A 72,089-nucleotide genomic window follows, 5' to 3' on the forward strand; every position below is an offset into this window, starting at 1 on the left:
CTACAGGCTGGGCAGAGAAGAGATTCAGAGCAGCCCTGCAGAAAAGGACTTGGGGGTGTTGGTTGACGAAAAGCTTAACATGAGCCGGCAGTGTGCACTTGCAGCCCAGAAAGCCAACCGTATCCTGGGCTGCATCAAAAGAAGCGTGACCAGCAGGTCGAAGGAGGTGATCCTGCCCCTCTACTCTGCTCTTGTGAGACCCCACTTGGAGTACTGCGTACAGTTCTGGTGTCCTCAACATAAAAAGGACATGGAGCTGTTGGAGCGAGTCCAGAGGAGGACCACGAGGATGATAAGAGGGCTGGAGCACTTCCCGTATGAAGACAGGCTGAGGAAGTTGGGGCTGTTCAGCCTGGAGAAGAGAAGGCTGCGTGGTGACCTCATAGCAGCCTTCCAGTATCTGAAGGGGGTCTATAAGGATGCTGGGGAGGGACTCTTCCTTAGGGACTGTAGTGGTAGGACAAGGGGTAATGGGTTCAAACTTAAACAGAGGAAGTTTAGATTAGATATAAGGAAGAAGTTCTTTACAGTGAGGGTGGTGAAGCACTGGAATGGGTTGCCCAGGGAGGTTGTGGATGCTTCATCCCTGGCAGTGTTCAAGGCCAGGTTGGACAGAGCCTTGAGCCACATGGTTTAGGGCAAGGTGTCCCTGCCCATGGCAGGGGGGTTGGAACTAGATGATCTTAAGGTCCTTTCCAACCCTTACAATTCTATGATTCTATGAATTTGTCTTTCTAGTTGCATAAGGTGGAACTCTCCTTCCCCAGCTGCAGAAATTAGGATTCACTGATAAGTCTATGACAAGACATTAAACCTTTCAAATCCAAAATGTTAAAATTATCCTTTTATAGGCATATGAGACTTCACCTTATCTCTTCATGGTCAAAGTGTGCATTGCAACTGAACATTGTAAGTCACATAAAGAGCTATTTTAGGGCATTATTTTCCTTCTCATGAATGGCAAGAGCGTCACTTGCTAGCAGGAGTCTACAGCATATGCATGTTCACATGAACATGAGAACTTTGAAAAGTAATATAGAAAAAAAATCCTAATTTGAGTGAAAACTCTTCAGATTCATTCCTGTCATCCTGCAGATAATAAACAAGCCTCGTCATACATCATGTTTTGCAAAGAACATGATGTGGTTCCTAGAATCCACCTACATATAAGATGAATAAATAAATAAATAAACAAACACAACTTCCTCCCTCCCACCATCCCAAGGAGGATGACACATAAAAAAGAGATAACCTTGAATTTCCTGTGGAGATCTGCTTATTTGTATAAATCAAGTGGAGAAAAGATAAATTTCTGTGCTCCTGCTCTCATGTTTTCTAACTCCTGAGCAAGGGACAATTCTACAGCCAGAATTTCTGTCTGTTTACACCCACCCTGTGATAGCTTTAGAGCCCAGACAGATGTCAGTGTGCCTGCTGTAACAACCAAACTGAAGTTTAACCAAACTAAACAAATACACACGTGACCAGGCAGGATTACGGGAGGACTCATCAGCACGTGCCACTGGCTCACATGAGCTGGCCTAATGTTGTGCTTCAGACTCATTTCAGACTCCTACGTCCAGTTCCTGCCATCCGTTTCAATTCTATGCTTAGTTTGGAAATCAGAGGCACTTTCCCTTGTAGCCAAATTTGTTTCAAGGAGGAAAGTGTCAAGGCAAAAACAAACTCAAACATCCTAAACCGTTATCTTCAGGATTATCCAATTAATATTAAAATAATAAAAAAATAAATAAAATCATGAGCTATTTTGGTTCAAGAAGATCATTAATAATCTTTGAATTCTCTTGTTGTCTTGTGGGTTGAGACCCACAACCAGATTTCAGCCTCTTTTCAGTCACTTTCCCATATGAAAACAGATGTAATATAGCACAATGCTGTCCAAAAAGGAGTAAGCTGGGAGCAAAAGGTACAGAGTATCTCCCAGGAGTTACTGCAGCTGAATTTGAGAATTCAGTTTTTACAAACACCAACATATCCTTGCACCTTTTTACTCTCCAGTTCCTAAAGCATCTCCAAATAAATTTCATCCATAGGCTTCACTGATCTCTCTCCTCTTTATTTGCCTTCAGATTGTATTACAATTTTCGTATATATTGATGCTGGGTTTCATACCAAGCAAACGGTTTTAAGAACCTCAAACTTTGAAATGCAGGATATGCAGAGCATAAAAATCGGTGCCCCCTTCTAAAGATTAGTAATGCTAATCACAACATGATAGTTTCCAAAAATATCATAAAGTCAACTTGGCACAGAAAACTGGAGTTATTGTTATGAATCCAAACCTCACCAAATCAACCCATGAGAGCAATTTCACATTTGAACTAAGTCCACTGAGTACTCTGCCTCTCCCAACATCCAGCAACAGAAGTATGAGTTCAAGCAAAATGGCACCACAGTGATAATTTCTCAGGACATTACCGCAGCTTCCAAACTTTTGTACTTACAGGCCGCCCTGAATCAGAGTTTGGGTATTCAATCTACTTGCATTAAATTACCAAAGGTTTTCTTAAGACCTTTTGACTCAGCTGTGACTTACTTTGCTTCCATCCACCACCAAGTTGTTTTCCTATTGCTACTACAGAAGACAGAGGGCAAAGCTGGATTTCCATGGCCCCACCCACACTGAGCAGAAAAAAAACCAGCATGGGGAAGCACAGTGAAGACACAGCCAACCTGCATGGATGTGAATCAAACCAACATAGCTATATTGGATACCCTGTTTCATGTTCTTTGAACTTTTAAAACTTACTTTGGCATCTTGCTGCTTCACTTTCATGTGGGTGAAAAGCCTGGCAAGAGAAGAGAGAGACAACGACTCTCATTTTGCTGTGAGACTTGGTTGGGTTTTGTGGTTCCAAGTGAAACCTGAACAAAAGGAAAAGAGCCCCAGATCTTGCACTTCAGACATCACTGCTAACTTTTATCCTAACCAGTCTCAAAATAAGACTATTTAGACCTGGTAGAAGAGGATGAGAACTCCGCTTCCGTCTGTGCTTGGAAGAGTTGGGGTGGACAAAGGGAGCAATACCCACTCCCACAGTTCTGACCCTGGACCCCTGTGTTGCCACAAACTGCTGTTGTCACCTTATTTAATATCATTGCAGTTCAGATGAGCACATGTTGGTAAACAGAGCTGCAATGGAAGGGCAGCATCCTGTTTACATTTCACTGCAGGATGATTCATTTACAGTTCTTCAGCAGGGCAGAAGCTGTAATCATGCAAAAGGTCAGCAGTTTCTGCTAGAGCTTTTGCATTTAGTCAGATAGTGTTTAGGTTAAAAAAAATCCAGTGTTGATATAATCCTGCTGAACATCTTCATCTTTCCTGGAAATCAAGAGTTTGACGTAAATGGAACTTCTTTAATTTAAGGTATGGAAAACATTCCCCATGTTTCAAAAGAAAGTTGATTGACTTTGAGTACAACAAATGTAATCTGTCTGGCAAACTGTACCTTCTGGTGGACACTGGCAATATGCCATCTCCCACAGATCCCCAAACCAGCACTGCCAGACTTGCAAGGTGAAGGAAGAAGAAATCACCCTAAGCATTAATGGCCTCTGTTCAATGAGGCTGGGGAAACTCTGACATTGTTTGGATAAATAATTACAGATGAACAAATAATCTAAAGCACTTACGCTTCTATTATACAGCAGATGGCCTGCAGGATCAGCCATTTAACTTCAGCACTAACATATCGAACACAGCATCCAGCACAGTAGAAGTTCATCAGTTTCTGATGAGCTACAACTTCTTCATGCTTAGCATTTGCCTGAAATCTCGTCTTCCAGCCAATCACTGAGCTTTACCTTTTGCATGTATTTTGTACAGTTTCTCACGGTGTGGCTTCACTGTGAAGGTGAAACTACACGTGCAGGCAGTCCCTGAAGGAACACACTTTATGAAATCTGTGCACAAGCCCCCATATAAGCTACTGATTTAGAAGTTGACACCAACTCTTAAATACAGCAAACCCTCCCAAGGTGTATCCTCTTCAAACACTAAACTTAGCTCACCTCTACCAGAATACACACAAGTAACAACCTTTCCCAGCTGCTGGAAGAGTCTGACCTTACAGTGTGACATGATTTATATTACAATCAAATAAACATGGCCTCTGAGAAGGTTAGAGCTACTTATTACTTTCCAAATACTCCCTCACATACACACTTACAAGCCAAAGATGTCCTTAAATCAGTAACTACTTCAAGAAGCCCTCGAGGAACTAGGATGTAATTATTACAGCACCAGCTCCTGATTAAGGACTTGTTTGAAAAAGGGCTCATTAATTTGCATGCACATCTGATTGAATGTGATGGAAGCGAGCCGGCAGAGAGTTATGCAGGGCACTGGTTCCCCTACACAGTGCTCAGAGCACCAAATACATGTCTATCAGAAGAATTGCCGCCTTTTTGTTTTCTATCTCTTCTATACCTTAACTCCTAAAACCTCAAATCTCTCCTTTTCTTGCTACCCTAATCAGTACCAACAGTTCTGTGCAAGTCTATCCAGTCTGATCTGTTTCCACAGGGTGCATAACATGGGGCAGGGAGACCAGCATGGCTGGGGAAATAACTCTCTGCCTGCGTTCCACTCTGTTCCACTGCTATATAAAATAGAGCCATCTTCTAACAAGATGAAAAGTAACACTGTACAATGGCTAACATAATATTAAAGACTGCTAAGAAAAATGTAAAAATAGCTCAATTTTAGAAGTTATAAGCTTATTTTAATAAGCAGAAAGATTTAATCATGATTTTACCTGCACTGTGAAAAGGGAGGTTCACAAGCTTTTTAAGCCAGGGGTATGCAACTGAATTATGACAGGACAGTTGGCCAGAGTTATGTTGGAAACCATAAGGAAGCTAGCTAAAACTGTCGCACTACTTAAGCAAGACAAAGGCCAATGGAACAGGAACAACAGGAGTAATTAATACACAGGAGCACCCAAGCCCGTTTACCTGGAAATGTTCCCCAGCATCAGCTAATAGTACCACAAACCCACAGCATGGATGGAGCCCCACCTGCGGAGAGTGCCAGCAGAAAAGTCTCTGTCTCTAGTTCCATTACCGACTCCAGTGCATGCATGTGCAATCACTTTGTCTTCAGTTTCCCATGCCTGCATATAGCTGGTAGGAAGTACCTACAACCTCACTTTGAAGATGATAAAGCTGACTCCGTTTTGATGGAGCATTCTGTGAAAAATGGGGAGAAGTCATGCAGGGATGTCAGGAAGTATCATTTTCTTCCTGCCATGGCTCAGCAGAAATGCAGAGCTAACATGTTTGTCCTCCCAGCTACTTTTGTACTTCTTCCATTTGTGTAATACTCCGTATTTTAGGTCAGACACTGGTGCCGCTTTCAAGCGAGTGGAACATCTTGTGCACAAAATCCTTCATGTTCTTAATTCTAGGGAGTCAAGTCCTGAATAAATGGTTGCAAGCTGTCTGGGGCCAATAGCTCTCCCCACTTTGAAGAGTGTTTGACATTACCAGATCTTCAGGCACTACCACCAACACACAAGCTTTTCACTTGCTGCTGGTTCCAACCATTTATAAGTTTTTTCTCAAACTCCAATAGGTTTTCGTTTTGCTTTCCTAAATATCTACTGGCTTGTTTGTCTCGGCAAAAACAGTCCTGCATTCACAGTTAAATTTTCAAGAGCCTGAAGGAAACCCAAGAAACATCCACCTTTTTCTCCATAATCTCAAACTGATCACACTGGCAGCTGGTACCACTCTTCTTGGTTACACATACCATAGGTTAAGCAGTTCTTTCCAAGGACCATTTCTCTCTCTCTCTCCCTCCCTGAGGATTCATTCTTGCACTCTCAACAACTGAGTACAATCTGATATCTAGACCTTGGAGAGCAATTTCATCTGCAAAAGGACCACCTCTGAGGTGGATAAATACCAGTAATTCAGTTATTCAGTTATTTTAAAGCTTTTCCCAAAAAACTTGCACAAAGAAAAGCCTGTTCCTCATCTTCCTATCCATTTTGCTTCCAGTTTGCTTCCCTTGCTTTGTTCTGTGTGTTTTTATGCTGGTGATAAACACAGGGGACTGACAGCAGTGAATGCAGGCACTTCTCTGCTGTCAGTAGTTATTTAGCACCTAGCAAGCACAAAAGGCTCATCAGGATTGGCCATGTTCATACAACCCAGAATTAGGGACAAACGCTTTTCCAGCACCGCTGCAGTTTTGTCAGAGTAGCAGCCAGAACCAGCATCTCGCACTGTCCATGGTGGCTTGTTGAGGACTGTAGAGCCAGAATACAATAAGAGATTTGAAAACTCATACAATGCAAATCAGCATACTTGGATGAACACTGCCAGCTGGTGTTAGGTCCAAGAAAATCTTGACTTTCTATATAAACATGGTTTTAGAAAGTGCCCAGAAAGAATTGAAATATTTTCTTGAGGAGCAGAAAAGAAAAATAGTCTAATCAAGCTGCATGGCTGCAAATCAAACATCATTCCAGTGCGCAGGAGTTTTTCAGTTTATGTAACCTGCCTAGAGACATCCAGAAAGAAAAGTAAAAATTGTTGAAATCAATATGGACGTGAAAATCCTCAAAATCAGTAAGACATGAAGTGAGTCACTTTCATTACTCAATAAACACGGAAGAAAACACAGTTTCAACACCTGCAGGTAATGAGTTCCAGCAATACAGTTTAAAAAAAATTATTTTGCCCTTACCCTTTTATTTTATTGATGTGATCAGCAGTGACACAAAGAGTTTAATAAATAAAGTCAACACAAAGCTAAATATTACAAAGTGTATTTGCAGTGCATTTGGAAAAGATCTGATAGAAAAAACGCAAGAGCTGCTGATTGCTGCTTTTGTTTCCCAAATGTAAACCCATGCACGTTGTAAGGTCTATAAAAACCAACAAACAAACATGATGAGTTCATTGAACCAAGTGTTTGCTTTAACCCCAGAATATATTAATCTGTATGTACAAACACTGTGTGAGAAAAGATCTCTGTTTCTCAATTACACACTGTGGTTTTTAGGCATACAGCAAATAACCTTTGGAAAGACTGCCTCCAACTTTCCTGCAAAGTAAGCCAGTTTAGTGCTCAAGCATGAGCAGAAATCACATACTTCAGGGGGGGGGAAAAAAAAAAAAAACCACAATAACTTTCTTGAGAAGTCCTGAAAAGTGGAACCTTTGTCCTGCACTCGGGGAGCGGCACTGACCTCAGAAGTGATGCCCAGTGACAGCCTTATGCTCTGCAGTGCTCCTCGGACTTGGGCAGAGCATGGCAGAGGGACAGACCAGCTCCTTGGTTTGCACAGGAACACTTGCCATGTTCAGAAGTTACCACGGGGTTTAGTACATCCTAAAAATCATATTGTCCATCACAGAGAAGATGTTTTTAGGAAGATCTGTAGATATTACACTGGCATAGATGCCATCTGCAGGTTATTAGATAGGCAGCACAGGAAGGAGACACCACCATTACTCCTAATCACTCTTTCAGATCCTCACTCAGACTCACTCAGTCCATACCTACCCTACTTGAAAATAACCTGGAGCACTCAAGCCTCAGCAAAGAGTTCAGATTCTGCTTCACCAAGGCAGGGTTTTAATGAGTAACAAACACAGACACTAACTTGTTATGACTCTTGGGAGGTAGCCCCAGCCTGGAGGGAGGACCAGGGCATATTCTGCTTACACAGGGCAGCACATGCTGCAGTCAGGTGCTCCTCTGAACTTCCTCATATATCTTCAAACCAGGCACCTTCAGCAAAAGTTGCATTTCTGGTCACTGCAGCAACCTATGTGCCACTGCATACCTGTGCCTTAGCGCCTGCAACAGCAGTTTTAAACTTCTGAGCAGCGTCTGCTTTAACAGGGAAGGCAGAAACAATGGAACATCCCACAGAAAACGACATGGTTTAAAAAGAAACTGAGGACTGAAACAGGATCTTTTCTTGGAGTCCTCACAGAGCTTAAGAATTATATGTATATGCATATACATGGGCTTTAAAAAATTTTTTATGGGGTAAGAATAAAAAATCAGCAAACCCACAATGTATACTTTTTGTTCTTTAATAGGTTTCCATCTCCAGCAGAAAGATACAGAAGATGCAACAAGAAAAAAACCTCAAGTCTTCAGCTGATGAAAAGTACGTTTCCTACTTAGAATTCTCATCTCCAAAACGTACTGCATCCTACATCACATCATACAGTGACAAGAGATGGTTGCTCAGTTCTCCTATATTTACCTTGCTCTATTGTTCAGTTTCTCTAGAAAAGAAAGAGTAGTGAGTACACACAGTGTCTTCACTCAAACACCTACTGCCCTGGCAGCCTGATCCCTCACATATTGGTCTGATTTACATATTCTGCTTTTACCTGTAGAGCAAGATAGGGTACAAAATGTTCTTACCTAGAAAAAGAATGATTTGGGCCTGTCTTATAGGCAATGAAAATAATCTCATAGGACTGGAGCTCTTAGACTTTCTTCTGCTGCACAGCTCTAATTTGAGCACTGCCGCACGGCGGTGCTACCGCTTGCAGCAGCACGATGCACCATGCAAGTCCCAACTTGCGCAGCATTGCTGCAATCATCAGTGCATGAAAGATGGTGTAATCAGGAGAAATCCTTAGATTTGAAACACTGCATGATAGTCCTGCCAAGCAAAGGGAGAACGGAAATGCCCAAGCTCTTCTTACAAGGCAAAAAAGCAATTGAAGAAGTGGTAAAAGTTGAGGGCAGAGAGCTTCTTTTAAGTGGCTTTTTGTAGGTATGGATTTGAGGTTTCTATCTGTGGGTTGGGGCTGGTTTTTGGGGGGGGGGGGCAGGCATTGTTTTGATTTAGTTTTTATAAAAGGAGTGAAAAAACAGGCCCTGATTCAAATGGTGAACAAAGTGCAAAAGGTTTGCATGAGCGGTATAGCAAAAATTCTTGAGTATCACCTTAACTCAAGTTGAGGCATAGGTAGATGGTGGAATAATTCCTCCACTACAGAAGCAGCAAGGATTTATTTCTCCTCTCTTGGATGGACATATCCTGCTGTTTTCCAATGAGCTGGAGACAGCAGCAGGCAACTTTATTTTACTTGGACCACTCCCAGGATAAAAGCCAGCTTCTCTTTCAGTGGTAGACTCTATGAATCCCCAAAGTCTTACTTTAAAAGACCTTTGTACTGTGTAAGTGCACATGTGGCCTTTGATTTTTATTTATAAAAATACTTCAGCAGCTTTCTAGACCCACACATCTCTGTTCTGCACAACAGGATGTGCCCACATCTGCAAATATGTGACCAAGGAGCTAGAGGGCATTTAGCCCAGTATGCAAGCGCCTGCAGCATCTCTTACCCAATTAGTGTGACAAGAAACTAGTGAGAAGTGTTGTTTTCCTCCCAGAGCAAAAGAGGCAGAGTATCATCTCACATCCCAGAGACAGGCTGGCAGGTTAATACATCTCATTCCCTTAGGTCTGCACAATTAAAACAAAATTGGCTTAAATTAAAAGTCTAAAACCCAGTTGTGAAGTCTTATTTTCAGCCATAGTGAGTATCTGTTAATCCCACTAGTGAGCAGGAAGGGGGTTCCTCTCCCTCTCTGAAAAAATGAGGCAATTGCATGTCAAAATAAAGGTGCTTCCTGCTAGCTACCAAGATTTGAAGATTTTGACCAAAAACCACAAAAACTTGTTAAAAGTGCTCGTGGCTCATTTCCAGCAAGCACATATATCCACATCAGAACTGCAGTGCAGGAGAGAGATAAGATCTTCTTACAAAAATCCAGTGGAAAATAAAACTCTGAGTTGCAAGTTGCAGACTGTATAAAGCCTTCTCATTCCAACTCTGGGAAGCACTCATAAATGAGAGCACATCTCAGCTATATCTTTTCCGTCCTCTAGTGTCAGCTTTTGTGATGAACAAAATCACAATAAGCCTTTTTCTGTTGTCTGTTTTAATTGGTTTTGGTTTAAAACAAAGAAATACTTGTCCTATTGTGGCCTCTGACAAGAGGCCAATTTTTGACTGAAAAACATCAGCCTTCCCCAAATCCAACTGCAAAGTTTCAGACAGCGTCACTGGAGCACATCAACGCAACCAGCAATCTTCAAACGGGAAATTTCCTTCAGGGATAAATCACAGCAGAACAGAGAACACAACTGATTTTGCTCCCAGCTTTTCTTTAAGAAAACAGTCTTGAATGCACAGAGTTTGTGTAGCTAAAGATATAACGGAACCATGTTTCCCCTCTTGGTTTACAATATACCTATACATGCAGGCTGTTCTGCTTAAAAACATCTGTAGCCAAACTCCAACCTACAACAGGCAGTTATTTCAGTAGTTTCACATAAATTATACCAAAGTAGAGCAAGTCTATGAACAGTACAGTTACCTCTGCATTTAGGGGCTGGTAAAGTATCCAAAAACCCTAAAACACTTAATTCCACTAGTTCAGAAAAACAAAACCAGATTAAGTAGCAACAGTTGCACAAAATCTGCGAGTAGAGCTGGAGCAGAGACCAGAGCCAGCCGTGGATCTCCAGCACCCTCTTGTGGTTCCTGGGGCCAACAGGCACGACCGCAGCTAGAAACCACCCAGTTAATCAGTCTATTAAGGGCATTGATAGCTGCAGTTAGTAGACACCCGGATGCGAGCTAACGGGATGCCAGTGCCCTCAGGAGCACTACCGTGAACAATATAGGACATCCTATTGTTTTGAAAATTTCAGGAAGTTTTGGCTGTTGCAGTATTGTTCCCACGAGTCTCAGCATCCATTAGTTGTGTTACTGTACTTGCTAGAAATCACAGAGCCAGGGCCAAAATCTTAGTGTGCTGGACAACATACAGACACTGTGGAAAATGGCTTTCAAGAGACTGGTGGGGAACAGGGACAACTCATATACAGTATGGTCCAACTCATATACAGTATGGTCCAGAGCAGCCTGAGTTGTCAAGGTTCCTCATTTTGCTTTATTTCACTTCATGGGTTGTGGACATCTCTCAGACACCATCTAGGAAAAGACATTTCACTGGCTTCCAAAGACAGCATGGAAGAAAGCGTAAGGATGCCCTTTTCAAACCTAACCGCATGGATGACACAATGCAGCATCACTGGCCAAGGGCAGATGCCATCCTTTTGAAACCAAGTGAAAAGTGACCCATTTAGTGGGAATGCCTACACTAATGAGAGCTAAAAAGCATGTTTAATGTAATCAGGAGCAGGAGATACATGTAAGGAGCCAGAGAGGATCAAAGATGGGAGAACAACCCGTGCAGCATCACCCTGCGGCAGGTGGGGCAACATGATACTGAGGCCAGAGATGACAGTGCGGACTTGAGAGCTGGACAGATGAGAAGAGCCCCAGTGAAGAATCTTGAGGTACAGAGGCAGAGTAGGTTATACATACTCTGTATGTATAACAGAGTACTTAGAGATGTTATACAGTGAAGTTTTGCAACAGCCAGAGGTGGATATGACAATCCACAGATTGTCAAAGATGGAGAGATACACAAGATAACAAATTAATAATTAGGAATGGAAGTGAAGAATGGAATGGTCAGAAGATACTATTTAAAAGTAAGAAAATAGAAAACAAGTCATTGATTGGGAAGTTTGTTCTCTTGGCTAAGCCATACTGCTTCTGCACCATGTGGAGCCGTTCACTTTTCTTCCTGTCACACTGGTATTTTAGGTCACTGGTGTCAATAGCACTGAGGTCTGGGCCACACGACATTGAGCAACTTCTTCCTCTTGGGGATGATATTTCAAAAACAATCATTGGCAGCTTATCTCTGTTCTGTCTGGCTACACCAGGGTCTTTTCTCTCTGGAGTCACTAGAGCTCAGGCCCACCAGGTAGGTAACAAGCAGCTCCTGCTCCACAGCTGCAGCACTGCTAAAGCCCCTGTATTCAGCAGAGCCAAGCTGCCCATCTTTCACTGTACTAGGATGTTTCTGCTGAACAGCTCTTCCCCCACCCAGCCCCACAAGCCATGCCCCTGTGTAGTCCTCTTCACCCTTTGCTCTTATTATTTCTTTACAAATCATTTTCCACTCTTTATTCGAGCAGTTTCCGCTCCAGCCTTATCTCTCCACCCTTGCTCCTTGAAGCTCACTCTAGCTGTAATTGCTGCCTGGCAAAAACACAAAGGTGAGGCCATCTGCCGTTCAGATGGCTTAATAGCATCCAGGCAAAAAAAAAAAAAGAAACTGAAGAAAATTGCAGATTTAACCTACGCTGTATCTGTCAGTTTTGATCAATGCATGGGTTAAGCCAGGTTGCACATACTTCTTTTGATTTCATTTCAGTCGAGTACCAGCCTCACCTCCTTGGAGAGCTCTGTCCTTTCCCCATTCCTGCCCTACTCGAGTAGTGATGCACTCTCCATGTAAGCGCAATTCTACACTCCATGTTACTTCGAGGATACCCTCATCCTTACCCACACGATTGTGCCTGCTCCTAAGAACCCCCCTGAGATTTTACAGAAGCTCCACTTTTTTCCTAATCCCTTCTTCAATCTTAATTTTCCCATTCATACAATAGAAAACTATTCCAACATCAGGATCCCCTTTGTTAAGCAGCAAAAGGAAGGTATTTAAAGAAAATCAAGGTCAAGCACTTGCAAGGTGAGAAATACAGAACCTGACTGAAGGCCAGAAAACACAAGACTGTGCAACCTGCCAGCCCTTGCAGGCATGCATTACTTGTTAGCTTTTAATTGCATAAGAACACACCATTCACCTGGCAGGACACCTGCCTTACTCAGTATTTTGGTTTTACCTAATTTTGTTTTTACCTACTTCACACATCATCCACATGCACATTCTGTGCACAAAATAAAGAACTCCTCCCCTCCTCATAAGCATGCCTCTGGTACTTTCACGCTAAGTCCTTCACTAACATTAACTTACCTTCGTATCCTTGTGGTTAGCCCACAGTATGGTCCATTTTCTCCAAATAAATTGCCAAGATTAAGATAACATTTTTTAGAAATATCCACTAAAATCAACATCTTGCTAGCTTATTGTTAAACCTGGCACATCCTGACAAGCTTTATGTTCTCTCAACACAAAGCAAAAAAATGTAAAAAATTGAGACAAGAAATAACAGAACCACATCAAACCTCTACACAAAACATCTAGAATTTTTACTTATTTACAATCCAACTGCATAATTTGAGGTCATAGAATGATAGAATCAGAAAATGTTTTAGGTTGGAAGGAACCTTAAAGCTCATCCAGTTCCAACCCCCTGCCATGGGCAGGGACACCTTCCGCTAGAGCAGGTTGCTCCAAGCCCCGTCCAACCTGGCCTTGAACACTGCCAGGGATGGGGCAGCCACAGCTTCTCTGGGCACCCTGTGCCAGCGCCTCACCACCCTCACAGCGAAGAACTTCTTCCTAATACCTAATCTAAATCTACTCTTCGTCAGCTTAAAGCCATTTCCCTTTTTCGTATCATTACATGCCCCTCTAAAAACTCCCTCTCCAGATTTTTTGTAGGTCCCTTTAGGTACTGGAAGCTGCCCTAAGGTCTCCCCAGAGCCTTCTCCAAGCTGAACAAGCCCAGCTCTCTCAGCCTGTCTCCATAGGACAGGTGCTCCAGCCTCTCTTTTTTGTGGCCTCCCCTGGATTCGCATAAGCAGGTTCATACCCTTCTTATGTTGGGGACCCCAGAGCTGAACAGAGAGTGGAGTAAAAGGGGAGAATTACCTCCCTCGACCTGCTGGTCACGCTGCTTTTGATGTAGCCAAGGACACAGTTGGTTTCTGGGCTGCAAGCGCACGCTGCCAGCTCATGTTGAGCTTCTCATCAACCCACATGCTGAGCCCTTCTCCTCAAGGCTGCTCTCCATCCAGTCTCTGCCCAGCCTGTATTTGTGCTTGGGATTGCCCTGACTCAGGTGTAGGACCTTGCACTTGGCTTGGTTGAACTTCATGGGGTTGGCATTGGCCACCTCTCAAGCATGTCAAGGTCCCTCTAGATGGCATCCCTTACCTCCAGCGTACCAACCGCACCACACAACTCGGTGTCATCGGCAAACTTGCTGAGGGCGCACTCATCAATCTTCACTCGGACATTTGAGCCATTGACCACAACTCTTGGAGTCACCTACTACTATCATCCATACTTTTTCGTAGTTTCACTGTTGCTGTGGTGCAGGCTTCGCTGCCATACTTACCTCTAGTGTATCTCCTGCTGTGGTGTGTCTTTCATCATTCAGCACTCACAAACTATCTCCAGCAGACATTCTTTAACATCCAAAGCTTACTAGAATCTAGTAAGGGAACGGGCCAGCTTAGTTCACCAACCTCTTAAGCCTTTAAGGTAGACTTCTTTGCTAGTGTTCAACCTGCTCAAGCAGAAAAACAATAAAGGATATATCCTGGGCATGGATTACATACAATAGAAGAGAAAGGCCCATCAACAACTAAAATTGTCCTGGCTTATGAACAAAGTCAAAGATGAAAAAAGTTGCACTGTTACATACTACAGAATCAGATTTCCTTCTGCTTTACATCCTCAACCACTGAACAAAAGGGAGGGGGAAAGCACAAAAGAATGCTTTCATTTTACAGAAGCAAAATATGAGAACTAAACTTCATTTCCAGTGACATTTCCCAGGAAAACAAAAGTGAAAAACAGAGTTCTTCGATGAGTGACTAAAAGATGTGTTTCTTAAGGTGGCAAAAAAGAGGACCAACACGCTACTTACTTTGCCGTAAATAAATATAATGTAAAGCAACCCAGTTTCTCACTGGAAACATCAAAGCTTCCTTACTTCCAGACTGCAGTGGAGGGCAAGAAGTAACAGAGCAGGCATACAACCATTTAAGACCGGGGCAATGCAGAGTTCTGGAACGTCTGGCCCCTACGAACCACTCTGTAGGACTACAACTGAATCCATGATCAGTAAGTTAAGTTCTACACAACACCAAATCAAGTATCAGAATCATGAATCAAACCTGTCAGATTTCAGAAACAAAAATATGGTGTAGTAGGACTATAGAGTATTTATGTCGTGTGTACAGAGCCAGGACGGACAACACAGCAGACACAAGAAATGCTGCACACTTATAGAAAAGAAGTTACAAAGGCCATAAAGGTGTTTCACTCTACAAAGCAAAACCACTGCTCAATTGCTGTTACCTCCTTTGCTCACAGCTCATTGTAACCACTGCTTCCGTAACCAGTTTCAGGGTATAAAGTAGTGAAACAGGTATACCACATACAACTATTTTTTCTACTTTCTCTTAAGAGAATTTTCTCAATTACAACCCCTAAGTTACCTGAGTTTATACACTTATTGTAACACAATTCTTCTATGATTATACTATTTTCCCAAACGGTTATAGAGGTGACACTTGTTACTAAACCTGACAAAGAGGGGGAAAAGTCTACATCTCACTTTGAGAAATACCAAGTCAAAAAAGTTTTCACTTAGTAATAAAAATGGCAATTCACATACCACTAAGTAATTCGGACAGGCAAAAGATCCTGTTGATGGGATGTGAACAGACCACAGCAACGTGTCAATGTTAAAAAAATAAACAAGCAAATAAAAAATGCAGGAGAGGGGAAGAAAAAAGCACACAGGTAGGAAAGACTTCATTACCGATATAGCAGCATTCTCCTTAAAAAAAAAGAAACATTTTTATCCTCTTATTTAGACAACAAAATGGTGATTTCAATACATTTTGCCACAATTACCTATATCTACATTTGCATGCTTGTTGCAAGACAAAAACTGACCTCTTGAATAGAAATCTCTATTTAAACTAATAATTTACAAAAGAAGCATACCACCTTTGGCCAAAAATTGATAGATACCACCTTGTAAAAATGTCTTTTCCTAAAAAAGTTAAACATGGACAAAACCTCAGCTTTATAAATATTTTGGATTTAGAGTTTTACTTATTATAAGAAATACTACAATTCAAAAATATCTTGAAGGGGGAATGTCTATATGTATGTATTAGTTGTAAGTATGCAATATCACCATGAGCAGTTGTTCTTACGAATCAATGCAACATAGTTTGTACAAAACTGTGGAAAATATTTAAAGAACTAAAATGAACCAAATAAACCTATAAATAATACAATATTGTTTTTTAAATGTGTGATCACAAATAAGCAAAAGAGGTGCTTATTGCATAGACATACTTCTGCTGCTATAAAAGTAAGATCTGGAGAGGAAAATATTTTTACCTCATTCTGAAATGCAGTCAGTGCTGCCAGAGTACATTTAACACAAACGCAAACAAAACTTACCAGATTTAAAAACAATACCCTTGTTGCTATGCACTGAGACAATACTCTGTAAATCAGTTTATTTTCCATGTAGTGGACAAATCCAGCCAGTGCAATTATTTTCCTGTATGTGAATAGTAAAATCAAAAGGTTTATTTTCCCATTAAGAAATGTGTTCGGCGTGAGAATACTGGGTCTTACAATGTCCCCATAAAGCTTTACATTTAAGGGTTTGTTCTAGAAACTTGGAATGCAACACAGGGTTTTGCCATTAATAACTACTACACTACAACTGGTTAAAGAGCAGTTACGGGTGGAAGAGTGGGTGGAAGAAGAACAGTACAACAGCTCAACTAAGTAAAAGAGATTTAGTGCACTTTGCTCATTTTTAGCCAACACGCTACATTGTCTTTTTGCGTACAAAGTGGATGCAAGGATTTCCACTGTAACAAAGAAATGACTTGGCAAGCAGAATGTTGTGTCAAGCTGCCCTTTTTTTTCTTATAGACTTGGAAAATTAAAACAGAAGCTTTGCAAGACATTACACAATTCTTCAGTTTTATTATTAAACATGAAAGTCTGCTTTGTTACATTGTCACACTGCTAGTCAGAAATGCTTCAGTGACGAAGAAGGCCAATGCTGGGTCAATCCAAGCCCTCGTTCTACAACATTTGTTTACAAAGAAGTTATAGTAATGTTCAACACTCCCAACCCAACATTTCTTGCTTTCTTCAGAGAAAAGTTACATCAGTTTTTTTCTACTGGGTATATTACTATATAAATTAGAAAATCTTTTTGGACAACATATCCCCAAATCATCATGAGATCAAAACAGGCTTCTACAGGTGTTACAAAGGTCTTCACACATCATCATCATCTGATGTATCGCTGCTGCTCGTCTCGGAATCCTCATTCTCCAGAGCAGGTTTGAAAGTGCTGATTTTCCAGGGGCTAAATTTAAAATTGCAGATGAGGCCGTTTTTCAAAATGCCATTTTTCCGAAGACCATTTCTTTGTAACTGAAATGAGAAAATGAGATGTATATAGAGAAATAAAAAGTAAACACAACAACCTGTTGCATTTCGACATTCCAAATGCTCTAATTAATATGTCTGTGGCTAGACTTAAAGAAGCATCAGCTATTCAGATTTAATATCCCGTAAGGTTCCCCATTCCAGCTCCTCCTCACTTACCCATTCAGGTATATACAACATTTGTAACCGAAAAAAAAATAAAAGAAAATAAAAATCAAGTCTAGAGTGCCTTTTCAGACTTTGCTACTAGAGAATTAAATGTCTGTTAATTTCCAGAGACAACTCAGATTTGGAGAAGCAAGGAAATGACATACACGAAAAATGACATAAAAGAAAATTCCCCTTCCTCAGGCTAAGCTGAGGAGCTAGAAAGCCTGTGCTATTCTAGTACAGCAATGCTGAAACTACTCAGAAGCAATGCTCCTTTACCCTTCCCCTGATACTTTGAGAATAGGCCTTACCAACAATAAGCACTGCTCCCCTATCTTTTTAAAGCAATTATTCTTCCAAAAGTGCAATACTGAGATCGTCAGGACAGTGAGAAGAGCATGCAGCAAGCTCACTGCCCTGGACTTCAAGAGAGCAGACTTCGGCCTCTTCAGGAACCTGCTTAGTAAGGTTCCATGGGATACAGTCCTAGAGGGCAGCGGGGCCCAACACTGCAGGTTGATATTCAAGGATCATCTGCTACAGGCTCAGGAGTGTTGCGTCCTTACTAAGACCTGATGAAATCCATCTGTGGGTCCTGAAGGAGCTGGCGAATGAAGTTGCTAAGCCACTGTGCAGCACATTTGAAAAATCATGGCAGTCAGGCGAAGTTCCTGATGACTGGAAAAAGAGAAATATAACCCCCATTTTCAAGAAGGGGAAGGCAGAAGACCCGGGGACCTACAGACCAGTCAGCCTCACCTCTGTGCCTGGCAAAATCTTGGAGCAGATTCTCCTGGAAAACATGCTAAGGCACATGAGAAACAACAAGGTGGTTGGTGACAGCCAACATGACTTCACTAAGAGCAAGTCCTGCCTCACCAATTTGGTGGCCTTCTATGATGGAGCCACAGAACTGATACACAGCGGCAGAGCAGATGACGTCATCTACCTGGACTTGTGCAAAGCGTTCGACACTGTCCCGCGTGACATCCTTGTCTCTAGATTGGAGAAACATCAATTTGATGGATGGACCACTCAGTGGATAAAGAACTGGCTGAATGGCCGCACGCAAAGAGTTGTGGTCAACAGCTCAATGTCCAGTTGGAAAACAGTAATGAGTGGTGTCCCTCAGGGTTCGGTGTCGGGACCTGTGTTGTTCAACATCTTTGTTGGCGACATGGACAGTGGGACTGATGCACCCTCAGCAAGTTTGCTAATGACACCAAGCTGTGTGGTTTGGTTGATAGGCTGGAGAGAAGGGATGCCATCCAGAGAGACCTGAACACAATTGTGAAGCAGGCCGATGCCAACCTTATGAAGTTTAACCAAGCCAAGTGCAAGGTCCTACACCTGGGTCAGGACAATCTCAGGCACTGCTACAGGTTGGGCAGAGAAGGGATTCAGAGCAGCCCTGCAGAGAAGGACTTGGGGGTGTTGGTTGATGAGAAGCTTAACATGAGCCGGCTTCAGTGTGCGCTCACAGCCCAGAAACCAACCGTATCCTGGGCTGCATCAAAAGAAGCGTGACCAGCAGCTCAAAGGAGGTGATCCTGCCCCTCTACTCTGCTCTCGTGAGACCTCACTTGGAGTATTGTGTACAGTTCTGGTGTCCTCAACATAAGAAGGACATGGAGCTGTCGGAGCGAGTCCAGAGGAGGGCCATGAGGATGATCAGGGGGCTGGAGCATCTCCCGTATGAAGACAGGCTGAGAAAGTTGGGGCTGTTCAGCCTGGAGAAGAGAAGCTGCATGGAGACCTCATAGCAGCCTTCCAGTATCTGAAGGGGGCCTACAAGGATGCTGGGGAGGGACTCTTCATTAGGAACTGTAGTGGCAGGACAAGGGGTAATGGCTTCAAACTTAAACAGGGGAAGCTCAGGTTAGATATAAGGAAGAAGTTCTTTACAGTGAGGGTGGTGAGGCACTGGAACGGGTTGCCCAATGAAGCTGTGAATGCTCCATCCCTGGCAGTGTTCAAGGCCAGGCTGGACAGAGCCTTGGGTGACATCGCTTAGTGCGAGGTGTCCCTGCCCATGGCAAGGGGGTTGGAACTAGATGATCTTAAGGTCCTTTCCAACCCGAATGACTCTATGATTCTATGATTCTAAATGATAGTGAAACAGCAACATCCCTAACAATCAAAATTACTGCAGATCCTCCTCAAAGACAGGCATTTAGGGTAGCCAATTACAAGTTTATATGGGAATATTAGTGTTACCTGTTCACTAATGACACGGAACTCCCTCATCTCATCCTCTGTTAGTGGAGCATATGTTTCATCATTTTCACTGTCTTCCTGCCAGCCCATCTCCTTTAATAACCTTTAAATTAAAAAGGACAAGATTAAGGAACTTGCTACACACATTTCAAGCTGTGCCTACGTATTTGTGTGAAGATCTCTAACAAATGGATTAATCAGTCCACAACCTTTTTCGAACAAACTCTTACTTAAAGATAGGTTAAAAAGCTTACAAAAGATAATAAATAAATAAGTAAAGCACAGAAGTTGAGAATTCTCAGGTCTTTCACAGATCACCCTGTTTTACCACTACATGTGGTAAAACCTGTACCTTCATTTTGAGACAGACATCTTTGTCAGGTGGAAAATTAAGAATGCACTTTCATTGCACAACTGCTCTGGTGGAGCATGAGGCTACATGATACTTAGTTACCAGCTGTGTTTAAGCCATGACAGGATGAAAAGAAAAAAGAGACAGATTCCTCTCATGACTAAGTTTGAGATATCCAAAGACGCAATAATCAACATGGTTTAGCGAGTGCCCGAAGTGGGACAGCAGTATCTGAGCAGGAAGAGAGTGGTTTTACATATGAAGCCGCTCCACTGTAAAAACAGGCGTTATCTGAGAATGAAGACACCGTGATATTTAACAACCAAGATAGTAAGTTCTCTTGCTGCAAAGTTTGTGCAAAAAAGATCAGCATGTTCTTCAGGCAAACCATGCACCTTTGACCTTATATGACGAGGGAAATTAAAGCTATTTCATAGAAAATAAAGATGTTTCATAGTAAAAATCTGGAATTGTAGAAGGGGAAAACGGAAAAAAGCATTACTCTGTTTAACAAAAAGGAAAAAAAAAAGGTACAGAAAGGAAATTACATCCTCTGTAGTATTTGGGCCAAATCGGACAATGTGACAGCCAGGAACAACTAAATCCTCAGGAAGCAGCAGAAATAAAATGCAAGTCATCCAAAACTCTCTTTCAAGAGAATGAGTGCATTTGTATAGACATACAGAAAAAGAATCACAATGCCAAATGCAGTTCAATGACAGTTATATTTTTGGCAATAGCAATTTGAGTTAGAAAGTTTTACTGAAGCAAGGTAAAACGTTAAAAATATTCTGTACAATAAAGTGAACAGCCACAGAGCTCCTGTTAATGTAAACTAAATTTAAGGCAATGACTAATTAACATTTAAGCAACACTGTCTAAAGTTAGCAGGGCCACTGTCCCTATAAACCAACACAAGACTTCTAGAATGGTTAAAAGGGTGATCTACATGAAAAAAATTAAACTTCAGATTAGCAAACTTGACACCAACAGGACGGCTGCATTTTGGAAACTTCCCCAGCACAACGGAAGCCCAAGATATCTTTTATACAAGATATGCCAATACTGTTATCAGGTATGCACAAGTATCCTTGTTGAGTTAAGCTGGGCACTTCAAGTCAAATTTACTACAAAAAGGCTTACCACATAACAACGGCCTACATGTATGCAGAAGTCATAGCCAAAGGGCTGGGACACTAATGGAGACACAGCCTTTCTGGGATACCACAAAAGACAGACACATGCACGGAAAACCTACGAAGGCCATTCAAATCATCTGAATTGAAAAATGAGGGCTAGACTGGATTCCTACCTTCTAGTAAAAAAGTCAGCATCAGCAGCCTCTAGTGGTCAAAGATTTCTGTTTCCACAGCCAGTGGTGGAAAATGGGAACAGAGCAAGGTACATTCATTTTTTATCCTCACAAGGGATAAGAGGTCATCAAAATTTCCTGTGCAGATACTACAAATATGAAAGTTCTCTAATCCAATTTATACCTATAATCTACCACTATAAACAAACAAAATCACTGCAATTCTGTAGTTGCCAGAAACAGTAAGAATCTGACAGAGCTCATGACAAGAGTATCTCCAGACTGAGTTGTGATTTCCAAGCAGCTCATCTCTACCAGTTGCTACTGCAGTTACTTTTCTGAGACACTAAAAATATTTCAATCCATTTTTGAAGTTACTTTCTCCCTTTCCAGTATATTTTCTTGTGATACTGCTGACAATGTCAACTCGTCAGATACAGAAGTAATGAACAAGAAGGAAAAACTCACTTAAGTTGCATAAGACTGCATAAGATGCAGCCATTGAAAGATTATTAATACAAATAGCAGTTACATGCACTATTCCTCATAGATATACAGACCAAAATCAGAGGGATGAAGTCACTGTGCAGTTTGTTTTATTTCTTTATAAGGAAATACATCGAATTTTTAGTAAAGCAAGTTTAAATCAGCACTCAAGTCTAGTGGAAATGAAGTATATTTCACATTACATTAGTACATGTCTTAAAGATAAACTTTGGCACTACTCATTAAACATTTTATGTGTTCTCGGTTTTCAGATTCTGACTTCTTAACTAGTAAGAATTTATGACATGCTTACTTGCCATGAAGGAACACTCTATATTACATAAAGTACATACCTATGCTCTCCATATTATATAAAGTACATACCTATGCTCTGCCTCAAGTGAGCTTGAAAGAACATTTGCCTGAGGGAAAGCTGAAGATTCAATGATTTGTTGAGATGTAACTGAAGCATTGCCATTCTCCTGTGGAATTTCATTTTCAAAGTTTTGGTTTACATCTCTCTCATGAGGAGGACTGCTGCGGTTATGCAAGTTAAAGGACTCATCATTCTGTCAAAAAATAATTATATGTTACAAAGTTTTAAAGAAAATTCTATTCACAAGTAAACATCTGCAAGTGCTGCAATTCAGTGATTCCATTTAAGTTCAGTTTAAATGGAGACATTCTATACTACTTCTGTGGTAATTCTGTTCATACTCTAGAGTTTGCAATACCTGAATACTACATAAATCTTAAGTTATGCCACTGAAAAAGTAATGTGGAAAGCAACTCCCATGCTCTGCCTCAAAATTTTTTCCATGAAGTTTCAAATATATCTTAAAATTCAAACTTATTTAAGCTGCCTTTCATACTCACTGAAATAAGAGGTTATCTGTGAACTTGCAAACAATGTTCCTGATTAAGTATCAGAAATGTGTGTCAGAAGTTTGAAAGCACAAAAGTTTTCAAACTTACTTAGTGTATAGGAGAGGTTGCAGCCACCATACCTCAATCAGAAAGTCACCTGCCACGTGTTCAGAAAGACTGGGTGCTGCTCCTTAAATTGAGACAACTCCCCCTACACACATGTATTCACCACACCTTCTCAGTTGCCAGAACTGTGACTTAGTAGCCACAAAATAAGAACTATTAAGAAAGTTTATTTAGAAAGCAGACTGTTCAGGTTCACTCAAATATTAATAGCTCTTTAATTCTATAAACCAGTGACGTTTCTTTTTATTCTACTCATTCAGCAAACTGTAATTCTTATTTAATGTAATGAGCCAACCAGCCCCAGAAGTCTCACCAACTACAAAAACAGAGAGGAGAGTACAATGATTACCTAGTTAATACCCTTTTGACAACAAAATCCCTAAAGCGGCCATATGACAGCACTATCCACAGCAGGTGGCAATCACTCAATAAGCCAGTTTTGCACTTCTAAGAAACCATACTTCGGAGTCCAGGATCAAGACCATCATTAACATTTTTTTCTCACTCCAGAAATTTTAGAATCCTGAGCAAGAACTTCTTAAGAACAAGTATCACAATAAACATACATTCAGCTGTTAAATCATATGCCTGAAGAATGGATCTCAGATTATCAAACAAAATTGATAAAAATATTAAACAATGTCAATACACTTTGGGCAAAATAGCTTATTCCAAGCATGATTCAGCTACTGATTATGATTTGCTTTGTTTCAGAGGTGAAATCTGTTACTGCAGGCCTTAAAATTCTATAAACAGGATGATGTAAGACTGTTACGCAGTTATCTCCCCATCCACTCAGTTGCACACCATGTCTTCTACTGATGATCATTAAAATGAATGTTGAAAGTAGGACAACTATTAGGTGATTGGTTTAACATCTTTTCACACCTGTTAGTATGATAACTATGCTTATGGCTTATTGGTGGCTTGTAGCACTGACACAAATATTCTCTGGTGATAGCTAAGTACTCAAAAAACAGATTCAGATTGAAAGAAATCTGACAAATACAGCCAGAACAGGCCACCAAGTTCTCAGCTAGGAAGTAAAACCGGGTTATTCATATATGCATAATTTGAACAACTGCTTGTATGACTACACCAAGATAAGGGTATTTCTCGCTATCTAAACACTCTTAACTAGAAAGGAAATGGTTTGAGAAGCAGAACCAAGTTTTTCAATCAAATGTTTTGTAGGATAACTAACAGCCCAGGTAGGGAATACTGCCATCCACAAGGGAGCCAGATGGGATCCACCCAAGGAGACCAGCAGCATCCTGGCCTGTATCAGCAATAGTGTGGCAGCAGTGCCAGGGCAGTGATCATCCCCCCGTACTGGGCACTGGTGAGGCTGCACCTCGAATCCTGTGTTCAGTTCTGGGCCCCTCACTACAGGAGAGACATAGAGGTGCTGGAGCAGGTGCAGAGAAGGGCGACAGAGCTGGTAAAGCGTCTGGAGCACAAGGAAAGTCTAAGGAACCGGGACTGTTTAGTCTGGAGAAGAGAAGGCTCAGGGGGACGTGATCACTTTCTACAACTACCTGAAAGGAGGCTGTAGTGAGGTGTGGCTCAGCCTCTTCTCCCACGTAACAAGCAACAGGAGAAGAAACGGCCCCAAGTTCTGCCAGTGGAGGTTTAGATTGGATATTAGGGAAAATATCTTCTCTGAAAGGAGAAGAGCTATTGGGCCAGGCTGCCCAGGGAAGTGGTCAAGTCACCATCGCTGGAGGTATTTAAAAATGTGTAGATGTGACACTTAGGGACATGGTTTAGTGGTGGACTTGGCAGTGCCAGGTTAATGGTTGGACTCAACCTTAAACATCTTTTCCAACCTAAACGATTCCATGATTATGTCAGTGTACTAAGCTTAATTTATTCTTTTTGTTGTTGCTACAGACACAGACGTACCTGAGCTATTAACATGTACGAACAGATACTGCGTAAGATAAAAGAAAAAGAAACTACAAAGAAGCACTGGAGGAAGAATAGTACTTGGAACAACTTCAAATTCATCAAAATGTCATTTAGAGATCTTAGAACATGACTTAACAGCTGTTTACAGCAAAATAAAAACTAGTTTATGGTCCCTCTGAGAACTACTACTGTAGTACAATATATACATACAATAGGTATGAACAAAACTACCTTATTTTGCGCAGCATCATTCTCGTTTTCATGTTCCTCTTCCACTCTGTCTTGTTTCAGTGTTTTCAAAAATTCACTCTTCTTATCAGCCCGCATTCTTGTCAATTTTGTTAAACGAGGCTGACCAACTTTGTCAACAGGGGATGAAGAATTTGACCGATTATACTAATGTAGGGAGTCAGGAAAGAAAGTGTGTTAGAAAATTTACATTCATTTAGAAAACTTTGAATGAAAGACAAAAAGACTCCCTGGCCCCTGTAGTTTCAGGTTTCACATATATCCACAGTCAAAAGCAGAGGGAAGATACTTGAATTTCAGGATATGTAGTTCTTACATGTAAACTAGAAATGCAGGTTTATGGAGCACTGCTAATAAACAGTGCACCTTCTAAAGTGTATCATACCATTAGCAGTTCTGAAGTTTAAACTCTTCAGGTTATACTTCCTAATGCACTATTTTTACACCAAATCAAATTTACAAAGCAAATTGTGCAGTACTTAAAGGCCAGTGATATTCCTTCTGAAAAAAAGTTATTGAATACAATTCTGAATATAACTTACTGATCTGCTTATCTAACCAAATTAAACATTTTATAGATTTCATTGCTTTACCTCTTTCACTGAATTTTGTGATACAGTAAATGCCTTGGCAGTTGATTTGATAGGACTGGAATTGCCAACACCATATGCAGATTCATGAGGAAAAAGATTCCCAAGTTTATTTTCTTTTGCTTGGCTTTTCCACTGTGTAGGCTAAACAAAAATTTAAACAGGAATTTAAAGAGTCATTAACTACAATAGGATTATTTTCAGGAATCTTCAGGAAAATGATTATACAAAAGCAAATCATAACTACAACCATAATTTAGTGCAAACAACTGTCTTCTTGTGCAAAGGAGACTGTTCATGAGCAACTTCACACTTATAAATACTGTTTAAATTTTTTATATAAAGACTAAAATTCAAAAACCATTAATACCCTCATATTTGAGCAGTTAAGAATGAAAGTATGAGTCTTCAACAGAAGAAAGAATTGTTTTTAATGAAGAATGTTAGAGAGTTAGGAACTACTCCATCATATACTCTCAGGAGCATAGAAAAACTCCTGAAACAATAATCTAGAGATGAATATGGAAAGTCGCATTTGGGAAGGGCCCAGAATGACACTAATAGGTTGCAATATCATATCTATCAATAACTGAGATAAATTCTGAGGATATTTTTATGCTGGCTATCTCTTTCCACTAGGTGTCTATTCTTCTGTTAAAAATAGTATATACAAAAGGCATTGCTATTCCATGAGTTAAAAACAACCTTTTCACTCTCACTTGTACAGTTCTTGCACTTCTCAAAAAAGGTAAATGAGAAAGAGAGATCCAAGCACAGTAAAGTTTAAAAATAAAAGTGACAAAAAATTGTTTCCATTCACTTTTAGGGTGTGCTGCACTTACCGAGAGCCAAAAGCACAGTACTCTGGAACAGTACTCTCAGGGTGAAATAAGCACATTCGGAACTACAGAATCATTTTTTTCAATATGTTGTTCATGTATCCATGAATGTACCCATATATTCAAGACTCACCTTCACGACTGGAGTGACAGGCTTAGGGACTAATCCTTTGTAAACACTTGTGCCAGTTCCATTCTTTACTGCCTGTGAATGAAGACTTCCTACTACTGGGAATCCAGATATCTGCACTTCTTTTGTACTGCCCTTTTTAATGACTAGCATTCTCTGAGATCTAGATTTAGGATTCAAAGGGTACTCTGGAAAAAAAGAAAGGAACTATGTGTATATATATATAGATAGATACACATATGTATACACACACACACAAACACTTTTTTTTTTATATATATGCTTATATATATACACATATATATGCTTTTACATATATATGCTATACATATGCAATACATAAATATACATGCTTGTGTGTGCGTGCACTTACGTATATGATTTTAAATTTCTACTTCATAAGGTACTGGATAGCCATAAGGTCCAAAGGAAACAGACATAAATCAAGAACTTAGTCCAGTACTAGTTCCACAAATGACACACTGTACAAACCTGGATAGACACAGGTTCTGTTCCATTTTCTACAACCAGCATTTGTAAAACATTTCACTTGGCAATGCTGCAATTTTACTTTTGGAAGTAAAGATATTCTTCACAGTAGCCAGCTACACAGTTCTTGTTTGCAAATCTAAAATCCAAATACTATTATTTGTTGCTAGTTATCTAATATTTAAAAGAGATTATGATTTTCATATTACTCTTTAAGGTTACTACAAGAATAATTACTTATATATTTATTAACAGGTCAGTTTAGAGCCAAATGCTCCCCTCTGAGGCTCTATAAATGTGAGATAAATATTTGCATAATGGCAATGACCAGTTTCTCTATCTCCACGCCTCAGATAAGCATAACAGAACAAATGAAGCTTACATTTTCATGTTCAAGAGAGCACTAATTAAGAGACATACTAAGTAACTGACATAACAGTTCTAGAGAGCATCTACTAAAAACAGTTCTAAAATTTTTAAGAAGTGCATTAACAGCCCTTTCCAAGATTATCTCCTTTCCCTGCAAGCACTTCTACTTCACAAGCAGAGTCACTATATCCTTCTTTAGCTTTCTTTAAAAAACATTCACGATAATTGTATAGTTAGGCCTGACTGAACTTTATGAAAATACTTTCCATAATACTTGCATGCTGCCATCACATATATACAAGGTAAAAGGAAATCTAATAGAAGCACACATTTTTAACAGGCATTAGAAGAGGACATTAACATTTCTCCTGTCCTCAGTATTGCTTCCTTTAAAAGGGAATAACAGCTTTAATTTCAGTTTTTCAATTATAAAACAAGATTTGCAATTGCAGACCTGTAATACAGCAAGATACCGAGCTGTAAGATGTAACAAAGCACTGCACTGTAGCTTATAGGTTCGACTGCCTGGTCCTTAAAGGTCCCCTCCGAAGTAAATCATTCTCTTGATTTTACATAGCTAACAGAAACGTTCCTTCCTTTGCTTGTGAAGAGTGAGATCCAAAAAGCTTGGAAAGCTTGCCCTCCTGCAGATCAAGCTATGCCACATCATGCAGCAGCACAACCAGAGTGCTGCAAAGGTTGTAAAACACTCCAATTGTTATGTAATTATTCCCAGCTTGGTTAGGAAACAGTTTAGTCATTGTTGCTCTTTTTTAAAAAGATAACTGTCTTTCCTGATTTTCACACAAAAGCTGCTAAACACACAAAACTGGAAATCAGTCCAATTTTCAGGCTTCTACAAAAGTTCTTATCAATTAGATATTTAAGTTGAGGGGCTGATCTACACCTAGTATTACCTAAGAGTACAAAACATATTGGGGAAGTATGAGAAAAAGAATCAGCAAACTAAAGTATCATTTAAGATCTCAGCATTGGCAACAGTTAACGTAGTAGCTTTTTTGTTTAATTAAAGTTATTTCTTCATAAAGAAAAAGCTACTTATTTTCAGTAGGTTTATTACTTTAAAACCTGTGCAGTCTAAAGCTGCCACCATCTTAAGGATGAACAATTGACTATATAAAGCCCACAGAATTGTAAAGTGGTAGCAAATTTAATCAGGTGAGATGAGAAGGCAATCCCAGACTACGCTTCAGTTCTCAGGATTGGATTTGTACAAGTAATTCATAATCACTTTCATAATCACTACCAACAGCTTAAGAAATCTGCTTTCAGGAAGAGACCTTAAACCTCTGCAAGCAAACACGCCTTTCTCATCCCTCCTAGGTCCCTCTCCAAACTCTTCCAACAGCTCTAATCAGTCAGAAGCATTCTTTTACAGTCTTCAGCTAGCAATCACATCACTAGTTTAGGTGACCCACCTTCACTGCATTTCCTCTTGAAAATAAAAGTGAAGATAAAACTCTTGACAACTTTACAAAAAAAGATGTACGCTTGTTCTGGGAAAGAATCCTAGTTGTGGCTGCATCTACAGACCAACAAATTGATATCCAAATAGAACTATTACTGTTATCAAAAAGATACTTACACTGTAATAATATCGAAGTTTCCTCAATTTCAACCTACAGCTTTGTAATTTAAAGCTGTACCATTATAATTCTAAAAGAAATTCCTATGTTTCAAACAAAACAACTTCAGATCTCCACTACATTTTCACATTTAAAAACATCAAAAATACTCACCCCACACACCTGCAGCAAAAGATTTATTCTGGTTTGGTTCCCTCTCATATTCAGGGTTCAAAGATGGCTGAAAGAAAGTTCCACCATTATTAAAAAAATAATTCTTGAATTCTAGGACCAATGAAATAAAGAACCACAATGGTATCGGCAGTATGTCCTCTGCTGACAAAGATTTTTAAACGGAGACAGACTAGACACTTCTCCCTGTGACTCAAATAGGTCAGCGTTCACCTGTTTCTCTTTCCCAACAAAACATCGCAGGCAGCAGTCAATAACATTACATAAACTGCCCAGAGAAAGCAAAAAACAGTGATGTACCGTTCTTCGAAGAGGAAGCTCACCTTCCTCTTACATTCTACAATTTTACATTGAAGCACAGCATCTCAAAGGGCCATTGGTAGAAAGATCACTTTGTTAGTACTTCAGATTTCCAGTAAGGTAACTGTGTAGAATTTAATACATACACATACCACAGTAAACTGGAACCCTACTGTAGTTTCACTTGAACACTTAAGTGACAATAAAAAGCATATGATAAAAACTGGATATAAAAAGAGAAACAAGTTAGTGGACAAATGACTAGCACCCTCTTACTTATGGGTAGGGCGATCCCTTATATGATGATCTGAAACTGGTGAAATCTCAAGAAGTAGCTTGTAATGGACAAAACGGCACTTAGAGAAACAATGAAACCTTGTTTATTAAAATTGAAATTACAATTAACTTACAAAATCCTCAGCCTCAAACTGCTTGGGTACTCCTCTGTCTTCCTTCTTCCCAGTTTTGTTATCAGGTACATTGTTTTCATGCAGTCCTTGGCCTTTTCCACAGTGGAAAGTGCTGGCACGAGCACGGGAACCTCCACCATAGTACCCCCCACGATGGTTTAAATTTTCTGTAAAATTTCTGCCTTGTGAACGCCAACCATTCTTCTCTTTTCTTCCAAAATACCCTTAGATTTTGAAGAAATATAATTACAAACAACTTAGAAGAATATTCTACTTTTGCAAAATTATCAGAGAAGATAAGTCAGCAGCTCTATACTCTGGGATGCAATATTGACATAAGCAGCAGGGAAAAATCTTACAAAACAGTGCCGGAGAAAGAGGACAGTAATCCAACTGTAAAACAGGTCAACCTCCTTGATGAATGACAGCTACTCACTCATATATTGGTGGCTAGAATATTAACTTGACACTTTTCTTCTTAAGAGAGAAATACACCTGGAAGCACACTACTTTAACCAACCCTAGTCCTCACATCCTCTCCCAGAAGATCAGTATTTCCATTACCTCTATTTTATTACACAATAAGAATTTAGCATAGGAGAGCTATCATAGAATCACAGAATACCAAGTTGGAAGGGATCTCAAGGATCATCTGGTCCAACCTTTCTTGTTGAAAGCACAATCTAGACAAGATGGCCCAGCACCCTGTCCAGCTGAATCTTAGAAGTGTCCAACGCTGAAGAACCTAATCCCCCGGGGAGATTATTCCAGTGGCTGATTGTTCTCACTGTGAAAAATCTTCCTCTTGTGTCCAATAAGAATCTCCTCAAGAGTATCTTGTACCCATTATCCCGTCTTTGCCACGAGACTCCTTGTAAAAATGAAGTCCGAGTCTCTATCCTCTTTGTAGACACCCTTTAAATACTGGAACATGGTGGTAAGGTCTCCCCTGAAGTTTCTTTTCTCAAGGCTGAAAAAACCCACTTCTCTCAGCCTGTCCTCATAAGGCAGGCTTCCCAGTCCTTGGATCATCTCTGTGGCCCTTCTCTGCACTCTCTCCAGCCTGTCCACACCTATTTTGTATAGCAGGGACCAAAACTGAACACAGTATTCCAGGTGTGACCTGACAAGTGCAGAGTAGAGTGGGATAATGACATCTCTAACTCTGCTCGTGATCTCCTTGTTGATGTAACCCAGCATCCTGTTGGCTTTCTTTGTCACAGCAGCACACTTGTTCACTTATATTGACATTGTTGTCCACCAGATCCCCAAGTCCCTTTCCACAGAGCTGTTCCCCATACAGGTAGATCCCAGCCTGTGCTGCACCTCTGGATTATGTTTACCCAGGTGCAAGACCTTAGATTTGTCCTTGTTCAACTTCACCACCAGATTCTTTTTTCTAGCTAAAGTGCTATAAAGCAATGATACAGCTTTAAAGTATTCAAAATGTTCCATGAAAGCTAAATTATACCTCCACTAGCCCGTCCAACGTTAGGATCAAACCCATCTGAAGAGTTGTGTCTTCTGCGATTTGCTTCATAACGATTCTCTGTGCACGAAAAATTTTCAGAATGTTTCTCAAAATTCAGTGATGACTGTAAAGGAGCACAAGCAGTAGGACCTGAGACATCTGATTAATAACAAAACTGAAGTATCAGAACTGTAACATGCCCATTACTCATGGTATACATGCAATTCATTTTTAAAACGACCCTGAATGACAGGTAATGCAGCAACCCTAAGGAATGCCTATGTTCAGAGCTATGTCACCATCTCTCATGCTAGCAAAGCGGAAGCTGTATCTTCTGCCCCAGGACACTGAAACAGAGCCAAGGACCACACTTGTGACACAAGGTAAAAAAAACAAGTGTCTGTTTTGTTTTGGCAGCAGGACAGAGCACAAGTGACGTGTTGCAGCAGAGAGAAAATCTAAAAAAAAGGTAAGAAAGGAGAGCAGGTCACAGCTTGGAAGGCAGAAGAGAAGTCTGAGGTCTTAATTTGGGTCATCAGAGAGTACAGGAATGCATTCCATAGAAAGCAAGAAGTCACTTCCACCAGAGGCAGCTGTATCCAAAAAAGGCCCAATTTATTAGTCTTGTCATTACAAATTAATAAGGCACATGCAACTAGTTACGAAACACAAATAAAATCTAAAGTCAAAAGCACACCGATTCAATTAGATGTATACAAATATACTTCAAATTATCAGCTTATAAGTAGGCATCGCAGAAATTTAAAGAAAAAATATTTAATCTATCAGTAGGAAGTACTTTGGAAACTTAAAAAATCTTACACTGAGAATAGCACTCAAAGATGAAAATACATCCTGACTAAAACTCATACCTAAGGGGATTAAAGCAAAAAAGATCCTGTCTTATGGCAGCTGTCTTCCCTGTTAATTCTATCTGGCTTTACTATTTTAACACTGTAAGATGTCTTTCCCTGTTCCATCTTGAAAATTCACAAATAAATTTTCATTCCGCAAAAGGAGTGCTTAGTCTTACTGCTGTTCACACCACACATCTCCCAGCAAGCAACAGCAGAGGGCTGTGTTACCCAGCACTTCCCCGCCACACAGCCAGCCTTTGATGCAGATGAAGCAAAGCCCCCTTCCCCCCCAGCGGACTTACTATGCACATGTATGTCAACATGCACCAGAGATCAGCACATCCCAGGGCCATAAGAGCTACAAATGCATAAACACACAGCTATGTGGAAACGTACTGTGTCAGCAAACTAAGCTTAATGAGAAAGTATGAACTTTACTGCACCCAAAGTATCAACTTCACTGCCTGAAGCTCGCTTCCTTTCTAGACTGAATAACATTCAGGACAAAAAGTACAGCAGTAATGGTGTTATGTCTGAGAATGAAAGCCCCAACTTTATTTCAACAGTTATTACGGTACAGAACTCAAATGAGGGGTTGCCCTCTCAACTTGAGAGCTGGGAAGCGAATTATTTCCTTGACAAACTTGGAGGGAGAGAAAAAACAGAAAACCACAAGAAACTATCAAAATATCTAAGTAGTTCAAAAATTATGACAATGAATATCAAACATTTAAGTAAAAAAAAAAAAAAAGAATCCTTATAACACGTTTTGAATAAGCTGCCAAAAGTTTCAGAAAGCTGCAGATCTGTAGATGACGATGACATTTTGGAAGACAACTTCATGCGTTCATTTACATGCAACAATCTTCTAATACTGCCTTTGTAACTTAACTTTTTTTTGTATGAACTTTAAAGAACGATCAAATTTTCACTAAGTATAACTGACAGCATTTCATACATAGTGTTTGAGTTGCACAAGACATAATGAACCTGAAGTCTCTATACCGTGCGCAAAGACAGTGCAGTTTGCACTTTCCCCACATGGTGGAGGTATTAGCCCATCAAAGCTCTTGTGGCAGAGATGACCATACACTTTGTCATCAACAGGAAATCTATTGGCACTTTCTGGAAGTTGAGAAATTATCCAATTTCAGCCAGCCAGGAAAGCAAGCAAGCAACACAGATTTCTGAGGTATAAGAAGTAGTCTTATTGCCGAACATATAGTAAAAGTTTGCAAAAATGGAGTTTACCAGTCCACCTGCAATCTTCCCGTACACATTTTACAGCAATCCTCTCTGAAAAGTTTTGTCTGTATCCCAAGATGGCTTCACTATTAACAGTGCCTTCCCATTTCCATCTGCCCAACTGCAATACTGCACTGACACAAAAATAGTAGTTCCAGACCTGAAGAAAAGCTACTTAGCAATGGATACCCAGCTGTAAGTGGACTTTGCTATTAAGTGTCAGGGAGATGATATTATAAAAGCTTATCCTTAAAAGGCAATCATCAGCAATAGGTAAAATGGATTTCAGTCAAGCTGTAATCTGTACCTGTCACATTAAGAAAGCTCATTCACAATCCCAGCTTCCTGGCATCAGGTTTTTGTAATGCTAGCCTTTACTTACGTAAGGAAAAGCCCCAGCTATCCAGGATCGAGGGGGAAATCAAGCTCCTACAGATGCAGTTTCTCTAAGTGCCTCTTCAGAGAAATAAAAACTGACAGGGCAGAGTTTCGTTTCTCCTTCTCAAGTCTGAATGTCGTCGATACCACAGCCTCACCCCAGCTCCATTATGCATGAAACATGAAACACCTTGCCTTCCTCACCCCACCTTTCCTCTTCATCTCCATCCCTATTATCTGCTCTTCAGATGCTATGTTGATATATGGGAAGAAAAAATAAACATCTGTTTTAGGAAATGGAGAGGAGAGGGGGCCATAACATTTAAGACCTATCTTAAAGAAGAATGACAGGAAATGCTTCATTCTGTAAACTAAGAATGACTACCCATTGGGTAGGACCAAAAGACTTTGCAAGTGTTTAATATCCAAATATGCTGTGCATCACAGAATGCTGATCACTGAGGAAAGAGGTAACACAAGCAAATAAGCTGCATTTCAAACAGGTGAAGTACAAAGACTACAATGGAGAAAGCATACAACTGCAGAGATTTCGGAAGAGCTTAAAGAAAATCTATCTGAACTTCTTGAGGCGAGGTGCCATGGAAGAGAACAGGATCCACAACATATGCTTTCAAAGGTATTTCACACAATTCAGGAATGAGGTGACAAATACAACCCATACCTCAGATACAGCTGAGTGGTATTGGAGTAGTTCTGGAACTTTTATCCTGCTGTATTTATACTTAAAGCATGCAGGAAAAGCTTTTCCAGCAGATTCTTGAGATATGTGGTAAAGATTGTTTTGTAATTGTGACACCATATTTAACTAAGATCTGATTACTTTTCCAATTGAAAACGTATTAAAAGTAAAAAAGTATTAAATTATATTTAAAATGATTATTAGTATATTATTATTAAAATATTATTAGTATATTATTAGTGTTGAATTATATTAAAAGTATTAAATTATATATGTATTAAATTAAAAGTAAAAAGCCAACCAGAAGGAGTTGAACGTATCAGAAATCAAGTACAACAGAAACAGATCACAGGAACCAATCTGTAACAGATGGGCTCAATGTTCTCCGAACAGCAACTGAGTTGCTGATAGACTATAGGAAAGCTGTAAGAAGCTAGCTAAGTCAGTGTAGAAGAAACGTAAGTAGAGCAATATGAATAAGGACATTCAACGACCTGACAAAAAAAATGCATGCATGTATGGACATGTGTATAGACATATGTAAGCAAAGCAATGGGATCACAACTAATACTGATAACTATAGTGAAGTAAGACAGATAGCTAACTGTGCAATTAAAAATAGCTCAAGCCTAATTCTGTAAATTTATAAAGGCTAACCTTTTTCCATGGACATGAAAGACAGCAAGAAACTTGTATAAATACATTAAAGTAAGGCAATGCCACTTTCATAGCTGCAGATATGGATATTGAATTCAAAAGATTATAATGAAGAAAGGTCTACAAACAGGGAAATAGATCACAGGAGTTTGAATATCCAGCGCTGCCTCTCCTTCTGCATTCACGCAAATTAAGAAAGATTAGGATAGGCCAGAAAAAAAGAAACATTTATGAGACAGACAAACTGATGACATCCTAGAATATTTACAAATCCTGAAGATTCAGAGGTTGCTGTTTTCAAGCTAACTGTCCCATTGTATAAAGGAACAGTAGTCTAGATGAAACAACCAGAGTGAAGATGCATAACTAGTTTAAAGTACTACACTCCACCAGTAGTAACAAGCATCCCACCAGCAAATGAGGAGCCATTTCAGAAGGTCTATTTCGAAAGCTTTTTTTTTAGTCACTTTGATGATAGAATAATACATGTGTAAAATTTATAGCACACAGAGCAAAATCAGAAGCAAGAACATCAAGCGCATGCCTCTGCCTTGGTACTTCTAGCACAAAATAAAATAATTAATTTTAAAGTCCTGATGAAGGCAATCTTAATCCAATAACAGCTCTCATAATATGGCCAGGCACATGCATCTTTCCATGAACTCAGTTCAGCTGCTCAAGCAAAACACTCTACTGAGTATGAGCTTTACAACCACAGCACAACTACTTAAATCCCAACAAGAAGACTTGCTAGGTAACATGTTATCACCCTATTCATAGAGAGATTTGCATTTTCACTATGATTGAGGTTATGACATCTAGACTTCTCTAATAATGAGAGTGCCTCTTCAAAGACCAACAAAGAACATACCTTTGTTGATGATGGTGGAGTAGGAAAATTAAGCCAGGCTGGAGCAAAGTCATGCTGCGCCATTTAGGTCCAATCTCTCCAAATCAATGAAACAAGGCTTCAGCACCTCATGGCAAGTCTCTGTAGTTGGAAAAACAAGACATAAATACTCTTCAGATGCTTATGTTACAAAAGGATTACACTTGTGCTGTTTCAATTATTATTTCCCTTTTGCTTTCTGATATGATTTTCTGACACAGATCTGGTTTAGAATCTAAGTATCCTTATCTCATTTCTAGCATCACATTTGTGCTTTTATTATCACAGTGTCACACTAATGACATATATTGCAGGTATCATGAAAATACAACTGTAACATTTCATCCTTTATTTCCTCTTACAAATGGAATGAAGCATCTTGTGTAAGGTCTGATCCAGAAATCTGTGGCAAAATTAGCTTGTTGAAATAGTTTCTGGTACTATCTAGAATGGATTTCAGGAGGTATTTCATTAATTTACTAGAAGAAGCTGATTTAGTTAGTCCCTAAAAGTTAGTCTCAAAGGCTATGTTAAGTTTCCTTATGAAAAAAATAGATGCTCAGGGCCACCACAAATCCCATATTATCTCTGGATTCAACAGAAACAGAGTCTACATGTCCAAAACCACTGTCACATCCAATAAAATTCTTTAGTTTGAAAATGACCAAGAGGAAGTAACAGTTTAAGATTAAAACCCAAGAATACTTTTTCTACCCCACGCTCTCCCCATAGGTAGAAAAACACCTTTCAATAAGCAAGAGAATGCATGATGATATGAACTATATTACCTGAAGCTAAACTATGGCACAGAAAAGAAAGAAATCGATAAAACACTGCCTGCTAGACACTGAAAAATTGCCAACAATGCAAAAATATTTTAAGTATGATACACATACTACTAGAAATACAGCTAATAAAAACATAATGAACACCCACATGCATTTCATAGGGAGACCCAAATAAACATGTATTCCCCATCTCTGCTCAACAAGGTGCAGGTCTGTTAAGTGAGCACTTTAAGGCTGCTGTAATGTAAGCATTAGTAAGAGCTGTGTAATCTGAACTTGATAACTGATAATTATTGTTGTATTTTGGCCTGAACCAGGCTTTTGCAGATTTCCAGTGACAGATGAGAATGTTCCAGCTTCTAAAAGGAAGCCTAACAGATTTGTAAGCATTCAACTGCACTTGGTTGAGCTGCCAGTTCTTTTTTATGCTGTGAGCTCATACTTAGGTTTTTAGTTATCTCCAATACCAGAGTTACATTGTAAGGTAAGATGTACAAAATAGACACAAGTTTAAAGGTATGTCTAACCCCAATAACGTTTCAAATTACTCTGTTGAAGTCATCCAACACTCTCCTCTAAATTAACCTCAACAAATATTCCAGAGAAATTTTCTAAAGAATGCAACTATGTCAGACTACTAAAACACAAATGAAGGAAGTTCTAGAGTCACAGAACCAACACAAAAAATGGCTTCTCCTTCTAACAGGAGCCAGGTTCACTTTTATCTTCAGCAGTAGCATAGAAACAGAAAAGGGTGTATGTTTACAGATGAAAGAACACAAGAGATGCTACATTAAGAAACAGCAAATTAAATGTGAGCAGAATGCAGCTTGTTATTTTTTTCCTCCTTCCCTCAGATACAGTTCCGCTATCCAAGCAGGAGAATCATGAAATCTTTAGAAAGGATCAAGACAAGTATCAACACTGGAAGATAAGCATAACAAGAACAAAATCTTCATTCCAAAGCACTTACAGTCCGAAAAATGAAGGGAGAGATTAGGTATATACCAAATAAGAACAAAACAAAGGATACAAGCTCACCAAGTTATTGGTGAATTGGTTATTATGTATGAGACAACAAAGGCACCAACAATGTGATTTCTTAATAAACTCAACTTACTGTTTTTAGAAAACTAGTCGAGCTTCCAAACACTACATATCCAACTGCCATGAGAAGAGTTTATTCCTACTCACTAACACGTTTACCTTTCACCTTTTCCACACAAATCATGGGCTCAAGCAAGATTTGGTGATCACCAAGTATCTGAGGACTAGAAAGGTGTTTTTAACAGCTTTGTCCACAGCTCACTGATACTGGGTGTGTATTTCTTCCTGCAAAAATTATTCTAGAAGCAGAATCAAGTCTTCGTCATGTTCTCAGTTCTTCAGCTAAAAACTCTAAAAAAGGTTTTTGATGGTGCTGCTTTATCAGATGAGTCAATCCCTTTCCTGCAATGCCTTATAATGAAGCAGTGAAGACAAAAGGCCTGGGCCAAAATTACACAATACTCAAAGTCAGTAGCAGAATATCCGTAAATTTCAATAAGCCCATAAAACAAAAAATCTTTTAGGCCTAATTCTTCCAACTAGTTATGATAAAATAACAGTGGTAATAAAAGCACAGATGTGGTTTTAGAAATCTATCTGACCAATTTCACACGTTTACAGTTAAAGACTACCAAAAAAACAGCCATTGAGGATACCAATCTCCACACCACAGAAGCCAAGAAAACACATTCTCTCATCTGATTGCGCATATTATTGGTCTGGCAATTAGACATGGGAAAATCGAGTATTTCCACTATTCAACCTGACTAATAGGCAGAAACACCCTAGCCGTAATTAAATTGGGAAACAAACAGCAGATCAGGAAAGGACAAATAATAACATCTTTTTTTTTAAACTCAGAGTACATAGCCTACTCAGCTTTAAGTTGCCAGTTCCATGTTTTACCAGGCTTCATACAAATGCTTACAGATGCTAACTTTCTCATGTTGCCAACCAGTTTTTCCTAGAATGTATTTTAATATAAAAACATTTTCATTACAAGCATGAGCTCTGTTTTGATGATCGACAGCTCTGAGATACTCTTCATTCTCCAGAAGATATTTTTGGTAAATTGAAAACAGATCACAGAAAGTGAGAACAGGCTGCCAGCAAGACCACTCTGCTGCCACAGGCAGGATTTACTATGTTTGAACTCTTCATGATCAACCTGGTTGCCAAACACCAGTTTGTTCCTTCCTTGCTTGCTTTCCAGCCTAAACAGACCAACAACTGAGACTACCACATTATTCTGCAACACATCACATGACCAGGAAGTTCCTTCTATTAGGTATTTTTTCCTGCTATTCAGGTCCATTACCTAAGCTATCCCCAGCAGTCAAGGACTTTTCTGCATTGTGTCCCCCAAAGCACTTGCAACCTCTATTTAGATCTATAGTAGCTACAAATTTAATAAGCAACCATTCTATTTCATAACTGAAGTTATTAATAAAAGTTCTGGAGAGACTTCTCTAAGCATTTACTGATACATCCTTCCAGCTTGTTATCAAACAAGAGCTGCCTTTACAGAGACTGAGGAGCCACTAAGGCAAATAGGTAACACTAATCAGCAATTTACTTTGGAAGAACACTTCTGCCTTTCAGAAACACGGAACTACTTTTAAATTAAAAATAAACAAACAAAAACATTCAAAGCATTTTAACAGAATTAAAGTCAGTACGCACTCATACAAGCATTTACAAGAAACTGCTTTAATTATAACAGATGTGAAGAACCCATTTGTCTGCCAGCAAATCTTCTCTTACGTACACACCACACAAAGGATCAATTGCTGTTCATTAACACTGATAGAACAGCTATGTATTCCCAGCATTAACACAGTTATCAGAAGTAAACTTACTAAGATAAACACCACGGATCCAAACATGATTCCACTGCTTTCAGAAACTCTCTTAGTAGGACCAAAATTTAACACTAAATGTTTAAGTCATCATTCCCCAGTAGCACAAACTCAAAATAGATCCACCATTATTCTACTAAAGTGTCATAAAAGCTAACCAACAGGCTGTCTATTACCAAAGCAAAGCTGCACAATTCTAGAAAGGTAAGCAATATTTCAGTATTTTTTTTCTCACATTTTAATAAAATCTGTGTAATTTCTTGCAGTAAAACTAAGAAAAAAACAAACACCAAACTCTTTCCCCCCTCTATTCACCAGGTAGCTCTCATTCTCATACCGTTTGTCCTAAACTAGGAACTCCTGCCATGACAACTGGCAGTGACAGATTTCACCCTCCTTCACTCCTAAAAGACAGGCAGACTGACAATACATGGCAGCAGTTTCTAACAGGTAGTGAAGTGTGAGAGCATTACATGCTAAGCATAGTGCAGAACTCTAGCATCTGTTAGTCCAGCTTGTATCTCTGCACAGCACATCAGAAATGGGAATACAGTAATACACTGCAGTCACATAGCAGACTCATTACAGAGTAACTGTAGAGTTACTACAGACAGAGTGGGGTGGATTTATTAACTCAATTTGCTGCAGTGCTAAGCCAGGAAGCAGTTGTGCTGCCAAAAGTTTGGAAGCAAAAGAACACGGCAAGGAGTCAGACCCAGGCTTTTTTTTTTTTTAATTCCCTATGCCAGGCATATGTAAAATGCTGGAAACAATTAGACCTGACAAAGCTTTAAAATAAACTTCCAAAGTCTCCAGCTCGAAAACTTATAATCTAACCTGACTTCCTTCATATACTAGAAAATCATATTTCCTGCACCACTCCTGCTAACACAACGGAACAACAGTAATTTCCTTTACAAATGTCTTCAACCTGGCCTTAAATGTATCAAGAAAGCAAAGGCTACTGAGGACTGGAATAAACTGGTTACACAAAAGAAATAATGTAAGTGATCACTCCTCCTCCTTTATAAAGATGATTGCTCCTTTATCCAGAATTATTCTAGCTTCACTTCCATTCATCAAATCTTTCCAGCAACAGAAACCCTCTCTCTACTTGTCTACTTACGCAACACGAAAATACAGCATCTTTGGAAGTGCAAAATATTCTTGAGAAGTTGGGAAAGTGACTCCCATGAAAACACATCTCAAAAGAATCTCTGCACTGGCTGCACAGGTGGACATGAGAGCCCACAGACAGGGGGACAAAATAAATAATCTTCTGGGATATTGCAGGGGCAGAGAACAAAGCAAGTAGATATAATCAAAGCATTCTGAATATTAGTTCCATGTTTTGTTTTCTATAAACGGGTCAAATAACAAAAATTAGCCTTTTTATTAAAGTACAGAATCCTGAAAGGACTATGGCATACGAGGCAATATGCATTCACATTTAACTGCTGTGATATTGGAAGACTATTTTCATTATTTGGTTTAAGTAGTTCTAACAAGAGAAAATGCATTCACTATCACATTTTTAATGTATTTAACTATGAATTCTGTAACAATTTTGCAACTCATAAGAACTAAGTGTAACAACAGGTAACCTTACCTTTTCACAGGTCTGCACTCACTCCAGATTATAGCAGGAATGTCTCAGCAATTCAACACTTCAATTTATGACAGACAGAGTTATGAACTTTAAGCATCACATTGTAACACGGCAGCATTACCTTGTGTCTGTTTTGTCTGGTGCAGTGCTGTGTTTTGTCTTTAGTCTGAGCATAACGTTGATACACACCAGTATTTCAGTAGTTGCTCAGTAGTGCTTATTCTGATGAGCACTTTTCAGTGTCTCATGCTCTGCCAGTGAGGAGCGGCACATGAAGCCAGGAGGGAGCAGACAGGACACCTGATCCAAACTAGCCAAAGGGATATTCCATACCATAGAACATCATGCTCAGTATATAAACTGGGGGGAGCAGGCTGGGAGGGGCTGCTCACTGCTCTGGGACAGGCTGGGTATCGGTTGGGGGGGGCAAGCAGTTGTACTGTGCATCACTTGTGGTTTTTTTCCTTTTGGGGGGCAGGGTTTATTCCTTCCCCTCTCTATTTCCTATTATTATTATTATATTTTACTTTTATTTCATTACTAAACTGTTCTTATCTCAATCCATGCGGGTTTACATTTTTTCTGATTCTCCTCCCCATCCCACTGAGGGGGAAAGTGAGCAAGCAGCTGCATGGCACTTAGCTGCCTACTGAGGTTAAACTATGACACTTGCAACATCCTTCAGAAGGCATTCTGCCTCCTCCTGTCCCAACGGCTTGCAGTCCCACCAACAGCATTAACAAAGATAGTCTCCCTCACCATTTTCACCTTCACATAATCTTACATGAGGAAAATTGGTTTAATTGATTTCTAATTTAAAATCTGGAAAGTTTCCAAAAAAAATAAAATATAATGTCCAGAGAATGTTCTAAAAGACTGAGGACCAATTCACACTTCCTTCGAGGATCACCTAGAGTATCAGCCTCTCCCCATAGGAAAGATGCTCTAGTCCCTTAATCATCTTTGTGGTCCTTCGCAGAACTCACTCCACTAAGTCCACATTCTTCCTGTACCAGGAGCCTATAATGGGAGACAGGGCTCCAAATGTGGGCTTGACACGGCGGAGGAGAGGCGAAAGATTAACTCCCCTCAACCTGCTGGCAACACTCTTCCTAATGTAGACAAGGGAGATGTTAGGCATATTTGCTATGAAGATGCATTGCTGGCTCACGGTTGGCTTGCTGTCCAATTGGACTGCCAGGTCCTTCTCCACAGAGCTGCGTACCAGCTAGTCAGCCCTCCCCAGCATGTATTTGCACATGCAGCTACTACTCCCCAGAGGCAGGATTTCACATTTTCCCTTAGCTGAACTTCGTGAGGATCCTCTGTCCAGTTCTCGATCCTTTCCAGGTTCCTCTGTATGGCAGCACAAATATTCTAGAGCATCAGGCACTCCTCCCCATTTTGTATCATCTGCAAACTTCCTGAGGGTAAATGCTGCTCATTGTTCACGATTTTTATGAAGATGTTACATAGTTTAGCCTCTAGTATTGAACTCCAGGATAAAATAATAGCTTCCTCCAAATGGCTTTTGTGCCACTGATCAGAGCCCTGGACAGCTGGGCCTAGCCATTATGCCAGTTTTTGCTAAATCTCATCACTCACTTTTCTACACATACTTTGTCAGCTTTTCTATAAGAATGTAATGGAAGACAATGTCAAAAGCCTTACTGAAGTCAGGACAACCACCACCCGTCACTCTTCATTCATCTACCAAACTAGTCACCTCACTGTAGAGGACTACTAGCTTGGTTTAGCATGATTTTCCCTTTCACTCACCTTCCTGTCCTTCATGTGTTTGTAAATGTTTCCAGGATAAGTTGCTGTACCACCTTCCCGCAAACTGAAGTGAGGCTGATCGGCCTGTAGTTCCCTGGATCTTCCTTCTTACCCTTCCTGATGACAGGACTGACATTTGCTGTCTTCTAGTACCTCTCACAGTGACCACAAGATCTCTCAAAGATCATAAGGAATGGCCTTGCAATGACACCAGCTGGCTCCCTTTGCACTCATGGGAGCATCCTGTCAAGTCTACAGATTTATGTATACCTTATTTAAGTGTTCCCTAACCTGATCTCTTCTCCACTGAGGGTGGAGAAAAAAGCATAGCAGAACTTTAAGATGACAAGGACATGAGATCAGAGATCATCCCCACCCAATTTTAAGGGCACGTTGCTTAACTTGTCTAACCAGTATCCAGCTGCCAGAGGAAAGACAGTCCCACTGGTATTGAAGAGATCCAACTTCAGAGAGGTCTCTTCAAGTGCACAAAATAAAAGTACTTCCCTAGCCCAGAAAGCTGTCTTAAATACTGAAGACAGGTTTCATTACTGTTGTCAAGATACCTTTGGTAGCACTATTTGTCTGAAGTACCAGAATAAATAAAAACAACTTTGCTTTTTCATAATGTCCTAGCATGAAGAAACAGATACAGATGGTGACATCACTACAGTAGGAAAAAAGCTGGTCAGTATAATAGTAAAATAGGCAAAACACCTACAATCTAAAAACTTAATTTACTAACAGATTGTATGCTTTTGGCCATCTTATGGATTTAACAAATTAAGAAATATATCAAATTTAAGTGGAGCTGACCAAAACTTTTACCGAAGAGGAGAAAAAAAAAAATTATGCTAAAATTGGGGGGAGAGGGTGAGGAACAAGAACAGCTGAACCGATCTCACCAGAAGCTAAAGACAAGGAAAAATAGTTCTGCATTTTCAGCTTCTATACTTCTCATCCTCTCTCGATAGCCTACGTTATTTTTCAGGAAGCAGTTTCTGTGCCACTGGGTAATTAAGAGATTGTCAGAAAGTGATTAAAATAAAAGGCAATATAAACTCAAGTAGCTAGGAATACTTGAAGCTTGTGAGTGGAATTGCAAAATTATTAACAGGAAAAAAAAAGCTTGAAGCCACGAATTCCCAAAGTTAGAAGGGAGATAAGAATTCAAATTTCTTGATGCTCCCTGAAGACCAGTTTACAAATTCAGTCTAATGATTTGCATAGAGAAACCCACGAACAGGATGTTAAAAGCGCATGGATATATGCACATTCATTATTTTCAGGGAAGTCTGAGATTAGCATGTGTGCATATCGAAGTGGCACATACCCACGATCTCTCACCTAACGCCTCACAGCTTATTACTATTGTAACTACAGCACACCACAAACTACTTGTGGAAACCTTAACTCCAGATACACACTTGTTTGACAACCCATCCTCTCCTTGTCACATAAGTTTTAGTATAATATTTATAAATGGGGAGAAGGCTGTGTGGAGACCTCATAGCAGCCTTCCAGTATCTGAAGGGGGCCTACAAGGATGCCAGGAATGGACTCTTCATCAGGGACTGTAGCGACAGGTCAAGGAGTAATGGGTTTAAACTTAAACAGGGGAAGTTCAGGTTAGATATAAGGAAGAAGTTCTTTACAGTGAGGGTGGTGAGGCACTGGCACAGGTTGCCCAAAGAAGTTGTGAATGCTCCATCCCTGGCAGTGTTCAAGGCGAGGCTGGACAGAGCCTTGGGTGACATGGTCTAGTGTGTGGTGTCCCTGCCCATGGCAGAGGGTTGGAACTAGATGATTTTAAGGTCCTTTCCTACCAAACCATCCTATGATTCTATAAAAGAAGGCTTTAAGTCATCGAAATTACAGCCACTAGACTACACAGTCTCTCTTCTTCATAAACAGAAATGTTGAGGACTTTTCTCAAACTTATTAGGCCTTTAAAATAATCCACTCCATCAAAAATACTTCTTTCTGCCACAAAACACTTATTTTTAAGCAAAAAAAAAATGTTGTGATAACAGATCCTTCCCTGTTGTCAATAGTCAAGACTAGCACTACTTATAAGGCGTTAAATGTAAGCTTTAAACAGTAATTTTGTTTAAACCCTAAAAATCTCAATTTTCATTACCCTTTTAAAGACACAGATTAGAGATCTTCTTTACTCTGAGATTCATTTAGTTTGAACAAAGCAAAATAAGCTAAGTCCAAGTTTTTATGCTATCCAAAATTTGCATGTTAATAAAACAGGAACTAATATTCAAAACCTAACACAACCTTTATGAAGTTTGCAAAAATGGAAGCACTTCCACTGATCCCATATCACTGCAAAAGCATGATAACTACTTGAACTGATGATTATTTATTTTCTTTTCTATGTAAATGCATAGCCACAACAATAGAATAAGCTTAAATCTTTACAACCAACCTTTTAACACTTCTAAGGGAAAGTGTGCACGCCACGCTCACCACCACATTTCAGCGCAGAAGACTGTTTATGGACACATAATTTACACGCAAGGTTAAGTTTGGGTATGGTAACTCTCTGAAGTTCTTTGATTCTCTGAAATTTATTGTGAAAGATGCACACCTTTTACAAAAGGAAAGGGAGCTGAACCTTTAAAGGTCTTCTCTCCCTCTGATTCAACAAAACCTAAACAGTTCTTAACAATTCAGCTGAAGCCTCTTCTTTCTCCACATTGCTACTGCAGAGCAAGTAAAATCTCCAGTTTTAGTCTCACTGTCTTCACCATCCAATACAGAACTGTTCTGATGAGTATTCTAGCACTGGACAATAAGGGAAAAAAAAAGAAAATATCCGTATTTTTTTTTAATTTACCTTCTTGCCTCATCTTTTAAAAAGAAGTATGAGAACCAGGGCTTCCTGCAGAACACCAAGGAAGGAACGAGGTCCTCTCTCAAATTTGAACACTTCCAAAATCTTATGAAACATCCAGGTATGATAATTGCATGGAGTCAAACTGTAACAGTCCAATTTTTAACCACTAAAGCCAACACATTCTCTAGTACAGCCACAGCCCTAAAACCTAGCTTTACAGTGCCTTAGCAAAAAACAAACAAACAAACACCTTCATTTCTACTTAGGGCTCAAATTCCTTATGTGAGAGCGAATAAAAAGAGCCATGCTTTGTTTCGCATAAGGATCTAGAATGACAATGGACCTAGCGGGACGCTGTTCTAAAAATCCCAACCATTGTTCTTTACCGTGTAGCCTCCTTTCTGTATATAGATATGGTTCACAAGCAACAGGATTTACATCACTTTGTGAATCATATATTAATGTCATGATGAATAGCGAGTTTGGGGCCACAACAACCAAAACACCTTGTAAGAAGTGTTTCAGAACAGCTGACTTTGATGAGAGTGCTCCAATAACCATCATTTCTACAAGTTGGGTTTTTCTCCTTCTTGCACTGTACCAAAATGTAAATTTAAACGTAAAATGTATTTTGTAACACAGTGACTTGAAAGTAAACTACAACCAGGTTCCTTCTGCTTGAAACTCTACACACTTGCAGTACCATTTAGCGCAAAGCTAGATAAAGGCTAATCGCTTGCCGTTTGCAAGGTTCGAAGTCCAAAAAAACTGAAGTGGTGGTGCAATAACATCGCCACCCCATTCAGCATACATTATGTAACAAATTCACCAGGAATTCTTCTGCACTTTGGAGTTTTCACAAGGATCTGAAGAAAAGGTAGTGGAAAAAAGTAGCAGGTTTGACAGATCCTGAGCGTAGAAACCAGAAAAACTCTATTTCAGCTGTTTCTCTGACTTATTAATGTTCACGCAAAACAGGAAAGGAGGCAATTTTGGAAAAGCTGATAGCACCACATAGGGCATTATCATCAGTTTCTGTGTAATACCACTGCTGAAACACACGCAGTAACAAAAACCCAAACAAAAAGCATGCCTAGTCTCATTCAAGCTCATTTGTAATAAGGTCTGCAAGTAGTTCTCCTTGCAAGAGGTAATTTACTCCTAGTACTAAAAAATAAATAAAAGCTACTTCCCCAAAAGTTAGTGATGAACTCCCACTGTCACACTGTTTTATCCACATATTTTAAACAGAAGAATCTTATTAGAATGGAGGAAAAAAAAGGAGCCCAAAATATATTAACTTGTGAAGTACTAACAAAGCTAAATATCTACACGATCTCCCTGTATCGTTTTACACATGTAATTCCACTTAAGCTTTACTGTAAGTATAAACTCTGCTTACTCTTAAAAGCTTCCACCAACAGATTTTTCACACAGCAGAGTAACCTACACCATTCAAGAGAATTTCTCAATACAAATGTACCCATTTTAGGATTCTACCAGAATAAACTCATCAGTAAAACAGTGAAGCTGCTGACAGTTATTCCAGTACAAAAGCTATGTTTACATCAAGGCTTAAAGCATAAGCTCTTGGGGACAAGGACCTTATCTTCATAGCTGTCTGCAAACCACTTAACAAACTGTCATCACTATGCAAATAAAAACCTAAAGAAGGAATTAAAATGGACCAGCATGCTAGGCATTTTCTCCTCAGCAGGCCTCACCCAAGCATGAGTTTTGCTTAGGGTACAAGGGCATAGCTGTAAAACACGACTGAATAGACACACAAATAAGAACAAATGCACTTCCCAAAGTGCAAACATAGTGAAAAGAAAAAAGTAATTATCCTCCCAGCAAACAGAGATGTAAAGACAAAGTTAATTTAACGAAGCTAAAATGCAAACTCTTCACAATATCCAGAAAGGAAAGAGTCCAGATAGAGATGACACCCAAAATAGTAACTGGGGGATGCAGCTCCTGAATTTCAGTGAGAGCCTCTTGTGAAGAAGTATCTCACAGCACTGAAAGTTAATAGCTTGAAAAAGGAGACACATCACTTTCTCTGGGAGTTAAGCAGCAAGTACTTGTATTACTGTTGTTTGTGACCATACAATAGACAAAAAAGAAAGAAATGGCCACTCACTGAACTCTTCCCATTTACCAAATGCTTCCAAATAAAACACAGATTAATCCAACTAAAGGAATGAGAAGATCATTCTTCTCTGTTGGTTTGGTTCCTTCACATATGGCTCAGTTCATTCAGTCAATCCCCAACCACACTGAGCTCAATATAGAAGAGCCACAAGCCACAGCCACAAGAGATTACAGAAACCGCCTCCTGTTCACATTCCACAGTTCCCATGTTTTCAAAACAACAAAGCTGAAATAGAAGTTAAATACCAAAACAGCAAAGCCACCCAAAGAAAGCAAAATACCGAAGCTATACCAACTTTTAGATACTGACAAGACAACACACAGATAGAAATACTTCAGTGAGCCCCAAAATTTGTAAAACTTGCTGAGATGGAAGTCTTTAATCTGTGGTCAAAATAACAAATTACAGGGAGGGAAACACTTTAGTAATCTTTAGACACAGCTTCATGTAAGTACATAAAACTTTACTTTTTCTAAGTGGCTTTAACATATGCCATCTTCCCAAGCATCTCTGCATTGTCCTTAAAGAAGAACATTTTTGTTTTCATCACTACTACTAATACTTCAGTATAGCAGCAGCTCTGAAAAAAAATTTTAAGAGGTGGCAACTATGGTAAATATGACACCTTCACCAGATAGTTTAAAGTCTATCCAATAATGCTTTAATTATTTAAAGCTTTATGAATAATCAAGGTGGGGTAAGGGGAAAAGAATTTAAGAAAAATCAATACTAACTTTTGAATTATGTTGTTCTGTCCATCTTAATTTTCTTTGAGACAGCAGCAATTCAGCTGAATGCAAACCTACAAGAAAAAAAAAAAAGCTAACATATTAATTTCAACACTTAAACTGTATCTATCTTCAGAAACATCTAACCACTATGGGAGGAAGGGGACAGCAATACATCTAAAAATGACATGTAAGATTAGTTAATTCACCCCTAGATTTTGTTTTGAATCGTTCCAAAAAGGTAGAGGTTTTTTGTAATGTTATGCTTGCAGACCAGACTCATTCATTCCCATTACAGAATAGGAAATTACTCTGAACCCAACCTTAAAGTATCAACACATTAAAAAGCTAATTTGCATAGGCAGTAAACTAAATTTTGGTAAAAAAAACCTGGCTTCCATAAGTGACAAAGAACAGAGAAGGAGGGGAAACAAAACCTACATTAGTACCTTCATGCTGCAAAAAAATGTAATACAAATGGAAAGACTGAGATATGCAAGCCATCCAGCAGACTTCTTCAGTAAGCATAATAACTCACTGCTGAGATCACAATATTAACATGAAGGCTGTTACCTACGGATACAGTCTTGATGTACCTATTTTTTAATCTCCCAGAAAAATCACACTCCTACCCACACATTTCTCCTTGTACCTGTATTCTTCAAATTGTTAAACAATTATTGTTAATTATTAAAAACAGCAAGTAAAAATTAGATTCTGCAAGCTCATTTCAACATTCTCAAAAAACCCAACAACCCCTGGGCAGTAAACGTTACTGGTTTAACCATTCTACTGATAAAATGTTTATTCAAGCGTAAACTGATTTATGAACACTACACCACTTACCTAATCCAAGAGGACCACACAAGGTGTTAGTACCTCGTGGTTTATATTTTTCCAGTTTGTTTTCCTTGAGATAATATCCCCAGTTCTCGTTGATACTACATTCGTAACTGTTCGACATAGATTTGACCTCACAGAAATCAGCTACCCATACTTCTTGCTTACAGGTTCCTCAAGGCTGTTTCCAAAATTTGTCAACTCTGTCTTAGAAAGCTTTTTTTTATCCTCTGGCAGCTTCTTCTCTCGTCTATTCCATGTGCATATCACTATAAGAAGCATCAGCTCCAGGTGAAACAAATACACTTTTTACACCACAACCTGTGAAGCTGAAAATCCAGATTTCACATCTGAACTGTGGAACACTTCCTAGCTTCACATAACAGAGACATTTGTAAGCAAGAGCTATCTGGATACCTCCATATTGCTTATTGGCAACAACATTTTTCAAAAAAAAATAAAAGAAAAAATGATAAACAAGCGTCTATTAGAGTCTTCATTTAGAAAATAGGTCTCATTGCAAAATGACAGAAGGCTATGTCAGAAAATCTGAAAAGTAAGATCGGGAGAAAAATATCTGCCATGAAACTTCTCAGTAATGTCTACAGAGTGGCTCAGGCTGCATTTAATGTGGAGTCAGTCAACAAAACCGGTTATGCCTCTGACTCAGACAGAATACTGCCCAGAACAAAAAAGTATTTAAAAGCAAGAAAGCACTTTATTTTGGCAGCTGGAGTATTCAGAACTTGGTGAATTTAGCCATATATCCCTGCCATGTGGACAACAGTGTCCAAGGGTACAGTGCTCGGCACTGCTAGAAAGAAAAACCTCACGACTTCCACTTCGCTTCCCAGATGCCTAGTGACTATTTTCAGGACGAAGCACTTGGACAAATTATCGCAGGGCAGTGTCCGGTATTCCTCCGCTTTCACAGGTCGCAACTGCAGCAGGTCGGTTTCCACCGCTCTTCCTCCCTAGCAGCTGAAGCAAAAGGCTGCGAACATCCAGGACTCTAGCTGTAATCCGAACTGCCTACGGTAAAAAGAACCAGAACAATCAGTTCTCCCTCCTGAAACCTGAACTGGCGTTACACACACAGACGGCTGAGCCTGGCAAAGCAAACACATCCAACCAGGGGCCGAACGCGGGTACCGCTGCCTCGGTTAAACCCTTCATTCATCCCGGAGAAATGAGCATAAACCCGTGTTTGCGGGAGAACGCTGCCTGTCAGCCAGAACGTTCTCCTGCCTCCAGCTCCCGGGAGAAGGGGAGGAAAGAAGGACGGACAAGAGGTGGGGTGGGGACGCAGGAGAAAGGGCATTTCTCATTTTATTGGAGGGATGAACATCTCTGCAGAAGGCACCCGTGAGGGAAGCGCTGACCTGGGCCAGGGACACCGCGCAGAGGCACTAAACGAGCCCGGGGAGCGCCAGGAGCCATCGGGGAAGCCCCAGCGCGCCTGGGGGAAGCCCCGGGGCGGCCCGCCTCCTCAACGCGCGGGCAGACACCCGGCTCCGCCGCCGCCACCACCGGCCTCTCTGCTGCGGGGCCGCGGCAGGTACCGGACAGGGGGGCGCTGGGCTCGCCGGCCCGCGCTCGGCATTCGCCCTGCGTCCCCGGGGCCTCACACCGCCGCCGCCGCCCGCCCCACCGGAGCGCCGGGGGTCGGCTCCCCCTGCCCTCCCCGAGGGCGGGCCTGGCCGCGCGGCGGGGTTACCAGAGGGGACGGGACGGGGCGCCCCGCACGCCACTGCCGGTGCCCGGCCCGGCGCCACCAGAGCGCGGCGGGGGTGCCCCGGGGGGAGAGGGGGGGCCGCGCCCCGGGAGCCGCGGGGGACACGGGCGCGAGGGCGCCGCGCGCGCGCACGCACCCACACGCGCGCACTCACACACACACACGCACACGCACACACACACCCCGCGCTCGCCTCGCTCTTAAAATGGCGCCGCTCCGAGCCGCAGTGCTCCGCGCGCGCAGCCCTCGCGAGAGCCGCCGCGCGACCCCGGGGCGGGGCCTTGCCGGCCGCGACCCCGCCCCGCCGGCGGGAAGCCCCCCGCCCGTGACGTCACGGAACGATCCCGAACGTTCCGCGCGAGGCTGGGAATTCCCCCCGCAGCGTTCGCGCCCCGCCCGCGGGAGTCCCCGGCGCCGCCGCCGTAATGAACCGTGTAGCGGCGCGGCCTCGCGCGGCGCCGCCGCCCCTGCCGGCACCGGCATCGCGATGAGGGGCCGAAACGGGGCACGGGGGACCGAGGCGCGGTGTCGGGGGGGAGTCCCGCTGCCACCGAGGCGGTTATGGGAGGACGGCGGGAAGAGCCGCGTCCAGCGTCCTCCCGCACCTCGACCCGGCCGAACGCGATTTGCAGCAGTAGCGGGGCCGGTGGGGACGGAGAGCGCCAATAAGCGCCGTTTGATCGAAGGGCAGAAAACGGGCATCTTCACCCAAGCGGCAGAAACGGCTTCAGCTTACGAGCGTACGAGAGGAAACGCGCTGAATGCGCTTGTAGTCCTTCGGCGCGTGCCTTTTTTTTTTTTTTTTTTTTTTGGAAGAAACGCGATGGATTTCTGTAGGCTGGGAAATAAGCGTCTGGATTCACGTTTTGGGGTTTTTCCATTTATAAAGCCTATTTCCAACGCGAGGCAGGTTATTTTGCAATCAATTAGGTGAAAAATTAAATACATGAAATTGTGTTTAAGCATCATTAGAAAGGGTACTGGAGCGTGTTTTCAGAGCCTGCATTTGAGCCTGGATTTTCTTGCAGTGGCAGTTTCCTCTATGAGATTTAAATTATTGTAGGAACTGAAATTATCCACTGATTTTTTTCACAAAAACGTGTCAACCCCTGAGAAACGGTAGGATTTTTTTGGTGCATTTGACAGCATATATATATATATGCATTTGACATTATATTAATGCGTTTGACAGCATATATATGTGCTGTCAAAATAACATTTTCATAATTGTTAAAATTACTAAGAAAGCAACAATTACTATAAAAATTACTAAAAATCAACAGCTGAAAAAAATAGTAGAAAATGTGCACAAGTTTAATCTTTAAAAAGCTGAGAAGCTCTGAAGCTGCTGTGGTCACGTGCTGTCAGCTCAACTCTTGAGTAGCCAACCCCAGTTCCAATTTCTAACAGCAGTGGTGGTTTTCCGGGTTACTGTCACAGTCTTGCCAAGGAGCCAACCCTGCTGCATCCACATACAGTCACCAGGACCACAGTACCAGAAGTGCCCACGCTCTCAGGTTTCATTGCTAAAATACTTTTCAAAACAGTAATTTATAACCCATATCAGGCGTATGCTGCAGTAGTAACTAGAAGCTAATGGGTTTGTTCGATCAGGAAGAGTTACCAAAAACGTATCAGGACTCCATGACTCTTCTTGCTGCGTGATTCAGGCACATGTAATAGAGAGAAAGCTCTGAACAAAAAGGTCATATACAAATCCCAAGGCAACATGTATAATACTAAAATAGATCAGGTAACAGTTTCTAGGAAAACAAGGTAAGATGTGAACCCCAAGCAACGTGAAAACAAAGAGTCAATAAAGCACCTCCAGGCCACCTTGACAACACACGCTTAAGGCCGTATTGATGATCTGAAATGACCTTTCAATTCCAGTTAGTTATTGCTAAAGCCTCCACACTGCTCAGCTATTCTGAGCATTTTCTGGCTTTGCAATCTATTATATACCATGGGTATCAAAAGAGAAACACAGTAAGTAGCAGTAGGTTATCTATTTATCAACATCAGTCCTCCTAATAAGTTTGTGTTGCTCCACGTAAGATCCTTCTATTTCCTTCTGTTGACAATAACCACATCAATTTTAGTAACCACAGGAAAAGCTGTGATTGTCATTGGGATAATTACTTTAAAGTAGTAATGGGAAACAGGTTTGATTTATATCTTGAATTGTTTCATGAAAGAAGGTATACTGCCATTTCCACTTCATTAAAAGCAAGAGTTTGACCCAGCAAATAGCTGAGGTGATGTCCTTGGCTTACTGAGATCAGTGGCAAACCTCACGCTGAATTCAAATCAAGAGCTCTCCTCTTGTAACCCACTTCAGTTCACGTGTCACAAGCACTTAAGCAGTTTCATCAAAGCCAACAAGACGTTATTAGCATGCAAGCATTTGCTTAAAGGAATTAATTTGCAAGCCTGCTGACATGCGAATTTTGTTTGTGAAGAGGTTCCTGCCATGCACAGCTTAACTATACCAGCTGGTTCTGATACGCACCAAGTTTATACCAGCAAAACGGTGCTTCTACAGACACATGTTGTTTTGCTTGTGTGTGGAATAATTAATCTACACTGATAAAACTATACATATTCCATTCCATGATGAAGAAAACCTAGCATGAGCATAGTCATTTGTCTGTTATGAAGAACAAGACAGAAGATTGTCAGAATAGTAATTTTGCAAAACAATATTTATAGCACTTTTTGGTTGTAAACCATGTTTGATCTTTTGAACCCAAACTGTACCTGGATCTTCAGAAGTATATAGAGCACAGAAGAGGGTGAGAGCTTTAAAGAGGTTGATATTTTACAGAAACAGCTTCTGAAACTAGGTAGGCCAAGCAGAACCTGTCTGTTTTGGAAAAATACTGTAGGAGGTTACGATGAACTTTTTGCAAGGGCATGTAGTGACAGGACAAGGGTGAACTGCTTAAGATGACAGAGGAGAGGTTTAGATTAGGCATTAGGAAAATATTCTTCCCTTTGAGGGTGGTGAGGCCCTGGCACAGGTTGCCCAGAGAAGCTATGGCTGCCCCATGCCTGGCAGTGTTCAAGGCCTGGCTGGACGGGGCTTGGAGAAACCTGGCCTAGTGGAAGGTGTCCCTGCCCATGGCAGGGGCTTGGAAATAGATGATCTCTAAAGTCCCTTCCAACCCAAACCATCCTACAATTCAATGACATTTACATTGGAAATTAATATGGGAGAGGAAGGTATATCCATATGAACAATAATCTTTTGTTAGGGATACTTGGAAGAGTAGACCAAGATTTGTGCCAAGATGCTCGCACATGTTTTTAGAAGTCCTTTCAATGAGTCGTGATGTAAGCAAAGAGTAACTCGTGGAATTTAAACAACAGCTGGTATTTTAAGAACAAGGTAAAAATTACTGATTTTGAATGTCTGTGTAGTTTGATGAAAAGAGAAGCAAAACACATTTAGCACTTTCATCCAAATTTAGTATTCTGAATACTATATGTAATTTAAGGTTCTGTTTGGTGCAGAGCAGACTATGGACTCAAAGTTAGCGGAAGAGAGACAGCTCATTCCATGTTCAGGAATTGTCTACACCAACATACGAAAACATCAGATAAATACAACAAAACAAAAATGTGTGGGAAATGCTGAGATATAAGAAATGAAATCAGAAACATTTTAACTCCCATCAATACTCACCATCCATATTCAAATACAAGTTTTATAACTCATTTTAATATGAAAAATGTGTAATGAATTTAACATTAACTCATTTACTGTACAAGCTTGGGTGAAAGGCTGAAGTACAAGACCAAAAGCTAAAAATGTATTTTGGCTGGCACTTGAAATATGCTGACTTCCATTTGTTCTAGGAGTAGGATACAAGACACCAAGTATATTGCACACTCAGATTGTTAATTAAGCAAATATTGAAGAAAAACATATGGATACATACTTAATTCCTTACTATTACACATTTTCATGCCACTCCATGAAGATGTACAAGACACTTGACCTTGTACTAAAATCCCAGTGTGACAAATACACACTTGAACCAAAGATTCAGGCAGAAGGCAAAAATAAAAATTTTCATGTAACAGGTTTAAAATCTGGTTAATACAGATTTGATCCAGAAAACTTCTGATAAAGTGAGCCGCATATTTAAAAACTAGAAAGAAAATGGTGACCTAATATTAATAATAGAAACCCAATTCTAATAAATGTTCCTCTCAACAGAGGAGTATTTGTACAACCAGATCCGAAACTCAGTGAGAATTCTTCAGTACAAACACAGTTCTAACAAACAGTCCTTATTGCAAAGTTTTATATGTCTTTCAGCTGCATGTTCACAACGTGAAGCATTTTAAGTAGCAAAATTAAAAGAATAGAAGCATTATACAAAAATGCATAGTCATTATCACTTGCAGTAACACAACAAACACTTGTATAAAGTATCTGGCTTGCCTATTTATATATATTACTATTTATATATATTATCCCTTCCAGGCAAGGAAAATAAGATGACTTCTCCAATTGCTTCAGGATTTCAGTGTCTCTACCTCCACAACTGTATTAAAGAATTGGCCATTATTATTTGCATTGTAGGATGTATAACCTCTAGTTATTGATTTTTTCAAGAGTTCTGAGCATCTCCATGTCTAATGCACTTTAATACAACCAGCAAGTACTAAATAGGTCTGAAAATTAAAGCATAAAACATAATGTTGAGTGATTTGTTTTTTCCTGAAGAACTTTGATATTAAAATTACCACTTACTTTGATGGGAGTAGCATTCTGGGCAAAGACTTCAATAAAGCTGTAGATAGCAGTTCATGTTTTGAAGCCATACCTAGATATTAATTGAGTGACACTTAAGTAAAAATCTGACCTATATTATTGAAATTAATTGATGATTTTATATCTCTCAAGGTAATAATTATTTCTACCGAAAAGAATCAGTATCTTTGTGACACTAGTGAAAAGCCAGGATAAGAACTTAGAGGCCACTCTTTTGTTTATACTAATAAAAAGATTATTAAGAGTCAAGCTTTTAGAAGAACAGCTTCTCCATTTCGCTTGTATTGTAACTGAAAATAGACTGACTAGTAGCTTTTTCTCCCTTTAACAGTAAAAACAACCATCCCCAAGAATGGATTTCAGAAACATTGGGCAGTATTAAACCAAGGGTTACTTGAAACTGTATCAATGGTTTATCTCCATTAAGAAGTATTCCTTTCATATAAGTTATCCGGCTAATGAATTGAGGTTAAAAGGGTGCAAGTGTTCTTCAAATATGTCCCAGATGCATGCTGTCCATGTGATATTTATTCTGTTGGAAGATAAAATCATGCTATACACCTCTAAAATAATACGCAAGCAAATCCTAAATGTACTTAATTCCCGCTCTGTTCCACCCAGGAAAGTGAAACAAGAGCAACTGAATACCCGCTGTTCTGAATTTCACAAAGAACTCAAAAGAATAACTATTAATCACAACAAAGAGTTTAAATGAAAAGGAACAAATTGAAGGAATTATGAACTGAAGATACAATGCCAAGTTACTAATTTTTCATAAGATGCTTGTCTTTACCCTACTCTTTTTCTATAAAATGAAATTCCCGTATTTTCCCTACAACAAACCTAGCTAACTTTTAAACTTACAGCACATTAATTTTGAAATAAGGAAACCAGAGGGCCAGCACAGTGATAGGATCTTGAACACACTTAAATATACAGATCTCATTTTAATCCAGGTTCATTTCATAGCCAAATCTATTTGGTTTATCTTTCTTTCTTAACAAAACAAAACCCAAAATGACAACAACATACATATATATAAATTTGTATTGATACCAACTTTACATTTCATTTTTCCAATTTTTTAATGTCTAGATTAATTTAGAAACTTTTCACATCCAAGTAGAGTGAAGAAAGCCATTTTTGTAAGGATTTTTTGCATGTTTTGCTCACCATCAGTGTACACATTACTAGGCTTTCCGGAAGCATACGTAGTTACTAGAGGCTCACCTTAGCAAATTGGCCAAGAGATGCCTTGTTTCTTTACACAGACAGACCTGATGAAGGAATTGCAAGTAGAAAAATTTGTTATTCTTTCCCCAGCTATATTAACTAATCTAATTAATAGAATAATCTCTCCCTACCTCATCCCCCCAAAAAAAACCAAACCAAACCAAACAAACATACCATGTTTTTTAGGTCTGTTTGCTAGAACTGCTAGAAGCCTAGGTTTCGTCATATACACTAGACACCATGTGATGAAACATGGGCTGCAAAGATCTCCTGAGTTTTTCATAATGATCCCCAGAAAGAAGTACTATTATGGTTGATAGAGTGGGTTCAGCTGTTGCAGTTCCTTACCTTCATTACCAATCAGCCTTTGAGAGAATTAAAAAAAAAAAAAAAAAAAAGCATTCGTATATGACCAAAATAAGATTCACTTACAAGTGTTTTCAATAAAGACTAAACCCAGCTTTCTGACTAGCAGGTTTCATCTATCTTTAAACCGAGCTGAAATGCTCCAGCAAAGCTCTAGTTTTCTAAGAAGATTCAATGCAAAGGGTTAAAGAGGAAAATCGATCTCTTTCTCAGCTGATCCTTTTTCTCTGTTTTTCCCTTCGTGGACAAAACCAGGCAGCAGAGTTTTCTGCGATCTGTTGTTCTGTTACCTGAAACTTTGGAAACAAAACAAAACAAAACAAAACACCACAAAAACCCAAACAAACCCACCAAAACAAACAAATACCAAAAAAGCAACCCAAGGCAATTAATTGTACGAAAGCCTGTGAATAGGGTCAAAAGCAAACGAAATATTTTCTCAATCTTATTTGCCTGGAGCTATGTTATGCTGTTTTCCAGATTACTGAACAAATTTCAGAGGCTCTCCATTCGGAATTGGAAATGTCGCTCTATACGGACACCTACACAACATAGGTGATAGTTAAACTCTCACATAGTGGCATTTTTGTATGTTGCTAGTAGAAACTCCTGATATTTCTAAGTAAGTGGAAAATAAATTTGAAATCCTTGAAATACAAACATTGCATCTGTGAAGATGATGCAATAGCTTCAGATGAGCATTGTCTTGTTTTGATTTTCACTTCTGCCAGAGATCCTGCGTTAGCCTTTAGCCGAGTTTTGGGGGTTTTTTTGGTTGTGTATTTTGTTGTTTCACTTTTCTGTGCCATAGCTTTCACATCTGCAGAATCATATATAAATGCTTGCGTATCTTCATGAACTTTTTGAAAGGCAATGATGATACTTTCTGTAAACTTGCTAATTATTATAACGGCTTAAAAGAAATAGGCAAAACACCCTCAAAACAGAAGTATAGGTCTTCCTGTTTAGAAAACATTCCTTCTCAGTCCTTCCAAAACAATGATATCATATTACACTATACTAACTGTGCCAGAATGGCTAATAGCATTTCTTTACTAAGAAAAAGCAAATTTCCTGTAAATATTTTCCTAATTATGATGACTATTGTGTATATGCTATATTTTGAGAGACATCAAAAAGCACAATGTTTTTTTCCTTCATACAATGTGACATATCTGTTGATGCTATAAAATGAAAATTAGTGAGGCGTGATACTAAGGAGAAATTGTTTCTCGTCACACTTTTAATTGTTTACAATTTAATCACACACCTACCCATTGATTAAAAACTCCTACACTTCTCCTTGCCCAACAGTAAGGCATACAGAGGAGGTACTTGGTCATCTATTTTTCTATGTGTAGCTAACAGTTGGTTTCAGTTATATTGCAAGTGAAGTCACATTTCAGCATGAAGACAATCAGAAAGCCTCTTTCTCTAAGCAAGAAACCTTTCCCGGGACAGCTGGGCCCTTGAGGGAGCGTGAGGCTCATGCCCTTCACACCAGCATTATCCCATCCCTTCAGTGGTAAAACCAGGAAAGCTGCAGGATGCAGCCTAAGGTGGGTCCCTGATAACAAGCATTCCTTAAACCACATCTTCAAAATGCCCAAGGGAGCTGCTGTGGGCAGGAGCTGCATGGGGATGAGTCAGGAAACAGAGATGCCACATGGGATGTGAGAGGATGCATTGTCTAGAAAAAGGGAGAAATGAAATACATGCTCTGCAGGCAACATGTAAAAGAGGCTGGAAGGCAAACTGACAAAGATAGTGGCTAGCTAGAAGCCCCTCAGACTGAATGACAATAAGCCCAAACAAAAACAGTGATTCCAATTAAGGATGATTTGGAAGGAAGTGCTTATGGAAAAGATGCTTCTCCTGGTAGAGGGGAACTGAGGGAGTAAAATAGCCAGGAGAGTTAGGCTGCCTAAGTTCCTGCTACAATATCTAACCTTTTGTTTACAAGTATTTATGGTTAATAAATTCATTGAAATTGTTTAAATTCATTAAAAAGACCACAAAAAAAGTTCCCTAAATTAAAAATACTTGTTATGCTCATATTACACCATCTCTTATGTAATTGCCAGTGCTGTCATTATACGCATGTGCTGTATCTGCCAGTAAGTCTGGGTTAAACACCTCCTTGCTATAAATCTGCGGCTGTTGATAAGCTTCAGAACAAAATAAGCTGTTTTGCATATTAATAAAATTATTATTATGAGAAGTAAATCACTTAAAACTTTTTATCCAAGTTCTCTAGGGAGAAATTACACTTTCTTTTTTTATAAAAACAGCAGAATACTAAAAGCAGTATGGGAAACTATACCCCTTGAAAATTTGGCATGAGAGGTAAGTGAGCAGTACTATTTAAAAAGTCAAACTTCCCTACATTAGCCGACAATTCAGTCAGTACTGCAGAAAGCTGTGTTACTCGCACTCATGAAAATTAAAGTACTGGGATACAGACACCACTAGGGATTTAAAAACTTATCTTGCATATCCATTCTCTTTTGCAAATACGATCCTCAAAATCATGGTATCTGCACAACGAGCAATGTAATTAAGAGTACTAAGTGATATGCCTAATACACAGATGGGCTTCCTTCCATTCTCCCATCTCAAAGCTCAAAGAATATAGATTGGCAGGAGATGGTGACTTGTATTTTTACATTTTTATCTTTTCCAGTAAGTTAAATAGTGCTGGCATATGGTAATCCATAATATCAGACTATTAGGATGGTCTCCACATGCTTCATGCCCTGCCCACACCAGCCTGCCTCCTGCGTATCCTTCAGGAGTTACTGTGTTCAATGGTCCATCTGCCGCAGGCAGTCTCTTAAGGAAGCAGAGGTTTTGCTAGCAGAGATGTTTGCAGCCCTGTGCTTTTTTGTGTTATTGTGGCTTAAACCCAGCCGGTAACTCGGAACCACGCAGCGCCTCGCTCACTCCCCTGCTTCTTCTTCCCCCCACTCCCGAAGGGATGGGGAGGAGAATTGAAAGAATGTAACTACTACGGGTTGAGATCAGAACAGTCCAGTAACTAAGGTATAATACTGCTACTACTGCTACCACCAATAACAATAATGATAAGGGAAATAACAAGGGGAGAGAATACAATTGCTCACCACCTGCCGACTGAGACCCAGCCCAACCCGAGCAGCGATCTCAGCCTTCTGGATAACTCCCCCCAGTTTATATACTGGGCATGACGTACTGTGGTATGGAATACCCTTTTGGCTAGTTTGGGTCAGGTGTCCTGTCTCTCCTTCCTCCCAGCTTCCCCTCCTCCCAGGCAGAGCATGAGACTGAGAAAGTCCTTGGTCAGAGTAAACATTACTTAGCAACAACTAAAAACATCGGTGTTATCAGCATTGTTCTCAGACTAAAGTCAAAAACATAGCACTGCACCAGCTACTAAGAAGGAGAAAAATGACTGCTACTGCTGAACCCAGGACAGGTGTTTTTAATGTCTAGGAAACATTCCTGAGCATACTTACTTAACTAGTAGAGATACAGCTGAAGGATCTAAGACCAGCTCCGTTTCCTAAATGAGTAGGCTTTACTTTTTGTCATTACGCCTACAGGAAGGGGTATCTGAGACCATTACTCTAGGGCTTTGGGCAACAGGTTTGCTAGAAAAGTGTGGACTGAAGTGAAAAATTATCACAACATTCACACCACCCAGATACAGAACAAGACTTCAAACATGGTTATGATATTGTCTGATCACCACATATCTGTTGGATGTATCTCTGATAGCTTACACCTAAGATTGGAGAAAGTAAAAGGCATGATACTTATTATTCTTATAAGGGTAAAGGAGAAAAAAATGTTACAGATCAACAGATTTTCTTTTAGAGCTTCTGCACTCTTACCTTACAACTCTTCATCTATAACTGATCAGCTTCACTGCATTATTGGTTTTATTAGATGAAAAAAAAAGACTGGATTCTGCTCTTCTAATTAACTTCTTTTCAAAGAACCAATTGAAACAAAAAAAATTCAATTATTTTTTTTTCTTTTTTTTTAATCTGGGATTAACTTGGATGATAAAATATACCCAAAATATGGACACAAAATACATCTTCCTCTATTACTCTGGAGAGAACAGTTTGGTCAGATTTTTGTCCCATCTTCTTGATTCCAATTCAAGAGAAAAGACACATTGAAATACAGAACTCCACACAGTCTTGTATGCCCAGCTGCTATGGAAAACTGTATTTGTATTGATGTAACTATTTCATTCATTTTATATATGCAAATACATACTTTGTTCAGCCATCTCTACTTCTGAGTCCCTGTAAAATGGAAAGAACAGTCTTGCATTGCCTTTCTGCTCAGGGTGGTGAGGCAGAGAGAAGCACATCCATGAAAGCATTGGGCTCTGGTGGAAGCTCCATACCAACACCATCCCAGGCTCTACAAAAGCACAAGGTAGTTTGGTTTCCAAACTACACTTTAAGAGCATACCACACTCTGCCCCCTGTTTCTGGAGAAAAATATTATTTGAGGCAGAGGTTATGCAATCACATCCTTGTTCCTTTCCATCCCCATCAAACGAGCTTGCCCGGTAACTTCACCATCCTCACTGGGAGGTAAAATGTGTTGTAACAGCATATAACAGTATAGATATTGCTACCATAATCCAGCCTACACTGAGATGCAGGATCACAGCAGCCCTTTTCAAATCTTCAGGATCCAGATTTTTAACTTTTTTTTTTTTTTTTTTGGTAGGTATTGGAATCTGCAAATACTTGTAAGCTTTTCTGTATAGCTGCAATTTCCAAGCGCAAAACTGAACCCCAGTGAAAGACAAGAAAAATAAATGCTTGTTTTGTTTCACTGTTATGATTTAGAACACAGTAAGTTTTATTTTTATTGCCACACACCCCCCAGTTCCCCCCATCCACAACTCTGAGCACTAGTTTTTCCAGAATTTAGAACTCTTGCTGCAACTTTTATGACAGCTCTGGAACACACCCTATGACCTGCTGTGGTAGAGCTATGAGTTCATACTATTTTATCAAAGAGGTCTGAATTATAACAAACCCCCTCAATTCTAAATCTGATCTAAATCTTATAAAAGATTAAGTAGTAACAAATCAGTGACAGAAGATTTTTCTGTGAAATTGCACACAACTGAAAAACTTGATCATGTGAAACAGTTGAAAGACTGTTGAACAACAAGAACAGTTGAAGTAGTAAAGTTCTTCGGAAGTTAGGAAATAGCTACTTGCATCCAAATTGGCAAGAATTCTTATTGAGAAAACGTATATAGTAGCAAATATGTATTGAATTGGAGATTCTTCCTGCTGCACTTCCTGTGCTATTTTGTTGATAAGATGAACAGGCCTGTTTATGTGTTACATGTTCTGCCTTCAGGAGACGCTTACCTGAGCTGAGTCTTCAAGGGAGCAGGGATAGGAACTGGGTTTCTGTGTATGTGGGGGCAACACAACTGAGAGTCTGAGGAGCATTAGTGGCTTATAATGGCATCACAGACCAGTCAAAGGTGTAAATTATTAAATATTCCTTCCTAATTTTTGAGTACATGCAATGTACACTGTGTATACAACTTTGGGAAAAGGCAAAGACTCATCAGTGATCAGAAGACGAGGTACTGCTGGAGCTGCTTGTGACCATGACAACTTTCCTAAAAAGGAAAAGCATTTCCGAAAGTTTTTGGGATTTTTAAGTTGTCAACGTCTTACCCCAGGTGCATCAAGAGCAGGTAGGTCTACATTGTTGGCTGCTGCGTAGTTTGAAGGCACACGCGCAGCTTATGTACTGGAATTAGACTAGACTCAGCAGTGCCGCAAGTGACACAAGTTAATTTACTCTTTCTGAGAGCAACAGCTCCCAGCAGAACAAATAGACAGTCTAGAGCTCCACTGCTTAAGTACCTAACTAGATGGGACCTCTATACTATCTGCAAGCCCAACTGAGGATGCACGTGAAGAAGCTATTCACTTTGTTACATACCCTTGAGCCTCCCAAATTCCCGGGGTTGGAGGCAGCCTGGGGCAGTGTTGAACCCGGGTGTTGCTGTGATGCACGCCACCCCTCCAACAAAGCAGTATTCGATATAGCTAGCATGGCAGATGCTATTTTGGCCAGAAGCAGAAACATGTGACTCCAAAATTAAGAGCATGAGTCTTTATAGCCTGGATTGAAGAAACCAAGCTTAAAACTGCCCGACTCACACTTTATGAGTACCGGGACAAAAAAGTGCCAGAGAGAAACTGAATAGATACTACTTGCATGTAAAACTCTTCAAGATTTGTATAGAAAAGCCCGCTGTAAAGTAAATTTAACTACTTCTGTTTAAGCCGCAGCAGGCAAATAACTGCACGGTGTGAAGGCTTGGACATTTTGTTTCCTGCTCCAGACACTTGGGATGTTGGGTGTCAGTGTAACTGCCAGCCCCCCTCCACACCAGCACCTAGGAAGGGGCTCGACATCGAGGGAGGCGCGGGTGACACAGCCGGATACCGCTCCCGCACGGCCCGGGACAGGACGGCACGGCACGGCAGTCGCAGACATGCTGACCCAGACGGTCATGGTGACCCAGCTGCCTGCGCTCCAGCCGGCCTGGGCCCTCTGGGGCGGCACGGCTGCCGCTCGCCTCGCCCCGGGGCGGGCAGCCTCCGCCGGCTCAGGCTTCCCCGGGCGGGGCGGGAGAAGGGCGGCGGGCAGCCCGAGCCGCTGCGGCCTGGGCTCAGCGGCTGGTGCCGAGCGCCCTCTCCGGGCGGGGCAGACCCGGCGTGCAGCGGACCGGGGCGGGCAGAGCGCCCTCGCCAGCCGGGGCCAGAGGCCGCGGCGCCGCCGGAGGTGGGGTCCCGGCGCTGCCCCTGCCCCGGCGCCGCCTCCTCCGCCCAGCCCGGTCCCGCCGGCCCCTCCGCTCCCTCCCGGCCGGCTTCGGCTGGGGCTCGGCGGCTGCCATTGGCTTAGCGGCCCCATCCGGGCACTCGGCGCAGCGCTGCTCCTCAGCCCGATCGTCCCAATATGGCGGAGGTGAGCGGGGAAAGCGGGTTGGGGCGCTGGAGTTCGGCCGGCTCCCCGCGGGCCGCCGCCGCCGGCAGGACCCCCGCGCCCGCCTCGACATCCCCGTAAGGCGCCTCTGGGGCGGCCCGGCGCCGCGGGAGGGCCTGCGGGCTTGCGGGGCGGCGGGACGGACTGTGGAGACGCCGGCGCCGGGGCAGCGGGAGTCTGCGCGACTAGGCCGCACGGCGGGCGCCGCGCAGAGCGGGTGCCGGGTTTGCAGCCTGCGGGCGGCCGACAGGCCTGGGCCGGGCGCGGAGGGGGGCGCGGCCGGCGCGGCGGGCCCCGGGGGGAGCGGGCCGGGCCGCCGGCGGCGCCGCAGCGCGGGCGATGGAGAAGCGCCCGGCGGGAGGGAGGAGGAGCGAGCCCCGGGCTGGGAGCGGGGAAGAGGCGGCGGCCGGTCCGCCACTGCGTGCGCCTGTCATGTCCCGCCGGGCCACGGCCGGAGCGAACGAGAGCGGCGGTCGGGCTGGGCTCAGCTCCTGGGGGGGTTCTGCCAGCGGGGGAGGAGGGGAGGACAGCGGCAGGCGGGGAGCGGGCTAGCGAAGGAGGGAAGGGAGAGGGTGAACGGGATGGACGGGCCAGCAGGGCGGGGCGAAGGGGCCGCGGCTGGCGGGGAGCGGCGGAAAGGGGGGCGGCAGTGGAAGAGCTCCGGGGGATGAAGGCGGGGAACATGAAATGAAGACCCTTGTCTGCTGCCCGGCCGGTGGGAGCCCGCTCTCACTTCGCTCTCGCTTCTCTCCGCAGGCTTCCTTTGGGAGTTCGAGCCCAGGTTCGTCCTCGCCCACCTCCTGCTCCGGCACCCGGCCTGCCGCCCGCACGCCGCGCTCGCCTTCCTGATTCTTCCCAAATTTATCCCTTTGTACCTTTCCTAACGCTTCATGTCCACGCAATTAACCGCCTGCTAGATAAATTTTCAGAGAAGGAGATGTGAACTGTGGAGTCCTTCCCTTAACTCTGGTTGCAGTTAGTAATTGGCTGCTTGGAACCCAAAATGAGAACAATGTTTTGTTGCACTTTTAAGTCAACATCTCAGTAAAGCCAGGTAGCCTGGAGAGAGACTGCTTCTCTTGTTGCTGATAACTATATGCTTGTGTAAATTGTAGACTTCTTAGTAGTAACAGAATGTTTTATATCATAGCGATAAGTAATTTTTAAAGCTTTAATTGCTGTGAAGTTTCTTTGGAATACTTTACACAAGCAAGCATAGTTAACATCAGCAGGGCTACTCTCAGAATAGTATTTGGGGACTGTTTACTTCTGCATAGCTGCTTCTGCATTGGTTGTTATCTCTTTTAACTGTTACGAAATTTATTGAGCTTGTATTTTTGAATACTTGGGACTTTATTCCTGTAACAGACTTTAGATAAAAGAACTTTCACTTGAGTTACTCAAACATAAAATGAGTTAGAATAGGGGTTAGAAACAATAATCTTGAGCACACATGTACAAATAGAGTAAGGCAGTTGATGCTTCCGTAAAACTGGATCAGGTCGTGATGGCAAACAGTAGAGAAATTCAACATGAATTGCCATTACTGTAATCGGAGTAGTGTTATCAGCTATTCCAAAAGTTCCATGAGACCAGAATATGAATAACGTCAATATAAAGCGTTTTGGTGTGAATGTTTCTCTACAGTATGATATTACGAATTTTCACAGTTTTAAGCGAGCAGAGAAAGTTTACTTTAATTACCTGCATATTAGGAATGAGCACATAAGGTAATTGATGAAAGATCAGTTAAATGCTTGAACACTCAGAAGCATTAGTGTATAGAACTCTTTCAAGGCTGGAAGTGGCGCAAAGAGGGATACTGCCTTTTTTTTTTTTTTTTTTTTTTTGAAGAGGATTGAAAATTTGTAGTTGCTCCCTACAGAACTTCTTCAGAAGTTCTTACATGGAAATAATTCGTAGTAAACCTTTTCTTTGCTGCTTGTAAGCCAAGGATTGCAACAGAGCACTAGAATGTAAGAACTAGAAGGGAAAACCAGAGGTGAAAGTGCCCCAGTCTCTTTCCTGCATAAGAAAGTTAAAACTAAAGAACAAAACAACCCTGTAATTCAGTAATTTTTATCACCACTTTGGGGTGCAGAATATTTAAATCTTATTCTGCAGAATAGAATATTTTATTATGCATTATGAATATTATGCAGAATATTTAATTTTTATCACCACTTTGGGGTGCATCTTTAGAACCTGTTGAATCTAACGATAACCTTTCTAACAGTTGACAAAATGCACTTAATATCAGTACTTGTACTTTTTTGATGATTTAAAGTATCCTCTTGAGTAATGAATTTCTGTCACCATGGCTTGTTAATGCGAACTACTGGAAGCATTTCTTTATTTCCAGTATATTTTCCTCCGTATTTCTTGAAACTCTGCTATGTTTATTCTTCCTTTCTAGGTCAAGTGCTAAGAATTAAAATAGTTTTAATAAAAGCTACATCTGTGATGCTAATCTGAAGCAAATCTTTACTGTTTATTTACCTTCCTACTGTTGGTAAGAAGGTAATTCATAACCTAAGTTAGCTGTTTACCAGTGGAAAACTATACTCATTACCGTATATATCACATATATAGAATCAGACTTTATAAATCATGGTCTTTCAGCATCTGAAATCTTGGCATGTGTGCTTTGTACCTTAATGATGATTTCAAGGGTGTTTTGAACAACCTTTTATTGAGTAAAATATTAATTTGGGATTGTACTTTGTGGAACTTTGTTTTAGTAGTTTAGGTACTTCTCCTGAGTATCCTATACTGCAAGAGAGAAAACTGCACTTGTTGCTTACAAACACAGAAAGAGAAGGTCAGCTTAAACAGCTGGATTTGTCAAGTAGTTAGAACTTTGTTTGAGTTACTCCATTGAGAGTTCTGACCCTGTCCGTAAGAGAATTCATGCTACCTTATTTTTTTCTATGATGTAATTTCATATGTTGGTGTAGAAAAAAAAATTACTCAAATTAGGTTTTTTTGATAGTTGGCTCTTTGTCGTCAGAGGATCATGACTTTGACCCATCTGCTGAAATGCTGGTACATGATTATGATGATGAGCGAACCCTTGAGGAGGAGGAAATGATGGAAGAAAGCAAAAATTTCAGCACTGAAATTGAAGATTTAGAAAAGGTAAGAGTCACTCGCTCTCTTGTAAATGTCCGTACATATTAAAATTTTTCTTCTGAAAAGAACTCAGCCTGCTCCTCAGTTTGTATTGTATAAATCAGTTTCCTGCAACATATCTTTGAAGCTTATTTAAAAAAAGAAAATCAGGTCTTGTTAGGATATAGTAGTGCATCTTCACAAGAAGGCTGAACTTAGCTTAGACATTAGTGTTATGGTAAGTTCGTATTAGTGTTACCCTAAGTTCATACTTTTTCATTTAGTGGTCCTTTCACTTTGGTAGAGGAATCATGGAAGCAGGTTTCAGAGTCCTGTCATTTAGTATCACTTCTAAGTTTTATAAATTGGATGTAAGTTGACACTGCCCATTTTGCATACTATTAAGTGACCAGCTAGCTGTATTTGATTCTGTTGGTCAGGTTTTGCTTTTCCAATATGCAGACAAACAGTCCTGTTTTAGGCATGATGGATCACATTCATTTGCTATGTAAATGGTAGTTCTGTGTCTTAGTTTCATCAGTTTGGCATTTGGTGGGTGTGCAAAATGACAAATGTGCTCCTTGGCTTTCCTTATTCCATGTTACCATTTTTAATGACATGTTTTTGCTGTGTAAACCTCTTGTTCATCTGTGGCAGTGCATCAACCATTTCAAAGTGTGCTGAACACCCACAAACTGATGCTGCTTGCCTTACTGTTCAGTGACCCGCTTACACCACTTGGCATAACTGCAGATTTTGGTCAACAGATTTCCAAGGAAGTAATTTTTAGCATCGGATATGAGGCTGTGTTTTTATAGTCTATGTAAAAAACAATTTTCTAAGTATGGAGTAGACACTGTTTATACTCCTGGGTTTTTGGTTTTTTTGTTTGTTTGGTTTTTTTCATCCTGCTGCCTTTAGAATTATATTTTTTGCTGATTATGAACTTGCAATTATAATGGCAAAGCAGCTTGCCAAGTCTGGTGGTTAAAATGGAGTTGTGACTCCACAAAATTATCTTGTTGCTTCTATAATGAAGGAAGAAGAGAGCCACTCATCTTAAACACTTTATTACTTTAGGTCCCGATCCTGGAAAGACTTGGACATGAGTTTACGTTTACCCATTGTGAAAAGTCTTTGCAGGACTAAGACCTTAGCTGACTAAAGAAAACAAGTAATTTAATCAGTGTATGAGTTCAACAAGAATTTTTTAAAGGTAATATAACTTTTAAAGGTATAAATATTGGAAAATATTTTTAATATTTTGATGGCTTTAATCAGGTAACTAAAAAAATCCCTGCTGTTTATTGTTTTATTAATTGTATTAGGGTGCAAGTATAATGCTGCTTAGTAAAATCATTTGATCAAAAGCTCTTGGAAAAAACAGGTTACAAATTAAGACTTTGTCTTCTATTACCTTCTCAGTGGTCATTATAAAGTATAAAGTGGTCATTATGAAGTATACTCTGGGAGATGGAAAAGAGGGCTTTAAAATTGCTAAATTGGTTTATTTTTATGGGGTTTTGCAGTCTTGCAGCTGTAACTATGTAGGACTAAAGTCTTCAAGTTTTTCTGGATTTCTCTCTTGCAGGGGGGTTGTTAGTGTTTCTAGGATATCCACTGTCTTGAAATACAGGCAAATCATGCTTTACAGTGTAAATCCAATAAGAGGAAGTTTTTTGTATTTATTCTTTAGTTTCACCCAGTAAACAGTTTTATTCAGTAGCTTGGTGGAACTTCCCTTTATGCCAAGAGACATGGTTATGAGTAATTTCAGTCCTGTGCCTGAAAATATTTTAAATCTCTAATCAAGATTCATACTTTCAGTTAAGTTTGTTTGGATTTTTTTACTTCTGTTCTTCAAAGTAATGTCTTAACCTTTTAGGTCTGAACTGCTTACAAGTATTTGGCAGTGTGTTGAAGTGTTTGTAAATCCTCTTGTATTAGGAAGGAAACATGCCGTTGGAAGATTTACTGGCATTCTATGGCTATGAACCCACAATTCCAGTTATGGCAGGTTCCAGTGTGGATAGCTCTCCAAGTGAACTTGCAGATGAACTTCCAGATATGACTTTAGATAAAGTAAGTCAGAACCGTTTTCCCACGTATTATGGTTTAAAAGCAGAAATCTAAATGACCTTAAAATATTTTGCCCTGCCTCTTCATGTTACAAAATACATATCTTTGTTAGTATCAGTGGACAGTTTTACTCTGAATTAAATCTTTTTCAAAAATATTGAGGATTTTATTCTAATTCTTATTACTACACTTAAAAATGCATAGCAACTTCAGTGGCACTACATTACTAAACTAAGAAATTAGGAAGTTAACAGTTGTTGTAAAATACATCCAAAGAACTTTAAATGGGCGGGATTTATTTATTTTTTTGTAATAGAAGTGGGTTTTTGTTTTTTTTTTTAATAACGCTTTCAATGTCCGGAAATAGTAATTCTGGCTTATAGCACACGTGCCAAATATCAAAACATTTGTGGATAACTTGAAGATGCACTCTTGAATGCTTTAGAATGTTGCTTTCAAATGCATATCATTCGGAAAGGTCCTAATTTGGGGGAGTGAGAGAGATTCTTTTATGTGCACTGACTGAATGTGTTGCATTGCTGATGTAGAAACCTGAAACTTTGGGGTTTGTGCTTTGCAAGCTAACTTTGAATTCTGAGGTTTTAGTCTTAATTTTCTGCTACAAAGCATATGCAGCTGGTAGTTTGGATTATAAAGTATGGAGGTAGTAGGTATATGTCTTTTTTTTTTTTCCCCTCTCTCTGAGTATGATGTAATGGTGAACTCCGCAGAAAGCAGGGTATAATGATGGCTCTGCACATCTGATTCTCATTAGGATTCATGATTGTGTTGAGGCTACAAAAATGTAGTCGGCTTGTTGTCTGATGCAGTTCTTTTCCTTCCTAACCTCTGTACAAACGGGCTCAAACATGTCTGCTAGTGGAGGAAGTGTGCTTTTTCTTTATTAATATGCTTTTTTTTTTTTTAAACATACAGAAATATCATTTTTTGTGCATGTTTTGGGAAGATAACATGTTGTCTGTGACCTGTAACTGTCCTCTCAGCAAAAGTCTACAAAAGTGCATGGCTGGTTCATTTTGGTTTTTCCCAGACTTTGAGGGGAAACAGCCTTTTAAAGCTTCAGCGTGTTTGTGATGCAAAGATTTGAGGCAGTTTCCACTGGCATGTTTCATTGGAAGCAGTTGTAAGAACATCTCATGCTTGCAGAAGTTACTTCTCGTGCGTTTATTTTAATAGAAGACTAAGGGAAAATTAACTGCTGTATCCAACTCTGAAATGAATGGGTAAATCTGTTCTTAAGATTTAGGAGGAGCAAACTATATTTTTAATTAAGGGAGTGTGGTCTGCTAAATTTACTTATGGTAAAGTAAATCATTTTAATTGGTGATACTTAGAATTTGCTGAATCTAAACGCTCACCAGTCTTTATGTAACAGTCAGACTGAGGTTTTATTTTTTTGTTTTAATGATACAGGAGGAAATCGCTAAAGACCTCTTGTCGGGTGATGATGAAGAAACACAGTCCTCTGCTGATGACTTGACACCATCAGTTACTTCACATGAGGCTACTGACTTCTTTCCTCGGCCATTAAGATGTAGGAGACCTAATTTTATAATAGTACTCACAAAGTCTTAGCATTATATACAGCTTCTTAGCTTAAAATATCAGAATTGCAGAGTAGTGATGACTTTACTGGGAATAGAGAAACAGTACTTTGCAGGATGTTGTACATGAACGTTGTCTTTGGTATTACCTGAAAGACGTATATTTGGTACTGTGCTCAAAGAACAAGTAAAATTATTTTTTCTACAAATACAATAACTTAATAGTTAATTGTGGTATTGAGGAACACCCTTCACAATTTTCAATATATTAGTCAATTACATTAATACGTAACCCATTCTATTAAATCAGTGTTTCTCTTCTAAATTATTTGCTGCTGCTTTTAAGCCAGTGACTCCTCCATGCGGCCTGTGCATGTGAACAGGGATGCAGTTTCTTTGTGATTATTTCCTTTCACACATTAAAACACCTTTCCACTACGATGTCATGGGATGATCCAGAGTGGTGTTATATTTGA

At 40.4% G+C, this 72,089-nt stretch overlaps 2 protein-coding genes across 15 annotated transcripts in view; one reads left to right on the forward strand and one right to left on the reverse strand.

Moving 5' to 3' along the window:
* Positions 1-16,779: 16,779 nt before the first annotated feature.
* GPBP1 (GC-rich promoter binding protein 1) lies at positions 16,780-51,715 on the reverse strand. 10 transcript variants are annotated; one of them, XM_030469947.1, is made up of 14 exons: positions 51,627-51,715; positions 49,716-50,741; positions 48,872-48,943; positions 40,631-40,635; positions 36,039-36,156; positions 31,331-31,454; positions 29,860-30,083; positions 29,132-29,198; positions 26,517-26,701; positions 25,548-25,688; positions 24,937-25,101; positions 22,186-22,370; positions 19,652-19,754; positions 16,780-17,269 (listed from the first exon to the last, which is right to left on the reverse strand). In XM_030469947.1, the coding sequence occupies exons 5-14, from the start codon at positions 36,099-36,101 to the stop codon at positions 17,111-17,113; spliced, it is 1,416 nt and encodes a 471-aa protein (XP_030325807.1). In that variant the 5' UTR covers positions 36,102-36,156; positions 40,631-40,635; positions 48,872-48,943; positions 49,716-50,741; positions 51,627-51,715; the 3' UTR covers positions 16,780-17,110. The 10 variants fall into 10 exon arrangements, with proteins under 10 accessions (XP_030325807.1, XP_030325812.1, XP_030325810.1 ...); XM_030469952.1 differs by lacking the exon at positions 40,631-40,635 and having other exon boundaries at positions 31,331-31,408; positions 36,039-36,158; positions 48,876-48,943; XM_030469950.1 differs by lacking the exon at positions 40,631-40,635 and having other exon boundaries at positions 29,141-29,198; positions 36,039-36,158; positions 48,876-48,943.
* A 12,972-nt stretch (positions 51,716-64,687) lies between these two features.
* Positions 64,688-72,089, forward strand: part of MIER3 (MIER family member 3) — a 22,949-nt gene continuing 15,547 nt past the window's right edge. The window contains exons 1-5 of one of the 5 annotated variants that reach the window (XM_030469936.1): positions 64,688-64,840; positions 65,615-65,639; positions 67,851-67,996; positions 69,917-70,051; positions 71,483-71,603. In XM_030469936.1, the coding sequence (XP_030325796.1) occupies positions 64,832-64,840; positions 65,615-65,639; positions 67,851-67,996; positions 69,917-70,051; positions 71,483-71,603 (436 nt within the window). In that variant the 5' untranslated portion in view covers positions 64,688-64,831. The other 4 variants (XM_030469937.1, XM_030469938.1, XM_030469939.1 and 1 more) reach the window with 4 other exon arrangements.

This window comes from Strigops habroptila, chromosome Z (genome assembly GCF_004027225.2).
Source record: "Strigops habroptila isolate Jane chromosome Z, bStrHab1.2.pri, whole genome shotgun sequence".
Lineage (NCBI taxonomy): Eukaryota > Metazoa > Chordata > Aves > Psittaciformes > Psittacidae > Strigops > Strigops habroptila.

What these genes read in the sequence shown, in the direction of transcription:
- GPBP1 (XM_030469945.1), bottom strand. Translation starts at nt 36,101, where the DNA reads ATGGCGCAGCATGACTTTGCTCCAGCCTGGCTTAATTTTCCTACTCCA. An exon ending in CGTTGGACGGGCTAGTGGAG is followed by an intron (nt 30,084 to 31,330) that starts GTATAATTTAGC and finishes TCAAAATCTAAG; the next exon opens with GGTATTTTGGAAGAAAAGAG. An exon ending in AGTTTGAGGCTGAGGATTTT is followed by an intron (nt 29,199 to 29,859) that starts GTAAGTTAATTG and finishes ACTTTCTTTCAG; the next exon opens with CCATCTTTGAACCCTGAATA.